This window comes from Xyrauchen texanus, chromosome 16 (genome assembly GCF_025860055.1).
Source record: "Xyrauchen texanus isolate HMW12.3.18 chromosome 16, RBS_HiC_50CHRs, whole genome shotgun sequence".
Lineage (NCBI taxonomy): Eukaryota > Metazoa > Chordata > Actinopteri > Cypriniformes > Catostomidae > Xyrauchen > Xyrauchen texanus.
This window is the reverse complement of record NC_068291.1, coordinates 12,199,112-12,260,059: the sequence shown is the minus strand read 5'-3', so window position 1 is coordinate 12,260,059 and position 60,948 is coordinate 12,199,112. Positions and strand designations below refer to the sequence as shown.

At 39.9% G+C, this 60,948-nt stretch overlaps 2 protein-coding genes across 4 annotated transcripts; one reads left to right on the top strand and one right to left on the bottom strand.

Annotated features, from left to right (window-relative positions):
- The first annotated feature begins 817 nt into the window (after positions 1-817).
- On the top strand, positions 818-9,836 carry LOC127657209 (transmembrane protein 179-like). The gene is made up of 4 exons (XM_052145905.1): positions 818-1,157; positions 3,586-3,723; positions 3,975-4,053; positions 4,960-9,836. The coding sequence occupies exons 1-4, from the start codon at positions 856-858 to the stop codon at positions 5,140-5,142; spliced, it is 702 nt and encodes a 233-aa protein (XP_052001865.1). The 5' UTR covers positions 818-855; the 3' UTR covers positions 5,143-9,836.
- On the bottom strand, positions 8,925-58,565 carry c16h14orf180 (chromosome 16 C14orf180 homolog). 3 transcript variants are annotated; one of them, XM_052145901.1, is made up of 11 exons: positions 58,169-58,565; positions 55,506-55,536; positions 50,583-50,669; positions 46,757-46,877; positions 35,983-36,048; positions 26,126-26,156; positions 25,902-26,010; positions 21,947-22,107; positions 16,121-16,250; positions 13,293-13,319; positions 8,925-11,832 (listed from the first exon to the last, which is right to left on the bottom strand). In XM_052145901.1, exons 1-11 carry the CDS (start codon positions 58,319-58,321, stop codon positions 11,627-11,629), a joined length of 1,122 nt encoding a protein of 373 aa, XP_052001861.1. In that variant the 5' UTR covers positions 58,322-58,565; the 3' UTR covers positions 8,925-11,626. The 3 variants fall into 3 exon arrangements, with proteins under 3 accessions (XP_052001861.1, XP_052001862.1, XP_052001864.1); XM_052145902.1 differs by lacking the exon at positions 13,293-13,319; XM_052145904.1 differs by lacking the exon at positions 35,983-36,048.
- Positions 58,566-60,948: the final 2,383 nt, after the last annotated feature.

The window sequence follows — 60,948 nt, the reverse complement described above, 5'->3', positions numbered from 1 at the left end:
AGCTTGGAAGAGCCAAGATATTTTAAAATATAACTCTGATTGTGTTTGGCTGAAAGAAGAAAGTTATATACACCTAGGATGGCTTGGGGGTGAGGAGATTATGGGATCATTTTCATTTTTGTGTGAACAAACCCTTTAACTCAATTCAATTGCAGAGATGCACTGAAAAAAAAAAGCTGACCTAAAAATGTGCTTCATGTTGTAACATCTCAATTAACTGGATTTATTCAAGCCAAAAATATTATATAACATCACTGAATCAACCTGAATACAATAAAATTAATTTTAAGGGATAGATTCAAGTAGAAAAAGCTCCTTAAGATAACAATCGCAGGTTACTGCTTTTACTGAGTTAAGAGGAAGTGTCACAGTAAAGTCTCTAAATACTTTACATTTATAATCTTCTATGGTCTGATTATATGTTTTTTGCATTATGGGAGATTGTTTTTACAAATTCAGTTAAAAATACCTCACACAAGAGTGATATGTCTTAAAGGTAACATTAAAAGCTACATTTAAATAGGTTGAATTAAATATGATGATTATGATTAAACACAATTCATATATCTATATGTGTACCTCTATTCACATATGAATATACTGTATGTACAGAATATGTATTTTGCTGATGAAAGGTATTAAAAAGTGTTGCCCTTTTTGAAGCGTTGACGTCAGCCTGATGAAATTGGTCTGCCATAAAACTACAAATAAAAGTGTTGAGCGTTTATTTGTATTTTTTGTTCGTCCGTAATAAATGCCATCCGATCTTTGCTGTATTCTGCGCTGCTGCAGAGTTCAAATGCGCAGCCGCAGTGCCAGAGCTCGAGTCGGACTGACACCACAACTAAGACCAAAATGGCAATGGATAATTTTATATTTGCGCAATGCATCCTTTATTTTTTAGCCTTCATATTTGGCTTTATAGCGGTTGTACCTCTTTCGGAAAACACGGATGATTTCCGGGGGAAATGTCTGCTTTTTACACGGGGTATGTGGCAGAATGAGAACATCACGGTGTCTAAGCAGCGCTTCATCATTGAGGAATGGGGACCACAGTCATCCTGCAGCTTCATCACAGCCGTCGGGATCGCTTCTCTCATCCTGTCCGCCGTACAAGCCTGGAGACTGCTGCTCTTCATCTGCAAAGGCCACGACGAGTGAGTGACCGTTTATTTAATTACATTGTATATGACTTTGATCTTTCACATGTTTGACTGTGTCTTTGATGTGATTGGTATGCCAAGAGCATCAGTGGAGAGAATGCATGGATGCAGCTGTGTCATACTGCATCCACACAGTAGCACATTGTCACACATTTAATTAAATATATGGATGTATATGGAAAAATGTCCAAAAGCATAAAAAATATGATAGAATTTGTGATTAGTTAGTTTATGGCCTAATATGAGAAAGTATTTTTGGTGGTAGTGGACACATATTTGAATGGTTTAGCAGAATCTGAGTTACAGATTGTGCATACTGCTGGATAAAATAGATTATATTGATTATTGATCAAATGCATTTACATATATCCATTGATCATGGTATAAATAATGGGGGCATGCTAGATTAATGTTATGCCTTTTCATTGACATTATTAACACAATAATGTTATTATTATTATATTTTACATTTAAATTATGTTATTATTGAATTACTGTATTGGCTTTACAAACCCGTATTATTCAACCTGCTGTCCCGGTGAAATGAACGCTGGAGGCGCTACAACAATGTTGAATTTTATTCCCGTTTACACAAAAAAAAAGTAAAACGGCAGTTCATAAACACTTACTTTTCGCCCTTTTCCTCACACTAAGCAAAAGTATTGCATCTGAACACGTTTGCTATGGTACATTACTTCTAAGGCAATATATTTTAACATTTGTTTGCATTACATAATGAAATACATTTACAAGCTTGTTCGAGTGTGATCAAATTGTGCGGTAGAACTTGTGATCTAAAGGACCGGGAAACGAGTCACTTAAAGGCACACAAGTCGACATGTCAGCCGAAAGTGTCATAGTCATAGAAGCACCACAAATTATGTGGTCGCTTAATCAATTGCTTTTTTATCTCACGTTAACTTTTTATGACACAATCAGTTAGGTTTAGGGTTTAGGGTAGGTAGGTAGTTTTTACTGATGTCAAACTTGACAGAGTATTTTCTTTACTTGCTTTTAGCGCCACACAGTAGACATTTCACCTTGGGTGTGCAAACATTTCACCACATTTCATGATATCAGGCTAATATTTAGAAGCACATAAGAAGATATTCTGCAGAATTCTGATATGCTCTTAGAAGAAAAAGAATGGTGATTCCCACTCCCACTCCAAAAAGGACAAAAAAGCATCATTAAAGGAATAGTTCACCCACATATGAAAATTCTCTCTTCATTTACTCACCCTCATGCCATTACAGAGGTGTATGACTTTCTTTCTTCGGTTGAAGACAAACAAAGATTTTTAGAAGAATATTTCAGTTCTGTATGTCCATAAAATGCAAGTGAATGGTGAAATATTATGAAGCTCTAAAAGGACATAAATGCGGCATAAAAGTAATCCAAAAGATTCCAGTGGTTAAATTCATATCTTCAGAAGTAAAATGATAAGTGTGGGCGAGAAACATCAAAATGTAAGTCCTTTTTTTACTATCAATCTCCACTTTAACTTTCACATACTTCTTTTGTTTCTGGTGATTCACATTTTGTCATGCATATCGCCTCATACTGGGAAGGGAGGATTTATAGTAAAAAAAGACTTAAATATTGATCTGTTTCTCACCCACACTTATCATATAGCTTCCGAAGGTATAGATTTAACCACTGGAGTCTTATGGGTTCCTTTTAAGCTGCCTTTACGTGTGTGCATTTTGGAGCTTCTGTGTACCCATTTACTTGCATTGTGAGGACCTACAGAGCTGAAATATTCTTCTAAAAATCTTAATTTGTGTTCAGCAGATGAAAGAAAGTCATACACATCTGGGATGGCATGAGGGTGAGTAAATGATGAGAGAATTTTCATTTTTGGCTGAACCTATCCCTTTAAAGTACCACAAAGGTAGTCCATACCACCCGTGCACTACATTTTGAGACTTCAAAAGTCATGTAAGAGTTGTGTGAAGAACCGAAATTTCGTTTGCACAGAAAATCGTCCCCTCCACTATAGCTCTCCAAATATGTTCCATGCTTATGCAGAATAAAACTTGCATGGTGCCTCAAGAGGAATATGGCAGGGATGACGAAAATAGCATCCTTGGTTCTCACGTGTCTCACACAAAGCTATTGCATGGCTTCATAAAAATGTTAATATAGCACACAAGTTGTGTTGGCCACTTTTATGATCCTCTTTTAAGATATTTGGAGCTCAATCGTGTGAATTACAGTACATTTTTGTTGTGTGGAAAAGAGCAGCTTGGACATTCTGCAAAAAATAGCCTTTTGCATTCCATGGTAGGAAGACAATTGTATGGGTTTGGAATTACAAGATGGTGATAAATGATGGCTGACTGATTATTATTGGGTGAACTATTCTGTTAAGTGTATATAACATTTAACGTTTAAGTGTATCTCTCCTTTATTTGTGTAGCTCTATCTTCAATGCCTTCCTGAACCTGCTCATCAGCACATTTGTAGTGTTTGCTGTGTTCCTGTCCAGCACAATAGTCAGTGTGGGCTTTAATCTATGGTGTGATGCCATCACAGAAGGAGGCAGTATGCCCAGCAGGTGAGCATGGCTTTCAAGTAGGGTAGCACTTGACTAGCTTGGACGTTTACTCCTTTCACAAGGTATGTAAGGAGATTTTTCATTTTAGTTTGGCTTTATAGACAGATTTTATACCTGTGTCAGAAGCTTGGAAAGAGCCAGAGTGACAGGACTTTTTCAGCAAACAAGCAGCTTTGAATGAACAACATCCACTTGATAAATGATGATTTAGCCTTTGAATTAGTCTAACATTGACCACTCTTTATTTCTAGCTGTGAGGATCTACAAGACACTGATCTTGAACTGGGGTTGGACAACTCTGCTTTTTATGACCAGTTTTCTATAGCACAGGTTTGTCAGTTGAAAATACAAAATATGTAATAACTGCATACATGGTTCATGTTGTCTTGACAAAACCTGCATACTGATTTTCTATATGAGCTTATTTTTATTCTTCAAAGACCCAAATGCTGATGCTAACTGCTCCTAGAGCTTTCAAAGTACATCCATCAAACTTGGCACAGACCTTCAGCCTTTTCTGGCTTAGTGTGATATGACTTTTCAGCTAATCAGTCTTAACCTATGTTTTTTTTTTTTTCAGTAGCGTAAGTTCACACATACCAACAATCCAAACAATGTCCACTGAAAATCTAGCAAACACCTAGCAATGCCCTAGCTATCAAGCACCTAGAACATCCTAGCAACTGTTTAACAATGCCCTGACAACCACCAAGAACACCCTATCAACTCCCTTTTTTTGCCCTAGCAACCAGTCAGAACACCTAGCAACTTCCTAGCAATCCCTAGCAAAATCGTTGTGATTCCAGAGCAATACACTACTATACTACTAATGAACTATCCTCAACACCCTAGCAATGCGCAATAGCAGTCAGTCAGAACACATGCCCTAGAAACGACATAGCAAATATCTGCAACACTCTAGCATTGTCCTAGCAACTGCCTAGGAACACCCTAGCAACCACTTAGCAATGCCATATCAACCAGCCAGAACACCTTAGCAACTACCAACCAAACACTAAGAACACCTCAGCACCTTCTTGCAAGGCAAAACTGTTCAAGTATTTAAAACAAAAGAGGTCTATATAACCTTCAAACTGTTTTGAACTTCTAGGCAATGCTTTGTCAAGCCAATATTAAAAGTTTATCTTGACAGAAATATTTTTTTCTGTTGTCACACTGCTACTTATCGTTGTTTATTATGAACTGAAACAGTTAGGCCTTCTCTGCTCTCTTTAGTTTGGATTGTGGGCAGCCTGGCTGAGTTGGCTAGGTATCACCATCATGGCCTTTCTGAAGGTCTACAATAATTACCGTCAAGAGGATCTGGTTGACAGCTTGATCCACGAGAAAGAGTTCCTACTTGGACACTCCTCACGCCGATGCTCTGATTTGGTAGACGAGAAGAGTGGCATGATATGATCAGTCCAACACACGTTACACCATAGAACCTAGTTATAGTGTTACAGAATGCTGATTCTAGAACCTTCTGATGAATTGTTGCAGTTGATATGAATTGAATCTACATGCACTGTCAGGTAAAATGTTATTTGTAATCTTGACTTGTCTCTGTACTTATACATCTGAGTGACATCATTAGTTGAGCTCAAGTTCGATCAGATGAGCCTGAATAAAATTTTACTTCACATTCTTTGATGACTTAGAACACCAAGAATCTTTAGCGAAATGCAAATGCAACACAGCACATTTACATAAAAGGTTCCATTCAACAGTGTTTTGTTGAACTTGAATCACAATGCCCTGAAAAACTAATGAACAATAATAACTGTTATGTGTTTATATATGTATGGTAACACTTTACAATAAGGTTTAATTTGTTAACATTAGTTTATGCATTATGTATCACGAACTAACGATGACAATTTTTTTACAGCATTTATAAATTTTTGTTAATGTTATTTAACCATAAATCTATATATTACAGCGTCCTTGTTACAAATATTATGTGTAATGACAATAGTAATAACAGTAAATTATGCATAATTACAAGCAACTATCCTTAAACCAAACCTTAACCATAAATCTAAAGTAAGTACATGTTGTTAATTAATATTCTATCAGGAAGACTTACAGACTTGAGTGAGATTTAAGATGACATTTATTTGATGAATATAAAACAGAAAAGTAATGTCTCTCTTTCTCGTCTGGCGGTCCAAAGAAGTTGTACTCAGAACCGTCATATCCTGCCGGAGATAGGAGGCAGGGGCGAGGAGCCTACCTCCATGCAGGACGGGACTCAACTTGTGGTGGTTGGGTGGTGGAGGTTGCTGTGTTAGCACACTGAAACAGCAATGTGATAGATTGTGAGCAGACTTATAAAGCAATGGCTTACATGTGACTGGCTGGGAATTACCCAGATAATGGTGCGATGATGCTCAGCTGCTAGTCTTACCGCTAGAACTACACTGCGCTTACATTTACTCTTAGTACTTACTAGTGTGATTACACTGTAACAAGGACAGTAAAATAGAGTGTAACCTACAATTGTTCATTGTTAGTTCATATTAGTTTATAGTGCATTAAATAATGTTAACATATACAACTTTTGATTTAAAATATGTATTTCAATATGTTCAAATTAAATTAAATCAAGATTAATAAATGCTGGTAAAGTATTGTTCATTGTTAGTTCATGTTAACAAATGTAACAAATAGAACATTGTTTTAAAGTGTTACCAAATATTTTAATGACTTCTTTGTGACATAAAATTAATTCAATTTCACTGCAAGTTTTGTTACCAATTATGCTTTTACATAACCAAACAATTCTTTCCTCCTAAAGACTATTACACTAGCTCTAGAATACAGCTTCCAGTCAGTTGTCTGTTCCATCAGTAACATACTGTACATTAGCTGAGGAGTTAGACTTAGTACATTGTGGAGCTCAGGTAATACAACAGACACTAGATTTAAATAGTATTTCAGTTAGCATAGTGTTTGATCCATGTCTGGTTTTCTTTACTGTACTTTTCCTTTCTTTCCCTGGTTTGATGGACGTTTCCCTTCCAATACTGCCTCTATGTGTAAGAAAAATATAACCAAGTATATGGCTGTGGTAGTATCCTTCCTATGTTAAGACATTGCTATTTTCAAATAATGCTTGCATGCACATGTACAGTATATCAAATGAACAGACAAAATGGGAACACTACACTATATTAAAATATTTCATTGAGAAAATGAATCAGTCATTATACACTCACTGAAAACTTTATTAGGAACACTATGGTCCTCACAAGGGGCCAGGCGTGGTCTTCTGCTACTGTAGCTCATCCGCCTCAAGGTTCAACTTGTTGTGAATTCTTAGATGCAATTTTGCTCAATTGTACAGAGTGGTTATCTGAGTTACCATAGCCATTCTTTCAGCTCGAACGAGTCTGGCCATTCTCTATTGACTTCTCTCATCAACAATACGTTTCAATCCACAGAATGCCACTCACTGCACGTTTTTTTGTTCTTAGCACCATTCTGAGTAAACTCTAGAGACTGTTGTGCATGAAAATCCCAGGAGATCAGCAGTTACAGAAATACTCAAACCAGTCCATCAGGAACCAACAATCTTGCCACGGTCGAAATCACTGAGATCACATTTTTACCCATTCTGATGGATGATATGAACATTAACTGAAGCTCCTGAGCCGTATCTGCATGATTTTATGCATTGCTGCCACACGATTGGCTGATTGGATAATTGCATGAATGAGGAGGTGTACAGATGTACCTAATAAAGTACTCAGTGAGTGTAATTTGACATATTCTCAGATGAAACAGGGTGATCTCATTCACATGCATATTTATTCTTAAGTAAAGTGTAGTTCTAGTACACATACATAATTTTAGGTTTGGATAGACCAATGCATAGAATGTCAACATATGAACAACTTATGAAATGTTACAAATGTTTATGAATCCTTTGAGGTTAATGAAATTTAGAATTCACAGATTTATAATATTGTATTTCAGTAACACTTTACGTCAACGTTTCATTCATTAACATTAATGCAATGGGTATCATAAACAAACAATGAATAATATATTCTAAAATACAAAAGTGCATTAACTAATGTTAATATATTCAACTAAGTTTTACTAATATATGCTTAAATTAATATTAACCAATATTAATAAATGGTGTAAAAGTATTGTTCATTGTTAATGTTAACTAATGTTGTTAGCTAATGTTAACAAATGGAACCCTATTGTAAAGTGATACCTGTATTTCTAATGAAACAGATTATTTCACCATGTTTAATGCCATTGCATTTATTTAATGCAGTTAACACATTTACTTGATTATGAAGTCATAAAAATGATTGAGGAAGTAAACTGTCCATTATTAAGGTCTTTCTTGGAGAATTACTGATAAATGAGAGGCCTGTTGGGATTGTGTCTGAATATTGAGCTCTGTCACCTGCTGCGGTACCTTGCAAAAATTCTAGTTCCGTCCAGTCTTCAGAGGATTTGTAAAGATTTGTATGTTTAATTTGTACATCTTATACATTAAAATGGTTTACGATTAGGATGTAACTTTACACATAAATACCTTAATACTGAGGCTAATTCATTTACTTGTTTTGCTGCATCAGTACTGATTTGACTTGCTTTTCTACATGGCAACATCAACAAGGTTTATGCCATTCCACTTAGCACAGTTCACTAGGTTTTTAAGTAATTTCATTTTTGATATGAAGCGTTGTTGAGCATGCATGCTGCAATAAAATTGACGTATGCCTTTTGGGTAAAAACATCTTCTGCTTACTAAAGTTTTAAACCTAATGTAATATATTTCAGTTCAACCTGTTAATGCTGTGTGAGCAGGAGCCATGATTCAGTGTATCTCTGAAACACACTCATATGAGTAAACATTACACATAAACAGTTTTGTGCATCATTTTCTTTATTGTGTTGTGTTTGCATCTCTGCAACTTTATAAGTCAAATTAATTTGTTATTTTAGGGCTTTTATTCAATAAAAGCAGTAACAGCACTATATAAAGTGATGATGAATTTGAATGAACTAGCCATTATTTAAAGTTAAATGAAGAAAAAAGTTTTACTTAGTGTAAATTTGATTGGTGACCCCTATTGGAAGAACAAAATATAGCAAGCAAACAATGTCAACAAAGGCACCTCTATTGAATATGACCACATGTACATTAGAGGATAAATGAACAGAAAGCAAACATGTACTCCACTTGGGGCAATTTTATTGCTTTAAAGATTGGCTAGTCCAAAAGAAACCATCAGAGCGCCATTATAGTTTCAACATATTGCAGTAATACAAAATATTTTGTTGATTTTCCTTTTGTCGAGGTATAGTATGGATTAAAGTGTGCTATACAGAAGAAAAGATTGATTTTAAATAAATGTTGCATATTAATCAGTCATACTGTACATATAAATAACATACAGTTACCCTTGTGAAAATGGTCTCTATTCAGTGAGTTTTTTTTTTTTTTTTATATATATTCTCAATATATTCTCATATTCAAGTAGCTCAAAGTGGTTTGATGCAGGTCACAGTTGGTTTATTAAAGTTTGTGCACCTTTTGCCCTGACTCAAAACTGTAGTCAAAGTGTGCACAAATCAGCTATTTAGAAACATCAGTGTATGAAGAGGCTATTTCGACAATGGCATTGCTTCCTGAAAACCTTTGCTTTTGTGTGATGCTACATCCACCACAATAGGTGTCATTATAAAATCCAAGACCACTGTTGCATCGGCCAACAAAATCTCATTTCTCTATATCACTTGTCTTTATCACCTATAAAGGGAATTTAACAATATAAAATGAAATGAATACAATGAAACGATTCAATCAATATAATGAAAAAAATAAATAAAAATAATTCATTGGATGACCACATGTTAAATTTGAGCTGACGTTCCAGCAAGCGCTCTAATAAACTATATAATAACACAATATAAAGTTAACAGTTCTGAAACTGAAGTGGGAGTCTGTCAGAAAGTTTTGTGATTAAGGGAAATCATTGGAAAAAATAAATTGAGGGGCATCAACAAGAATGTCTACTTACATGCATGCCATTGGAGAATATATATATATATATATATATATATATATATATATATATATATATATATATATATATAACAAATAAATGCACCATTACTGGCCTTATGCCAAGATGCTGGTACAGGTTCATGTAAAATAAACTCAATTGTTGCAAGAATAATATAGTAATCAGCTATTTAAAATGGCATTCTTACATTTGCCAGTTAAATGTGGCAGTGCATGACACAAAATATGGCCAACTTATCCTTGAAACAGTCTTTTGTAGAAGATGAAAACATTTGTGCTTAACGTAACAGCTTTGCCCTTCATTTGAAGTCGTAATCTAGATAAATGCTAAAGGTGTAGACATTGTGCCAGTATTTATTTTTTCACAACAATGTTTAGTGTCATTCTTTATATACATGTTTGATAAATGCATAAAATTCATATTTTTACTTAGCTGATTATTAGTAAAATAAATAGTATTGTCATACATTCAACCACATTATGTAGAGCAAATACTTTAAAAGTAAAATAACAGAATAAATTAAATATTATTTGACATAAAAAGCATCATTTATAATGAATAATTTATCACTGGTTCCCATATAGAAAATACAATTTAAACAGAGTCTGATTGATATTAAGTCCAATACAATGCTGATATTTAAAGGAATAAAATGGGTTGTGCCAAAACCATCCATTAAGCTGGTGTGAAAATCAAGCATTTCTTGGATGTACTGGAGCATAAACCTATTTCCAGGTTCCTGAATCTAATACCTTGCATCAGTGCATCATTAAAGGACCCAAGAAAGCCCATTTTGGGGAGTTATTCATATCTCTTAAACAAAAGAACATACACAATAAAAAAATGTGTATACACAAATCCAGCAAAGAACACAGTGAGTGCCTCTGAAGGCAATCCATTTTGGATATGAAACATACTTTGTTCTAGGATAAATATTGGCAAGCATTCATTCGAAAGCATGTGCAAAGATTTCATCTTGGAAATTATGTATTGCACTTATGCGGCAAGAATCACAAAGAGCAGCACTTACAGAAGCTGATCCAGCCATGCACTTGCAGAAGCATTCTTTCGGTGCATGCAGTATGCATGTGTCCAAATGGTTTTTGCATTTAAACATAGCTTTTTGTAAAAATACATATGGAATTATGCACGTAACCACTGTTACATGCATAATACATGTATATATGTCTTCTACAGTACAATTATTAATTTAGTTTTCATTATCAAAGCCCATGTCTTGCATGCCTATTTTGACTGATAATTCTAACCTATGAAAATATCAGTTGGGCTCTTACTCTGACAGATGGAATTCATTGCGTTCTCTGCATGTCTTTTATAGTTCAGAGGAGTTATATTCGCTAATAGAAGTTTATTTTTTTTGTTGATTGTATTCTTTGGACCAACAAGCATTTTTAGAACTGACTATCAATAATAATAATATTAAAACACAAATTCCCCAGAACTGCTACAAGGACAAAGAGCTTGGACTATATACAGCTTCTTATAATGAGGATGTGGCATTAACTCTGCCACCATATAGGGCAAAAACACACACCAACTTAATGGCGTGAAAAAGCTCATGGCCTTTGATCAACTAGACAAACAAAAGAGGTGGATGTTGAACATCCTCAAAGACATTGACTGGTGACCAGTCTCATTAAAACAGTGAAAATAAAGCTGTTTCAAGCACAAATAAAAATAAATAAATAAACCCCTTATTCTGTCCATTATACTGTAGAGCACCCTGACCTGTCATGTTTTCTCTTTGCCACAAGATGACATGTGACATTTCCAATGCATTGCCTGTGTTTAGACACTTTGCTGCGCCATGTGGTCCTTTATGGTCATTGCATGGTCAGCCAGATCCAGCAGGCCCAGATGATCTGTTTGAATTGCAGTAGGTAGACAGCCAGTGCAGTCTGCAACTCCTCACAGGCACGCTGGGGTCTCCTGCGGTCTGTGCAATACAATGCTAGACCCAGTGCTGACAGCAGCAGGAACAGGCAGCTGAGCAAAGCCAGGTGCAAATGGCTCTGGGGTTTGTCATACACTGGAACATAAAGCCCATAAAAGTCAAGGTGAAAAGCTGGATCTGTTGGCTACATGATTGGTTACATGAATACCATAGCACTTGTCAGATACGATTAAATAAATATTAGAGACAGGAACATCATATTTTGATGAGGCTAAGGCAAAACAAATATGAATATAATTAATGTACACACTTTAAACTACCACATAACAAAACTATAAGATTTCAAGCTAGAATATTCGGGATTGCATGCAAGAAAAGACATTCTCCAAACATTAAAAGTGAATGTGCAATTTCTACGCCATTAGTGGAATTCCCAAACACATTTCCCTGTCTGGCACTGGTTCGCAAACAAATATTCCTGCCCTAAACTGAACTCACACCAGTTGTTGAGATAATGTTGCTATGTTGAGGCAGATGGGATTCCAAAAAATGGAGCAATGTTTAGATACAAGAGAGCCACACTTTTCAGAGAACATACCTATAAATGTCTTACTTCGTTGACCATGCATTATAGACTGGGATAGGAGAAATGATTGGTAATCGTAAAACATATATACATCTCCAACCCTTATCCCTAACCCTTTTACTTTTTTACCCAAGAGGCGCGGTCACAAATTCCTTCGCACAGCAAAATTCCGTGGACGAAGAAGGCATAGGAGGATGTTGAGCATGTGTGAAACCTGCTAAAATATAATTGTCAATTATTATAAAGTGAGACTTACGTTAAAAAAACCTCACTGCTAAAATGATATCCTTGTCCATTATGAATATTCAGTGCAGCTGTGTACGAAGCACCGCCCACACAGAGGTCACTGCCAAACTAAGCATCTTCCTATTGGTCAACTCAATGAATTTGCCTGTCAAAGTTCACCAAATTTGAACTCCATGTAAAATCCACGAGGGGATTTTTCGCCACAAAATGTCCATTGCGCAGATTCACATTGAGATGACTGTAATTCACCCATGGAATTTCAGCATGTGACGGTGTGTGTGACCGTGTCTTAAGCACCAATCTTAAATTGTACTGCAAAACCCAAACCCTGGCCCCAACCCTAACCCCTTCTTCTAAAATAACCCTTATATCTAGGCCTCAACCCCAAAGGTTAACCGTTAATAATAACCATGAACACACCTCACCCTTCTGCAACATTCACCCCAACTCCTATTCACAGCCCGAACATGCATGGTCATGGAAATACCAAAGCACTTGACATATATCAAAAATAATTATTTCTTTAACCAAGAACAAGCGAAACATTATATTTTGAACATGTAAAGGCAATCACATTACAGTACTATAATTCTTGTGTACTCTTAAAACCACAGCAAACTACCAATTATAATCTATTAGGCTGTTCTGTGTCCCAGATTGCATGCACAGAAATCTGTCATGCACACTGTTTAGAGCTTTTTCATGCATTTTAGTGATCCACCACAAGGTTCAACACATTTCACAACTCATTCAGTTTACTTACGTCCTAAACAGTCATAGTATGGAATGTCTGCAAACCCAACATAAAAAGTAATAATGAGGTTAAAGTCAACAATGTAGGGAAGTCTGAAGGCCTTTGTAAACTACCAACATTTCAAAATGAAGGCGTTCCTCTAACTAAATTTGTAGAGCATATTTGGCACTTTCTATAATTAGGGTGCAATGTTCTTTTTCTTTCTTGTTTAACAAAGTGTCTGTTATAGGAGTTTATAGGATTAGCCCACCAAATTCAGTAACGTTTACTCACCCCTGTGTTGGTCTAACCCCATATGACTTTCTTTTTCTGATCACAAAGGGAGAAATTATGAAAGAATATTGTGCTCAGTGAAGTCATACAATGGCAGTATATGGTGACCACCTCTTCAAGCTTCAAAAGGACATAAAAGTATAATTCAGACATCTAATAAATGATCTCATGAGACTCATGTCTTGTTCTGAGGGAATATGATAATGTTCGGTGAGAAACTGAAATTGAATGTATTATTAGGCGAAACTCGTTCATGAGTCTGCACTCAAGCTTTAGAGCTCTTTGCGCGATAGCAACAATAGTTTTGCAGCACTCGCGAGATGGGGTGTTCAAGCGAAAACTCGTTTAGTTTTTCTTCAACAGGACCACCAGCAATATTAACAACAGAAAACACAACATAGCTGCACACAAATTACAAACATGTCTGAAGAGTTTGTAGTCGAAAAATAGATGCATTTCTATGCCTAGCCTTATTTGTTTGAAGCGTCCTCCATCAAACAGTGTCATGGAGGAGGCTGAAGGTAGCTACACACACCCAGATGCAACAGCCAGACAGAGAGTACAGGAGACCACAGTTCTTTAGAAGTTTTGCTTACCAAAAGTGAAGTGGAAGAACTGGAAAGGCGGAGGGAGCAGGAATATCTGTCGCCTCTATTTTGAACAGGTGTGTGTGTGTGTGTGTGTGTGTGTGTGTGTGTGTGTGTGTGTGTGTGTGTGTGTGTGTGTGTGTTTGTGTGTGTGTCAGACAGTGAAAACAGTCGGTAGGTGTAACAATCTTGGACAAAATCAAGTAGTTTTAACAGGCAAATGAGATGCTGGCTTCAATATGTTCAATGTTATCAGAATGATTTTGGACCGGTGCCAGTTCGTAACGGACAGGGTTGCCCAGTGCGGCACCAAATATAGAAACCAAGCAAAAGACATGTCCCGTTGCAGTTGCTTAGAACACAAAACTATGATCAACATAGAAAAGATAACTTTTTTATAACGTTTGGTGCCTGAGTAGGACACTGTGTGACTGTAGCTACCATCATCCCCATCGCTCTGTTTGATTGAGGACTCAAACAAATAAAATTAAGCATAGAAATGCATTACATTTACATTTATGCATTTGGCAGAGGCTTTTATCCAAAGCGACTTACAGTGCACTTATTACAGGGACAATCCCCCCGGAGTTGGATTAAGTGTCTTGCTCAAGGACACAATGGTGGTGGCTGTGGGGATCGAACCAGCAACCTTCTGATTACCAGTTATGTGCTTTAGTCCACTACGCCACCACCACTCCAATTGGTGGCATTATTTTTCGACTACAAACTCAGACATGTTTTGTAAGTTCTGCTCTCTGGTTTGTGTGCAGCTATTTTGTGATTTCTGTTGTTAATATCGCTGGTGGTCCTGTTGAATCAAAACTAAACTTGTTTTGACTTGAACATTCCACCTCACGCATGCTGCGTAACTACTGTTGCTCTCGTGCAAAGAGCTCTAAAGTGTGCAGACTCATGAACGCGCACAGGAGATCAGTCAAGAGTTTTGTTTAAAAATATGTTAGATTCCAGTAAGTTTCTCACCAAAACCATATTCCTTCAGAACAAGACATAAGTTGCATACAATAATTTATTGGACTTTTGAATTGTACTTTTGTGTCCCTTTGAAGCTCTAAGCAGTGGTCACCATAAACTGCCATTTTATGACATCACTGAGCAAAATTTTTTTCCTAAATTTCTCCCTTTGTGTTAAGAAAAAGACAGAAAGTATGTGGTTATAACAACACAGGTGTGAGTAAACAATGACTGGATTTCCATTTTTGGGTGAACTATCCATTTAACCTTCAAATCATTTTGTTTGTCCACCTCAGGAGTTCCAACTAAATTTTTCAAATTTGTTTTAAATAAAGTTTGTGATTTTTGCAACTCTATTACCAAACTTTTGGACACTTACAGTATGAATACAATGTAGAACCACGATTTGTGTGATTTCTTTGTTTTCTAGAAATAAACTCGAAAGAAACAGTATGTAATTAATATATACAATTTATATAATTATATATATGATAAAAAATGATGTGTGCCTCTATTGATTTAAAAATGAATGGGACACCAGTTTGCACCCCATTCTTGGAAGTTGTAGACTTGAAGTGACTGAACTTTCAATGATACTAATTATTGTAAGGGCTTTTAACTGAAAGACAAGACCTCACAAGACAAAATGCATCAGTAGAAATAAATAGGCACTTTAAATTACCTTCCTTAAATTCCTTAAATTAAATTCCTTGTTTCATTAACATAGCAGCCTTGTTGGCACAGATTGCACTTTGTCTTATTTGCATGTACAATTAATCTGGCAAATAAATCACTTGGGCATGTTTGTGCATCCCCGATTTTTTTTCTTTTTTTTTTTAAAGAGGGGATTCATTAACACAGTCCTGAATGGGATTTTTTTTCTTTTTACAACCCACTCCAGCATGTTTAATTTACTATTTTTATGTGCCAGCTCTTAAAATGCACCCAAGAGGTTTCAGGGACTGCTAGAGCAGGCTGTTCTTTAATCTCAATAAACTCTCTCACCATGAACAGTGATCTCCGGCTCTCTGAAGCGAACACGCCTCTCAGTTTTCCGTCTACGTGATGAGTCTGACTCCACACTGCTCACATTGGACCTTTTCAGGATAGAAGTGGGCAGCTTTTTACTTATGACCTAAAAGTACACACAGGCAAGAAATAAATAAAAACAGCTTGTGAGCCAGAATGTTTGATAGAGACAATATAAAGTCATAGACAGCCCATGGCAGTCCTAACAAAACAAATAAACTAAATTATATTCCTATAAATGTCTTGATTCCAGACCAGAGATGGCCGAGTCTGAGTCGAGACTGGGACCAGAAGAGGCTGAGTCAGAGACAAGACTAATATAGACCTAATGCAATCTCATTTATTGTGTAAAATGTATAGTATAAACAACTAAATTGACTCTAAGCACATCATTTAACAATATTACCAGTCGTGAATAGAAATGATATAAATGCCACATCCTAGGTTAAGAGAACACAATTTAAATACATTTATGACATTTCAGTTTTAATAATCTGTCTGTAAACAACTCAAATTAAAGATGCAATGTTTCTTTGGCTTAGCAAGGCAATAAAAACTACTGCTTCTGTGTTCTATTATATTCTATTCATTGTTAGTACAAATTTCTGCAATACAAAATACAGTATTACTGTACTATAACTTAAAAAAATCCTAACAATGATGCATTGTAAACTGTTGACACAGTAAGTGAACTGAAACCTTTACTTTGAAAGTGTTTACAATTTCTTCAATTGCACTTTATTATTCCATCCATTGTAAGCCAAGTATTTCTGATATAGATAATACAGTCTTACTGTACTTTAACTTTAGGTCTTGACAGCTACAGCAGGGAATACTGACTTTTAAAAAATAAGAGAGACCACCTATCCCGTTTTTGTACCAATTAGTACATTTCCATTTCCAAAGTTCATTTGAATAAAAGTTTATGAGTTATACACCCACCAATGAGGGATGCTTCCCTCGTGTCTTGTAGTTCCCAATGTGGTGTTTGTTCTGTGTTAATCCAAAACGTTGTTATTGTAACTTTAACCACCAACCCAAACCCTATTCCTAAACCTAACCATAAAGTGTAACACTTTACCCAACCCTGTGTAAACATAACCATGGTATTAATGTAAAATGGCCTGATGTGTAATATGGAATAAAGCAATACTTCTTTGTTCTTTGTTTTTTTGATTTTGCTAGAAGAATATTGGCACCATGAATTCTCACTTAACCAAAACAAGAACCACCTACTTTGAACTCTAAATCCTATCCCTAAACCCTAACCCTTTACTCGAACCCCTGACCCCTAAACTCCAATCCTAAATCCTATTCCCAACCCCCTGCTCATTTCACTTACACTAATCCCCAAACCCTAGTCCTCACCCCAACCCCTGACATCCAGACCTAATCTCTAGCCCAGGGGTGGGCAACTATTTTGGTAAAGGGGCCACATCAGGCTTTAAGTAGTGCATAGGGGCCACATTGTATTCCTTTTGCATTGATTTGATTTTTGTATCTTTTAAGCCCAGAAATAGTTGTGTACTCAATTTTCTAAAGTGTATCTGTGACTAGTGAGACTATTCTGTATTATGCAAGAATTGTATCTCTTTATATTATTTTACTTCTACATACATACTAACATGTCTAGTTCACTAATAACACATGCCTTCAAGCACATCCCTGTTATCTGTTGTAGACCGTTCACAAGATACAGATGCAAGACAAAACGCAACCCACACAACCTACGGCCGCTTTGCACTTCAACACCTGCTCCACTCTTGTTCTCAGTAGGACTCTGGAACTGCCAGTCTGCTGTGAACAAAGCTGCCTTCATTCCAGCTTTTGCCACACCGTCCACCCTCAGCATCCTGGCACTGACAGAGACATGGATACGTCCTGAGGATACAGCAACACCTGCTGCTCTCTCCAACAACATCTCCTTCTCCCATACCCCTCGAAATACTGGTAGGGGTGGGGGAACAGGTTGGACTGGAATTTTTCACCACAGGCTTCACTATGTAACAATACATATTTTGAATTACTACAATGCAACCCACAAAATTACATGTTGTTGTCATCTATCGCCCTCCATGTCAGCTGACAAGCTTTCTTGAGGAGTTGGATGTCCTGCTGTCCTCCTTGCCAGAGGATGGCAGGCCACTTGTGGTTCTTGGTGATTTCAACATACACCAAACAAGCCCCAGGCCATTGAACTGAATACTCTTCTGGCCTCATTTGACTTGGAAAGACTACACACCACAGGAACTCACAGACCGGGCAACCAGCTGGACCTCATATTTACACGTAACTGTACCACCTCAAATATTCTTGTTACACCTTTACATGTCTCTGATCACTACTTTGTTCAATTCAACATGATTCTCCCATCCATAGTAAAACTGACTCCACCTTTGGTTTCCTTTCGCCGTAACCTCTGTTCCCTCTCACCCTCTCGCCTTTCCACTGATGTCTCTGCCTCTCTTCCCACAATACATTTATTTTCCATGCTTTATGTAAACACTGCCACAGACACACTTAGCTCTTCTTTAACAACCTGTCCAGACAACATCTGTCCTCTCTCCTCTAGACCAGCACGTACTACATCACCCAGCCCCTGGCTGTCTGACGTCCTTCGTGAACATCGGACTGATCTCAGGGCAGCTGAGAGGAGATGGCGGAAATCTAAAGATTCAGCCGATCTAGGTAAATATCAGCTTCTGCTTGAAACTTTTTCAGATAACGTTAAAAGCTGCAAAAACTTCATATTACCAGACCAAGATCAACAGCACCACAGACACTCGTAGCTTGTTTAGAACATTCAGCACACTTCTCTGCCCTCCCCCTCCACCACCTGACACATTTCTGACAGCAGATATCTTCGCCACATTTTTTACTAATAAGGTTACAGCCATCAGCAATACATTCAATGCACCACACCCTGTCATACACCCACCTCCTGTATGCAACTCTTCTTTCTCTATGTTCTCTCCTTTAACTGACACTGAGGTCTCTAAACTCCTCCTCGCCAACCGTCTCACAACCTGTTCCCTTGACCCCATTCCATCACACCTTCTCCAGGCCATCTCTCTGTCCATCCTACTGGCACTTACACACATAATTAACACATCTCTTCTTGCAGGCACTTTTCCCACTACATTTAAGCAGGCTTGAGTAACCCCACTGCTGAAAAAACCTGCACTTAACCCCACACAGATAAAACACTACAGACCAGTTTCTCTCATCCCATTCATGGCAAAAACACTTGAAAGGGCAGTTTTCAATCAGATCTCTGCCTATCTCTCACAGAACAAGCTGCTGGATAACAATCAGTCAGGCTTCAAAAGTGGACACTCCACTGAGACTGCCCTGCTGTCTGTCACGGAGTCGCTGAGACAGGCGAAAGCTGAATCCAGATCATCTGTTCTGATTCTGCTGGACCTTTCTGCTGCCTTTGACACAGTCAACCATCAGATCCTACTCTCCACCCTCTCTAAACTGGGCATCACCGGAACTGTGCTTGGCTGGTTCAATTCCTATCTCTCAGAAAGGTCCTTTGAGGTAGCCTGGAGAGGGGAGGTATCCAAGCCACATCAGTTACTTACTGGGGTACCTCAGGGATCAGTGCTTGGGCCACTTCTCTTCTCCATATACACAACATCACTGGGATCCATCATCTAGTCACATGGGTTCGCTTACCACTGCTACGCTGATGACACGCAACTCTACTTGTCTTTCCAGCCCAACGACACCACAGTGACCGCTCGAATCGCTGCCTGTCTGGCAGACATCTCAGCCTGGATGAAGGAACACCACCTGCAACTCAACCCAGCCAAGACCGAACTCCTTGTCTTTCCAGCCAACCTTGCTGTTGAACACAACATCACCATGCAGCTGGGTCCAACTACAGTTTCGCCTTCCAAAACGGTCAGAAATCTAGGGGTAACCAGTGATGATGAGCTAAATTTCACAGACCACATCTCAAAGACGGCAAGATCATGTAGATTTACACTCTACAATATCAGGAAGATAAGACCTTTCCTCTCTGTACATGCCACACAACTGCTCGTTCAGTCACTTGTCATAGCTAGACTGGACTACTGTAATGCTATCATTGCAGGCCTTCCTGCATGTGCTATTAGACCTCTCCAAATGATCCAGAATGCAGCAGCACGTCTGGTCTTTAATGAACCTAAGAGAGCACATGTTACACCACTCTTTGTCTCTCTTCACTGGCTGCCGGTTCATGCACATACTAAATTCGAGGCCCTGATGCTGGCATACAAAACAGTCACTGGGTCTGCTCCAGCATACCTAAAAACATTTATGCAGAGCTACGTTCCCACCAGAAGCCTGCGGTCGGCTAAGGAATGTCGCCTTGTCGTACCAAAACAAAGAGGCACCAAAACACTCCCGGACTTTCAGTTTCACCATACCACGTTGGTGGAATGACCTTCCCAACTCAATCCGTGAAGCTGACTCACTCTCTGTCTTCAAAAAAATGGCTAAAAACACATATTTTCCAAAAGCACTTAACCAGTCACTAAAAAAAAAATGACAAAATAATAAAAATATATATATATATATATTTGTTGCACTTAAATCTGTTTTGTATATTATTCTGATGACGCTTTTTTGGATAAAAGCGTCTGCCAAATGAGTAAATGTAAATGTTGTATTGCTCTATAAAGTATAGAAAGTTTTTATCAGGCATTAAATAACTGAATAAAGGCTGAGCTTATAAATTAATTTTACCATCTCTACTTCCCTGTTAATGTATTATTCAATTTAACAATCTCTACACCAAGGGGTCTGTTTTAATAATAATAAAATAAAAATATTAGAACTTTTAATGTTTGTCATAAAGCGGGTAAGTTCACTTATTTTTTCTAAAACTTTACACATTTACATGCTTAAAGGGTCTCCTCGATGGTTTGACTTTCAGCTGAATAACACAGGCTGCATGACTATGATAAATGATTACTGCAAGAGTTAGATTAACATACAGGTGCGAAGGGACTTCAACATTTCTAAATTGCACAAATAAAAAATACATATACATATTCGTCTCTGGCTTGCTATTGCTCACATGTCAATGATGCTGAGATCTACTTTTATATTTAATTTAATCACTGAGAAGGTTTACCTACAAAGTAGCACCAAACATCACAAGCAGCCTCAAGAATGGACACAGAGTAGCCGTATAACACTTTTCCTTGAGCAGAATATTGCACTACAGATCACTAAGTTTGTTCAAAGGGGAAGCGAGAGATGTTTGCCAGATTGTACAAAATAAGTATAACATTAGGCAGAATATTTCCAATTTGCACAAGTATAAATCTCAAACTGGGGGTGTTGCGTCTCTTATCTGGCAGCCCTGAGCATGTTAAATGCTTGTGGAGACGAGTTTGGTCCCAATGCAAGAAATCTGAAATATCCAATGAAAAAAAATGCTTTTACGATAAATGAGCCGTGGGCCACATTAAACCGTGGGCTGCCTATGTCTGCTCTAGTCCTATATTGTACCCTATAACACTATTTCTAACCCTAATTGTAACCCTGAATCCCCTCAACCCTAAACCCAAACACCTGCCCTCAACCTGAAATCTTAAATCCTAACACAAACCCATATTTTCAATCTTAACCCTTAAATCATATTCCTAACCTCAAACCCCAAACTCTCAATTTTGGTCTTAACCTTTTGATTATGACCCACTGTTCAGAATGTTAACCGTAATTCTAATATCAGAGGGCAATGGATGTTGGAACATGTCCTATTTGAGTCAATTGCATTAAGGTCAAAGAGCTTAGTAGTCTTACGTTAGTTTTAAGAGTTTCCTGATGTATGTATGGCTCTTTTCTGTGCCATAGCTCAGTGTGTTTATCCCTATGGCTGTGAGAGTTGTCGCTTAGAGCATCGCTAAATGACTCTGTGGCAGAGAACCTCTTCGAAAGTGTAGACACACACTCCCCCAAAGAATCTGTAAAAAAATAAAATCAAAAGAGCACTTAACGAACTGTAGAGGAACATATTTGACATCAGCAAAAATGGTTTTAGCACCACACATATTGTTTCTATTCAAAATGGTCTGCATAATGAAACTAGTTTAGCAGAAGAATGATTTATCACTGAAACTATGAAATTGTCCCACGCAGGTGATATGTTGTAGTGAAAGCATTTTCTTTCAAAAAACTTACTCAGCAGCTGAGTTTGACATTCATGACACATTGCTGCCCTGTACAAATCATTTTTTATCATCTAGAAAAATCAAATGGCAATAGAGAAGATGCAGAGTAACCCCTCCCATCGGAAAACTAGCAAAGGATTTCTGCTAACAAAGGTGACCTTGTCTCAAACTATCAAAGCCATGACATGGCATTTCAGCTCAATATCTAAATAAACCATAAGATGAGGACTAGAAACAACATACGTGAACATTTTTTTAGTGGACAAGGATATGCAAGTGTTTTGTTCAGAATTATGTCCAGTATGCGTATATACAGTAAGAAGTTATTTTGGAACCTGGTGCATTTTCTCCCTTAGTTTGGTTCATTTAGACATATATGAACATGGCAATCACACTAAGATCTGCACCAAAACAATCAGTCTGAGACCTCCTGAAGGAGGCGGACCAAACAATATCCCTAGAAAAAAAAAACAAGCATTTCTGGTGGATCTGTGAACAAGAAATCTGTTGGTCACCACATCACTGTAAGTCATAATCAAAACATTGTTATAGCTTTTGATGACTATATTAAATATATTGCACATTTAAACTAGGAGTTGTTTAATTATTCCCGAGGTAATTTTAGTGACCAAAAGTTTGGAATAATGTACAGATTTTGCTCTTATGGAAAGAAATTGGCACTTTTATTCACTAAAGTGGCATTCAGCTGATCACAATGTATAGTAACGACATTAATAATGTGAAAAATGACTATTACAATTTGAAAACAAATTTCAGAACTTCTTAAACTACTTCAAAAAGTTCTCATCCAAAAATCCTCCACATACAGCAATGACAGCTTTGCAGATCTTTGGCATTCTAGCAGTCAGTTTGTCCAGATACTCCGGTGACATTTCATACCACACTTCCTGTAGCACTTGCCATAGATGTGGTTGTCTTATCGGGCACTTCTCACACACCTTACAGTCTAGCTGATCCCACAAAAGCTCAATAGGGTTAAGATCAATTATACTCTCTTCCAATTATCTGTTGTCCAATGTCTGCTTCTTTACCCACTATAACCTTTTTCTTTTGTTTTTCTTCCCATAAGGCTTCTACCTCTGAGTCTTCTCTTTACCGTTGTACATGAAACTGGTGTTGAGCAGGTAGAATTCAATGAAGCTGTCAGCGGAGGGCATGTGAGGCATCTATTTCTCGAACTAAAGACTCTGGTGTACTTATCCTCTTGTTTAGTTGTACATCTGGCCTTTCACATCTCTTTCTGTCCTAGTTAGAGCCAGCTGTCCTTTGAAGACTGTAGTGTACATCTTTGTATGAAATCTTCGGTTTTTTTTTTTTTTTTTGACAATTTCAAGCATTATATGGCCTTCACTCCTCAAAACAATAATTGACTGACGAGTTTCTAGAGAAAGCTGTTTCTTTTTTTTGTTGCTATTTTTAACCTAATGTTGCGCTTAAGACATGTCAGTCTATTGCATACTGTGGCAACTCAAAAACAAACAGAAAGATGAAAAAAGGTGAATTTAATGAACCAAATTGCTTTCAACTGTGTTTGTTATAATGGCAAGTGATTTTCTAGTACCAAATTAGCAATTTAGCATGATTACTCAAGGATGAGGTGTTGGAGTGATGGCTGCTGGAAATGGGGCCTGTCTAGATTTGATCAAAAATGCCAATTTTCAAATAGTGATGGTGCTGTATTTTACATCAGTAATGTCCTGACTAAACTTGTGGTCAGTTGAATTCCAGTTTGTTGAATTAAAGTACCAATTTCCTTCCGAAACAGCAAACTCTGTACATTATTACAAACTTTTGACTGCCAGTGTATATACACAGTATATATGCACAATTGACTCAATGGTGCTGCGACATTGCGTTAAAAAGTTCTGCATCAATAGACTACTCATTGTTCTGGTGGCCATACGTATCATCATCACTTATTTCATATAGGCATAAGCAAAATCCTAAGAAAGATAGGTGGGCATACCTGCGTATGCCCTAGAGACTACACTACTGTCCAGAAGCTGTTTCTCTGATTTTCTATTATTACCTCTACAAGGCACTGATCCATATTATTTGAACGAGCCTTGTGAGAGAGCAAGCGCTTTTCTGCTTGTGTCTTTCAGCATGCGTGTTAAGATGAGCGGAAGAAGAAATAGTTCCCATTCTGCACAAGTATTTCCTAATATAGCCTAATTCTTTTTATTTCACTTCGAAGCTTATGATTATTTTTCATGGTAACCAAATAATTATATCCCTAGTGTAAAAATTAAATATATTAGAATTTATATTTTAGTGTGGGGATCGATGTTTTTGATACAACATCAGTATCGGACGTATTGATACTTTAGGATCGATCCACACATCCCTAATTTGTATAGCAACTGAACAGACACAGGAAGGACAGCAACTTTTTGAAAGATAAAATACATCTTTATGTGGCTTCACTCTTTTTCCTGTTTGTATGTGTATACGTTTGTTTTTTTATGCATGCGAGTGCGAGAGAGAGAGAGAGATAGAGAGAGTGAGAGAACTTTGTGACCGTGAGAACTTCTGAATGCAGAAATAATGCAAAAGTAATGATGGATAAAAATAACCATGATGTAAATTTTTAAAACTCCTATCCATTTGAGTGATGGATAATGTTTATTAACCTCTGACTAGAATGTGCATTCTGTACCATGCGGTGAAGTTTTGCATGGCCTTGACATAAACAATTCTCGTAGAGGACTCAAGAGATAAGAATAACATAAGTTTAGAGAAATCATATTTTCCCTTAGTGTAAACCCCATCCTACGGTTCAGTGTCAGGATTCTCGCTAAGGCATAACAAAGCAATGAGGGACAGCTGTGCAGAGCTTATAATGCAGGATCATGAGGCTGGATCATGATTGGATGAGATACCTGAATTCAATGAAAGAATGACGTAATGCTTACCATAAGTCATCTGAAAGAAGCATCTCATAAGCTTCCATTACTTGAACATTTTAACATTCTGAGCAATAAGGGGACAGTTTGCTCACATGTTACTTTTATTATCACAGTTTTGGTCCATTTTAACATGTTGCCTTGTGAAAGCGAACCAAACCAAGAAGAAAATGCAACATTGTAACAATTTAAGCCCCTGTTTCTGAACAAATTAAATGAGCTACAGGTCAAAAATGCCCTAAAAATACGCAAGGCACCATTTGGGGTTTCTTACATGCCGAACTGTAGAAACCCTCTGGAGATCCTCCAGGAACTCTTTAATGCAGCCTCAAATAGCCAATTTATGTACTCAAGAAATAGTGCCTCAAAGCCTTTTTTTATGATAAGTTAGTGAAGGAACCATTGACAGTCCTTAGAGTTCTTTAGAATATTTTAAAAGTAAGATCAGAGAACTAAAGGATCCCTTGAGGTCCTCCAAAGGGTTTTGCCTGCTGAGCAACCTAAATGTTGCCTCAAGTATATTTACAACAGTGCAGAAGTACTCATAGAGATTGACATAACTGGGATGGTATTTTATACAGGTGACATCTCATCTAACTTCTTGTTGAATGAGAATGACGGCAAGTGAGCATTTTAAAATGTAACTTTAGCTTGCCTTACCAGTATATTCTGTCTTGCCAATCTCAGCATAGACAGTGGCTAGCAGCTCCAGACTCCTGGCTGTGATGGGGTGATTGTTACCAAAAGCCCGCTGGTGGATTTTAGTGGCCTAAATGAAAGCAATTTGGAGAAATTTAAATTACTTTAGCTATTTACTAGATTTCTATTCTTTTAAAAAGTCTTCTACCAGGTTGCATACAGTACAGAAATCACAATGAACATACCTTGCCACTGTACTCTAAAGCAAGATGGGGTCTAAAAGCAACAGAGAGTGACAAAGAGGTTAGAAATTATCCAGTTGATTTAACCAAGTTGTTTTGTTTGACATTGGATATGTGTGAAATTGAATAGCTACTAGCTATTGCTTACTGCATAGTGAGCAGTGTATAACCTACTGGTATACTTAAAAAGCTTTAAAAATGCATACAATTGCTTTCTAATAAAAGTGATAAAAATGGTAGCATCCAGTAATCATCTGAATAAAAATATGTTTAACATTTTTAATCCAATTTTGTGCAAAAAAAACTGTACTAGTTCTCGCAGCGTGTTCTGGTTATATACTGCATATTTGGATGATGTAGTACTGTAGGTCACTACACAAATACAGAAAATTTTCAAACTGCGAACTGTATACATTATATACTGCAAAACTTTTGTAAGAGCAGTATGGTATTATGCTATTTAGCCAACGTGTCTGCACACATGTGAGAGAGATGCATGCACTTGCTGTGCATTATTGATTAACAAATCCACATCATTGATCACGCCTTAGGGACTTGGTTGACCCTTTTCCATTACTATAACATGAAAGTGCGAGTGTGTATATATGACGGATAATATCACATAATATATTACTGTACATGAATCATTCAAAATTATATGTATGCTATATTATGAACAACAGTGCAAAATAATAACATTTTATTTTAGAGAAGATCAGGCAAAACCCATAACAAATACATGGCAAATGTTTGTCCAAATCATTTTATTATTTTAATATAAAATATAGATATTGATATTTAGCATTAAAAATGCTTCACAATTTTCAAATCATAGGCAGCTCTATTTAATGGGCCCTTAATATTGTCACATGGCAGCTTAGCCAATGACACATCTTACCCCACTCACCCGTTTCAAATTAATCTTGATGTTAAACTATGTGAGGTTTGTTTTCTTATCAAAAGCGGACTATGGCTCAATGACAGAGCAGTCTTTGTCTTAGAGGCAGGTGTGTTTGCAAAAGGGGCTGTCAGGCAACACTTGACATTCACTGGATCTCTCACACTCCATAAAACCTTTATATAACTGCTGAAATATCTTGACATTGGAGAACCACTTGCCAGAGTGCACTGTCAACTAAGCTATGTACAGAATTGCATTCAAGGTTGTATACTGCACATTTGGATGATGTACTGTAGGTCACTACACTATTACAGAAAATGTTCACACTGCAAAAACTCCTATGAGAGGGCAAAACGTGAGAAAGCAATAAATAAACAAACAAGAACAAAAAAGAAAGCACTGGACCTCAATCTAATCAACATTATAAAACAGTGCATAATCTAAACTGACAGGGAAACACAATGAAACAGAGCACGGGACAAAGTTTAGTTTGGGAAAAAAATTTCAGTCTCAAAAAGATGGGTCATTTTTTAAAGGTGTTCAACACCATATCAACTTATGCTACATGGCTAACCTGCTCCACAGCAGGTTAAATTTTGGGTTATAGAACGCAAACAGAAATTCTTCATACATACATAATAATAAATCATGCTGACACTCTCGAAGATTCATGCATTGGCTGTCTGGGGCAAACTTCACTCATTCATGTGCAAGTGCTTCAAAGTTAAGCATGAACTCAGGATAAAATTCTAAGTTGACAGGGAACGTTTGTAGCAAGCATCTTGGGATCGCTAAACCCAATCTATACCGGTTTGGCTCATTCTGGCTTTAGTTTATTTACAATAAAACTAAAGATTCAAAAGACTAGACTAGATTTGATTTGATTTACTTGATTCCAACATTTCAATAACAATAATTGACCAAAGGCAAGAGATCTTGAGTGCTTAAATACACAAGTACTATTAAGGTTAACAAGACACACCTGGTCGTTCATTGTCCTATTCTGCATATCGCTGCGCCATTTTGTGATCCGTTCTGCATAACGCGAAGGCTCATTTAGCTCATCGCAGCCCATTCGGTCTGTTCCGCGGCCGACCCACCGGCCTGCTCAGTTCTCCCAATGGCCATTCCGCCCCTGATCAGCCCCAAAGTGTGTCGGCCCACTGGGAAAATGCCCAGTATGCCAGATTACCAGTCCAGCCATGGCCTAAATTAACTATAAGTAGGCTATCCTTGCCATGGTGACATCTCTGATTTTTTTTCCCACAAAATGATGTGCACTGCACCATCTTTCAAAGACACCCCATTTATTGTCATAACTTTGTCTAGTAGAGGGAGCCCTAGCACTTAGAATGGTCTCAATAACTTCAGGTGAAAGCCCAGTGTCCCTCAGTTGGAACCCTTCAGGGGCCAATTATGAAGGTTCCACAGCTTGGGCAATATGAAATATTGTCCCCTGCGCCTGAGACAGAAGGTCCCTCCTGTCCAGAATTGCCCAAGGCGAGCCGTCGAGGAGAGACATTATCTCCGAGAACCTTACCCTGTTTGGCCAGCTGGCGAACTCTGGCCAAGACTCCTGGGAGCAGAGAAACTGGGGGAAACGCATACAGGCGCATTCTGGGCCATGTATACAACACTGTGTCCAGACCCAGGGGGGCTGAATGACTCAGAGAGAAGTAGAGGGGACATTGCGCTGTCTGTTGAGAGGTGAAGAGGTCCACTTCTGCCCTGTAAAATCTCACCCAGATTTGTTCCACTACCTCGGGGGGGATATAAACTGCCCTGACTGACAGGAGCTTTCCCTGGGCCCAAAGGAGAATCTGACGTGCCAGAGTGTTCAGCTGGCGTGAACGTATACCTCCTTGATGATTTATGTAAGAGAATGGTGCTGTGTTGTCCACCCGCACCAGGATATGGCAGCCTCTCAAATGCTGGAGGAAGTATTTCAGGGCCAGAAATACAGCCATCATCTCGAGGTAGTTGATGTGCCAATCGAGCTGATGACCCTCCCATTCCCTTGAGCTGGACAACAACTTAAGACCACTCCCCACTCCTCCGTCAGGGATGCGTCTGTCATTAGCAACTTACGATGGAAAGACGTACCTAGAGTGGGACCAAAAGTAAGGAACCGTGGTCTGAACCACATAGAAAGGGTACGAAGCGTGCAGCATGTAAACCTTATTAGCCTTAGAGGACTGGCCCTTGGATGAAATCTGAAATGGTCTTATGTGCAGAAGGCCAAAAGGGATCACCGAGGACGCAGATACCATGAGACCTAATATTCGTTGATACTGAGGAACAGTGCAACCTTGGCCTATCCTGACTTTGCTCAGGGTGTTCTGAATGGAGTTCTTGAGACTGTGCTAGTATCAGCCAGTCGTCTATGTAAATCAGAATGCGGATGCCCCGGAGTCGCAAAGGAGCCAGTGCTACATCCATGCATTTTGTGAATGTGCGGGGTGATAGGGCTAGGCCGAATGGAAGAACCCGATATTGGAAGGCTTTGCCCCCGAAATCGAACCTCAGGAATTTTGGAATCGTGATGTTGGATTTGGGACACGGCCATCTTGAAAGTTAGCATCATGAACTTGAAGGCCCTGACTGAGCGATTCATGCCTCGAAGATCCAAGACCGGACGCAACCCCCCACCCTTTTTGGGAACCAGGAAGTATCTGCTGTAATAACCTGACTCTTTTTCTGGAAGGGGAACATGTTCTATGGCCCCTTTGACCAAGAGATTTAGCAGTTCTTTCCACAGTAGACATGCCGTTGAAATGCAGAGGACGGCGAATTAATTTAACTCTGTAGCCTTTTTCTACTGTTCTTAGGACCCACATAGAAATACCTGGCAGAAGTTTCCACGCTGCCAGGTTCTCTGAGATGGGTATTAATTTTTACACTTTCTGTTGAGGGGATGTTGAGTGTTCCGTGTCCTGGATTAAGGCAGGAAGCAACAGTACACCCAACATTTCGATGGAAGCCTCTAACTCCCGAAACACCAGAGGCGGCAGATATCGGGTGGGTAGAAGTGGATGATACACTCGCCCCGTCCCAAGGAGGGCTACCCCCACAAGGCTGGGCACAAGACCGTCAGGGTTTTTTCCTCTTAGAAATTACTGCCTTGAGATCTTGCTTTGGGGGCTGCTGAGGGCGATGAGCTGGTCCCCAGTCTTTACAGGGGGAGCACGACTCACCACACATTGTTTCTAAGCCTCCCTTCTAGAAAGACCAGGGCCCTCACCCTGAGTGCGCAAGGAAGTAATTGCCCAAAGGCTTCCTCGTGACTTTTCGCCTCCTGGAACCTGGTGATAACTACATTCATAGCATCACCAAATAAGCCAGAAGGCGAACCGGGGCATCGAGAAGGATGGGGGGGTCTCTTGTTCGCGTGGCCAGTCTAATTGAAGCCTGGCCACCGCACGAGTAATCACATTGAGTAATTCCTCCGATGATTTATTATCATGCCTGGAATGCTCGGAGGTTGGTAACTCGAAGTCTGCAGACTCAAGAGATTCACGTTCCCCCTCATGAAACGAAGAGGCGCCGGAGCGTGGTTCAGGATCACATGAAGGAACAGCTGGATCTGGGGAGAGAGCGAGCGATAGGGATGGACCAGTCTTTCGCACCTCAGCCAGATCCATACGAGAGCCCCACGATGGAAGTGTGGGCACTGTCTCTTGGAAGAAAGCAATACGAGTGCAAAGCATTTTGACTGAGAACAGATCGCAATGCTAGCACCTGCCCCGCCCCAACGCAAGAGCAGCATGCTCTTCCCCCAAACAACCCCCAAAACAAAACTGGTTTGTGTCCCTCTCAGCCATAGAGCGTAAACAAGGGAACACACACCGCTTACTCTGTCTTTCAGTCATTTATTATTTTTTTTTAATAAAAAGAGAACGGTTTCTGCGCACTGCCTAACAAAATCTAACTCCAAACAGAGGAAAGTAGAAAGTTTCTGACAGGCTCATGAAACACAACACACACAGTGATCTGAAGACAAAAGATCTGATGATGCACCTGTGACGTATCTATTTAAAGAGAGAAATCAGGAGGGTAACAAGGGATCACTGGTGGGGACCATAAACTAATAATAAGATAACCCCACTGTGGCAGCGGGGGCGTGGTCAAGCGCCCGTCCGGGAGAGAAAAGCGGTAAGGGTGCTCACACCTGAGCTAAAATGATGACTAACACCTGTGTCTAATTTCAGTAACATGAGGAGAGCGGCATAAAAGGGCAGGAGCGACGGGGCATGAGAGGCCCGACAACCCGTCCAAGGAAAAACCCTACAACACCGATATTGTGTATAATTAATAGAGAAATAAAAAGCTTACCCCTTAAGCTCACGCCTGTTTCCGTCCCTTCCTTTGGCGGTTGTCACATTGGTGCGAAACCCGGGAACATTTTTTTTTTTTTTTTTATGAGTTATGGAACAAGCTCGCCCCATAGAGTCCTACCAGCTGGCAGAAATCCTCCAGTCCCTCGCTACTCTCCATCAAGGCCACCAACAATCCCTGCTTGAGCTCCGGCAGGATCAAGATCGGCGGTTCTTCGAGATCATGCGGGCTCAGGCAGAGGACCGACTCGCTATCCGGAGCCTCCTCAGCCAGGAGGCTGCGTCGGCCCCAGCCGCGACCCCAGACACTCACGCTACGCTGCCCCCGCCCACGTTACAGAAGATGGGGGTAGCAGATGATCCTGAGGCCTTCCTCGACTTATTTGAGAAGACGGCTGAAATCTGGGGCTGGCCGCCCGAACAGTGGGCAGCCCGTCTAATTCCTCTCCTGTCCGGGGAAGCACAACTCGCCGGCACAACAACTGCCGGCGACTAACCTCCTGGCTTACTCTGACCTAAAGAGGGCCATTCTGCAACGGGTTGGTCGGAGCCCGGAGGAGAATGCCAGCTCTTCCGGAGCATGAAGCTTGAGAAGTCCGACCGCCCGTTTGCGTTTGCTCAACGGCTCCGGGACGCCTGTCGGCGGTGGCTGCTCGCGGGGGGACCGCGACGTCGAGGGAGTCATCGATCAGGTGGTACTGGAGCAATTCGCGCCAACGACTGCCCAGGAGAACGGCGGAATGGGTCCAGTGCCACCGCCCGGCGTCGCTGGAGGCAGCTGTTCAGCTCGCGGAGGACCACTTGGCTGCGATACCGAGGGCGGATGAGCCCTCCCCCTCTCTGTCTCTCTCCCCTTCCCCTGTGTCTTCCCCTGCTTCTCCCCCCCCTGTTTCCTCTCGCTCTGCTCTCTCCCCAGGGCCCGTTCCTGCCCCGCGCAGGCGTGGAGGATACACCAGGCCAACTTCCCGGCAGTGGGAGAATCCGCCTAACCCTTCCCCGTCCTTCAGCCGCTCTCCTCCTCAGGTGGTGGCACCCGCCAGCACGGGTGCGGCCGTGGCGCCTGGGCTGGTCTGCTGGAGGTGCGGAGACCCGGACCACTTCCGGGATCAGTGTCCGCTGATGGAGGTGGGGACAGTGGTGCGGGTCTCCGATGTCCCGCAGGCTGCCCCCGGTCGGGCTGGAGCGTACCGGGTCCCGGTAAGGATCCAGGGGGGTACATACCAAGCATTGATGGATACCGGCTGTAATCAGACCACCATCCACCAACGCTTGGTTCAACCCGGGGCTTTGGGCACAGCTAAACGGGTGAGGGTGAGGTGTGTGCATGGGGATATTCACAAGTACCCCATGGTGACTTTAGCGATCAAATTCCGGGGAGAAAAACATAGTGTGGAGGCAGCGGTTAGTTCCCGCCTCACCCATCCGCTAATCTTGGGTACTGATTGGCTGAATTTTAGAAGTGTATTAGGGGGAGTTTGTGCGGATGGGTCCTGCATGAAAGTGAAGAGGTGTGTGATGTGCGATGCTTTGGCAGGGGAGGCGGAGCCGGGGCCGTCCTCGGCTTCTCCGAGCGACAGGGCGAGGGGGTCAACCCTCCTCTCAGGGAGTTCCCTGAGGGGGACTTTCCCTTGGAGCAGTCACGGGATGAAACCCTTAAGCACGCTTTTGACCAAGTGAGAGTAATCGATGGTCAACAACTCCGGCCGGGTATCGCCATTTCATATCCGTATTTTTCAGTTATTAAAGATCGGTTGTACAGAGTGACGCAGGACGCTCAAACAAAGGAGGAGGTGACACAAATGTTGATTCCACAGAGCCGCCGGGAAATGGTTTTCCAGGCGGCTCACTATAATCCTATGGCCGGTCACCTAGGGGAACGGAAAACAGTTTTTCGTCTAATAGCCCGTTTCTATTGGCCGGGCATTGGCGGCGACGTCCGCAGGTGGTGTGCGGCGTGCCGTGAATGTCAGCTGGTAAACCCACCGGGCCCCCCCAAAACACCCTTTGCACCTCCTTCCATTGATCGAGGTTCCCTTCGAGAGAATTGGAATGGACCTCGTCGGGCCATTAGAATGGACGTCACGCGGACATCGCTTTGTGTTAGTCCTGGTGGATTACGCAACGCGATATCCGGAAGCAGTGCCTCTGAGCAACATCTCAGCACGTAGTGTTGCCGGGGCACTCTTCAAGATAATCTCCCGGGTGGGGGTTCCGAAATAAATCCTCACCGACCAAGGCACTACTTTTATGTCACGAACACTTCGCGAACTTTACCGAACTATTGGGCATTAAGTCGATTCAAGCACTAGCGTGTACCATCCTCAGACGGATGGACTGGTGGAACGATTTAATAAAACACTCAAAAATATGATTCGTAAATTCGTGCACTAAGACGCTAGGAATTGGGATAAGTGGCTGGACCCCCTGTTATTCGCAGTACGAGAAGTTCCGCAAGCCTCCACGGGATTTTCCCCATTTGAGCTGCTGTACGGGCGACGCCCACGCGGGGTCCTCAACGTCATCCGTGAAGCTTGGGAGGAGGGACCTTCTAATGCTAAAAATGAAATTCAATACGTTCTTGATCTTCGAGCAAAACTCCACACACACTGGGGCAATTAACACAGGAGAATTTGCTCCAGGCTCAAGAACGCCAATGCCGGCTGTATGACAGGGGTGCTCAGCTACGGGAATTTGCACCGGGCGATAAAGTACTTGTACTACTCCCAACATCGAGCTCGAAATTACTCGCCAAGTGGCAAGGACCCTTTGTGGTCACACGACGAGTTGGGGATCTCGATTATGAGGTTAAACGTACCGATAGAGGGGGCGCGCGTCAAATATATCACCTCAACCTCCTGAAATTGTGGAGGGAAGAGGCGGCCTCTGTGACGTTGGCAACAGTAGTTCCGGAGACGGCGGAGCTCGGACCGGAGGTAAACAAAGCCTGCAATCCTAACACCCCGGTTCCTTGTGGAGACCATCTCTCCCCACGCCAACTCACAGAGGTTTCCGAACTACAAAAGGAGTTTGCAGACGTGTTCTCTCCTCTACCGGGCCGCACAGACATCATACAACACCACATCGAGACCGAGCCGGGCGTAGTGGTACGTTGCCGCCCCTATCGCTTGCCCGAACACGAAAAGAAAATAGTTCGGGAAGAATTGGACGCGATGCTTGACATGGGAGTAATAGAAGAATCTCATAGCGATTGGTCCAGCCCGGTCGTCCTTGTTCCCAAGAGCGACGGGTCTGTACGTTTCTGTGTGGATTATAGAAAAGTCAATGCGGTGTCTAAATTTGACGCGTACCCAATGCCCCGTGTTGATGAACTGCTCGATCGGTTAGGTACTGCTCGGTTTTATTCGACCTTGGATCTAATGAAGGGTTATTGGCAGATCCCCTTGACACCAATATCCCGTGAAAAAACGGCCTTCACCACGCCGTTCGGATTACACCAATTCGTGACGCTTCCTTTTGGTTTGTTCGGGGCACCAGCCACGTTTCAGCGCCTCATGGATAGGATCCTCAGACCGCATACTGCTTACGCCGCTGCCTATCTAGATGATATCATCATTTATAGCAATGATTGGCAGCGGCACTTACAACATCTGAGGGCCGTCCTGAGATCGCTGCGGCGGGCGGGGCTCACGGCAAACCCGAAAAAGTGCGCAGTTGGGCGTGTGGTACGGTATCTGGGGTTCCACTTGGGTCATAGCCAGGTGCGTCCCCAAATTGACAAGACCGCGGCGATTGCGACTTGCCCTAGACCCAAGACCAAAAAGGGGGTGAGGCAGTTCCTGGGGCTGGCTAGCTATTACAGACGGTTTGTACCTAATTATTCGGATGTCACCAGCCCGCTGACTGACCTTACTAAAAAGGGGGCTCCAGATCCGGTCCAGTGGTCGGAGCAGTGCCAACAGGCGTTTACACAGATTAAAGCTGCACTTTGTGGGGGGCCGCGTTTGCATGCACCTGACTTCTCTCTCCCTTTTTTTTTGCAGACGGACGCTTCAGACAGAGGGTTGGGGGCCGTACTCTCGCAGGTGGTGGAGGGAGAGGAGCGCCCGGTGCTGTACATTAGCCGGAAGCTCTCCTTGAGGGAGACTAAGTACAGCACCGTAGAGAAGGAATGTCTGGCTATCAAGTGGGCGGTCCTCACCCTCCGATACTACCTGCTGGGGCGGGCCTTCACCCTCTGCTCGGATCATGCCCCACTGCAGAGGCTCCACCGCATGAAAGATACTAACGCCCGGATCACCCGTTGGTATCTGGCCCTCCAGCCTTTTAAGTTCAAGGTGGTCCACAGACCGGGGGTGCAGATGGCTGCCGCTGACTTCCTCTCCAGAAATGGGGGGGAGTGGTAGGCAGGCCGGATGACGCCCCGGCCTGGTGGGGGTATGTGGCAGCGGGGGCGTGGTCAAGCGCCCGTCTGGGAGAGAAAAGCGGTAAGGGCGCTCACACCTGAGCTAAAATGATGACTAACACCTGTGTCTAATTTCAGTAACATGAGGACAGCGGCATAAAAGGGCAGGAGCGACGGAGCATGAGAGGCCCGACAACCCGTCCAAGGAAAAACCCTACAACACCGATATTGTGTATAATTAATAGAGAAATAAAAAGCTTACCCCTTAAGCTCACGCCTGTTTCCGTCCCTTCCTTTGGCGGTTGTCACACCCACCCCCTGGTTTGCACTGTTATCATTCAAGACAGAGGAGTGCATGTCAATGAGAATCCAAAACAAATCCACCACTTACACAAACGACAGACACAAACAATAGACATGAGTACATGCTGCTAGAATGACACGAGAGCAACATGCACTCATGCTAACACTCACACAAACAATAGACATGAGTGCATGCTGCCAGAATGACACAAGAGCAACATGCACTCACGCTAGACAACAACACAAGCGAACACATGACAAAACCAAAAGACAAGCCACATATTCTGGAGACGCTTCAATATACCGTTCATATGGTGTTACACTTGCACTGATTCCTAATACTCCAGGCTCAAGCTTCATAATAACAGTGAAATACTACATTGTGTTTTATTCAGTACAGTTGTATGTTGACTAGCAATTTTCACAGACAGCAGTGGTATTTGGCTGAACTAGGTTGTAAGGCGGCTCAAATTATGAGCCCAGGCCACTTATGATGCATTTTTCTTGACCAACGAGGAGTGTTTGCTGTTCTGACTCTATCCAAATAGTTACACTGTGCAAGAAAAGTACCACTTCAGGAACAGGTACTAAAAAGTTTCAGGTTTTAGTTCCATGTGGTGGAAAACAACAAGAACCTGAAATAGTTCCAGGAACTAGGAAAAACTTTCCTGCAGTGGAAAATTTTAATATGAACACTCAGCCGACTGTAGCAAAACGTCATACTCAGAATCAGAATCAGCTTTATTGCCAAGTATGCTTACACATACAAGGAATTTGTCTTGGTGACAGGAGCTTCCAGTGAGGGGGGGTTCAGTGTTGGAGTGTTCCTCCTAAAGTCCACAATCATCTCCACCGTTTTGAGAGTGTTCAGATCCAGGTTGTTATGATTGCACCAGACAGCCAGCCATTCAACCTCCTTTCTATATGCAGACTCACTGTCATCTCGTATGAGGCCAATGACAGTGGTGTCATCTGCAAACTTTAGGAGCTTGACAGAGGGGTCCTTGGTGGTGCCGTCATTGGTGTAGAGTGAGAAGAGTAGTGGGGACAGCACACATCCCTGGGGGGGCACCAGTGCTGATTGTACAGGTGCTGGAAGTGAATTTTCTCACAGTCTCACAAGCTGATGCCTGTCTGTCAGAAAGCTAGAAATCCACTGAAATATAGACATGGGAATAGGAAGTTGGATTAACTTAGTTGGGAGGATGGTGTTGAAAGTCGAGCTGAAGTCCACAAAACGGTTCCTTGCATATGTCCCCGGTCTGTCCAGATGTGGCAGGATATGATGCAATGCCATGTTGACGGCATCATCCACAGACCTGTTTGCTCGATAAGCAAATTGAAGGGGATCTAGAAAGGGTCCAATGATGTCCTTCAGGTGGGCCAACACCAGTCTCTCAAATGACTTCATGACCACAAACATCAGGGTGACAGGTCTGTAGTCAATAATGAAGCAGCAAGGGACTTCACACTGCTCCAGTGATCTATTGAGGAACTGTGTGAAGATGGGGGCCAGCTGATCAGCACAGGATCAAAAGGCACGCAGGTTAGACGCCTTCCTAGTCTTTTGCTTCCGAAAGACACGGCACAGATCTTGAATGCAGGTTGAAAGCCATGGCAGGCTCGAGGGGCCAAGGCGTATAAGGCAGATTCGTGGCAGGCTCAAGGGGCAAAGCCATGGGAGGCTCGAAGTGCAAAGCTGTGGAAGGTGGAGCCGTGGGAAGCTCGAGAAAAAGAGTCCTGGATGACTGGGTGATGACCTCCATGGTCATGAACATGGGAAGAGACTCTGGAACGACCTCTGTGGTCGTGAACACTGGCAGAGACTCTGGAACGACTTCTGTGGTCGTGAACACTGGCAGAGACTCGGGAATGACCTCTATGGTCATGGGCAAAGACTCTGGAACGACCTCTGTGGTCGTGAAGGCAGGCAGAGATTCAGGTATGACTTCTGTGGTCGTGAATGCTGGCAGAGACTCGGGGACAATCTCTGTGGTCGTGAACGCTGGCAGAGACTCGGGGACAACCTCTGTGGTCGTGAACGCTGGCAGAGACTCGGGGATGTCCTCTGTGGTCGTGAACGCTGGCAGAGACTCGGGAACGACCTCTGTGGTTGTGGGCATGGGCAGAGACTCAGGAATGATCTCTGTGGTTGTGAATGCTGGCAGAAACTCTGTAATGACTTCTGTGGTCGTGAACGCTGGCGGAGACTCAGGGACGACCTCTGTGGTCGTGAACATGGGCAGAGGCTCGGGAACGACCTCTGTGGATGTGGGCATGGGCAGAGACTCAGGAATGATCTCTGTGGTTGTGAATGCTGGCAGAAACTCTGTAATGACTTCTGTGGTCGTGAATGCTGGCGGAGACTCGGGGACAACCTCTGTGGTCGTAGGTATGGGCAGAGTCTCGGGAATGACCTCTGTTGTCGTGAACATGGGCAGAGGCTCAGGAACGACCTCGTGGTCGTGGGCATGGGCAGAGGCTCGGGAACGACCTCTGTGGTCGTGGGCAGAGACTCGGGAACGACCTCTGTGGACATTGGCGAGGGCAGAGACTCGGGAACGACCTCTGTGGACATTGGCGAGGGCAGAGACTCGGGAACGACCTCTGTGGTTGTGAACATGTGTAGAGACTTGTAAATGACAACCGTGGTCATGTACACAGGTAGAGACATGAGGGTAGAAGCTTTCTTCTCCTCCTCCTCCGGATGACCGATGTGGGCAGCACTGGCTCTGGGATTGATGAGGCTGGCAACGCAGGCTCCGAGACATACAAGGCTGGAAACGCAGGCTCTGGGTCAACGCAGGCTCTGGGAGAGAAGAGGCTGGCAATGCTGGCTCTGGGATGGATGAGGCTTCCAGCTCATTGGCCGTGCAGGCGTGGGCATTGGCTCTTTGGCCGTGGCAGGTGAGGGCACTGAAAATTTGTGAGAAAGGGTCTTCATGGCCCTACACATCGACATCAGGAGCAAGGAGTCGCGGAAGGCTTGGCTGTGGCTTGGTATGGAGCAGACTCTGACGTGGCCGTGACATGGCGTGAAGCAGACTCTGACGTGGCCGTGACATGGCGTGAAGCAGACTCTGACGTGGCCGTGACATGGCGTGAAGCAGACTCTGACGTGGCCGTGACATGGCGTGAAGCAGACTCAGACGTGGCCGTGACATGGCGCGAAGAAGAACTCAGACGTGGCCGTGACATGGCGTGAAGCAGACTCTGATGTGGCTGTGACATGGCGTGAAGCAGACACAGACGTGGCCGTGACATGGCGTGAAGCAGACACAGATGTGGCCGTGACATGGCGTGAAGCAGACTCAGACGTGGCTGTGACTACAGTGCTAAAGAAGTGGGAGTATTCCCTTATCGATAAGTCCGCCTGGCTCAGTTGCACAACATATGCCGCTAGATCCATTTTGTGGTGAGTCGTTCTGTAACGTTTGGAAGGAAGTCAAGAGAGCTGGACCTACATGCAGCAAGAAGTATAATAAAGAATATAAGTAAAGTATAAAATAACTTGGTAAACACAGAAACAAGGCAGAACTGGAAACATAAAACAAACGAAACATCCACAATGGGAACTGGTACATATGAACAAGGGAGAAACACAACAACTCACAAAGACTGGGTAGAAATCAGGTCATTATATACACAGTGGTAAATGAGCAAATGAAACACAGGTGAGAACAATAGGGAACAGCTGGCAGTGATGAGGGCAGGGAATTATGGGAAGTGTAGTCTGGGGGAAACACAAGGCAAAACAAATGTGAATCATGACACTATTAAGCATTTTTAAATCACATTTATTAAAGTTACTTGTTGGAAAGTATAACATGAAAGGCACAGTTTTTTTAAATCATTAAAATATTCACAGAGTAGGTTGGAAAAATTATGTGAACCCCTTGACTAATGATGCCAACTATAGCTAATTAGAGTCAGTTGGCAAAGAGTTGGCAAACTTAGCATCAAATTAATGAAACAAGATTGGAGGTGTAGGTTAGCGTAACTTTGAATTATAAAAAGCACTCAATCATTTTGAGTTTGCTTCAAAATAAAGCATAAAAAAAGATCTCAGAAGACCTACGATCAAGAATTGCTGCTGTGCATAAAGCTGGAAAGGGTTACAAAGTTATCTTGAAGAGCTTAGATATGAATTTGTCCACAGTTTATCTATAAATGGAGATGATTTAGTACTTTGACTACTCACAACCATGAAAATGGCCATCCAATTTTTTGTTTGTTTGGTCTACAATTCTTATGTTTTTTGTCTTGGATGTTGTCTGCCTTATTGTCTACGATAGACAAACACTTTTGGACATTGGTTCTGAAATAGCACACTGAAAACTGGACTTTAAATACCTCAATGCCAACCCGCTGTTTTCAAACATGCCAGCAGAGCCCTTTGTCTAGGCATCCCGGCTGAGGAAATGCAGCCGGAAAAGGGGAAGGGAGAGCTGGCGTTCTCATCAGAAAAAGACGTCATGCAAATCGACCCCCTTTACCCAGTATTCAACTGCCAAATATTCAGTCTCTGGACAACAAGCTCTGCGGATCTCTTTCCAACGAGCGACTGCTGCATTATCTGCCTTACAGAAACTTGGATGTCTGCGATTCCAGACTCAGCCATCGAACAAGTGGGGTTCTCAGAGCAGACAGAGCAAAAGAGCTCTCAGGTAAAAGCAGAGGCGGTGGTGTATGTTTTATGATCAACTAATCCTGGTGTGATCAGAGGAACGTTCATTCTATCAAGTCTTTATGCTCTCCAGATCTGGAATTTTTCATCCTTCTTTGTCGACCTTTCCCTCCCCCACCCACCATTTGGCAAATCAAACCACTCTTCAGTTCTGATTCTGCCCTCGTACAGGCAGAAACTTAAACAGGAAGCACTCACCCTCAGAACGACAGATGATGTAGTACCGAACAAAACTATTTGGATCTACCATAACAAAAAAAACGGAAGTGGATTAACAGCAATGTTCGTGCGGCACTTAATGTGCGGACCTCGACTTTTAATTCCGGGAACGCGGAGGAGCATAAACAAGCCAGTTATGCTCTCTGCCAAAGTATCAGAGCAGCTAAACGCCAGTACAGGGACAAGATCGAAGGACAGTTCAACACCACCTACTCTAGAAGCATGTGGCAGGGAATTAATATCATCACGGACTTCAAAGGGAATAAAAACAACACCGCTGCCTCTCTCCCGTATGAGCTTAATACTTTTATGCTCGTTTTGAGGGAAATAACACCGCCCTCAGGGAGAGAGCTCTCGCGGCCAAAGCGGCAGTTGCGGTTGTAACCCGATCCTTCTGACGGGTGAATATCCGTAAAGCCACTGGTCCAGATGGTATCCGAGCCACATTATCAGAGCATGTGCGAAACAACTGGCTGGTGTTTTTATGGACATTTTCAACCTTTCCCTCTCCTTGTCTGTCATCCCCACATGCTTTAAAACATCCACCATTGTGCCTGTACCAAATCAATCCAAAATCACTTGCTTAAATGACTGGTGTCCTGTTGCTCTGACCGCCATCATCAGCAAATGCTTTGATAGACTAATCAGAGATTACATCTCCTCTGTGCTGCCTGCCTCACTGGACTCACTGCTGTTTGTATACTGCAACAACCACTCCACTGATGATGCCATTGCATATACACTACACACTGCTCTCTCCCTCCTGGAAAAAAGGAACACATATGTGAGAAAGCTGTTTGTAGACTACAGCTCAGCATTCAACACCATAGTGCCCTCCAAGCTTAATGTGAAACTCCGGGCTCTGGGCTCAAACAGCTCGCTGTGCAGCTGGACCCTGGACTTTCTGTCAAGCAGACACCAGGTGGTTAGAATGGGCAGCAACATCTCTTCAACACTGACCTTCAACAGCCCGCAGGGCTGTGTTCTCAGCCCACTCCTGTATTCCCTGTACACACATGATAATGTGTCACCACACAGCTCCAATTGCATCAATACGTTTGCTGATGATATGACAGATGTAGGTCTGATCACTGACAATGATGAAACAGCCTACAGCAGTGGTTCTCAACCTTTTTTGAACAAACGCCCCTTGACCTCTTCATGATCCTCTTAACTCCCCCCCTAAAAAAAAACAAAAACACTTCAGAAATACTATTACAGCCAAACAATTGCAACACTGATACCTGAAGCCTGAGTTTTTGGTAAAAAAAAAAAACTGAAACAGATGTTTCTTATTGTATTTAAACTACATGTAAAAGCCTCAAGTTGAGTAATATTGTGTTTTGAAAAAAATGCAAAAACACATGGATTGTTTGAAAGGTATTGCAAATGTATTTAGAAATTCAAACAAACTCAGGCTCACACACAAATTTTTTTAAGATGAACCAATCACGTGAACAATAACGTAACTAACCTAAATGGCCAATGAAAAAGCAGCGGTCGTTCAGCGACTCAATTAGGCAATATATACTAGGCTTCAAATTTGAATAGCCTACAAACGGTCATTTGATTTCAAATGACGAACAAAGACGACAACAGCTCGGCCACCTGAACTGAACCGAAGAAAAAACTACGTCAAAAACAGCCACATTTTTTTAATTAATTACGGTCATTAGTGTGAGCCCTGAGCACTAATTATGCGCCTAATTATGTATTCCGCGTTATGTACAGAAAAAGCCGGTGAAGGCGCCTCTATTTTGCGCTGAAAATTCTCCGCCTCTTAAAAGCATGTGTAACTTAGGAAGCGGCTCTCCTGGCATATCCTCCTGGTGAAGTGGCAGCAGTAATCCGAGCAAGACGAAGACATAGGCTAAGGAGAAGAGCTGAAAAGATTTTTGCGCAGGCCGCCTGTTGAGTACCTCTGAGTAACACCCCCCATTTGTGCCTGAGCGCCCCCCTCTCTGCTGCCTCATTCATATTGTATACTGTGTATTCTATATTTTGTGTATGTGCATTCTATATTGTGTGTATTGAATACTGTACATGTCATGACTGTTATTTTGCTCAGAACCGCACCCAAGACTTTCATCCACTGTTGCACTTGTTTATGTGGTTGAGTGACAATAAAGTGATTGTATTTTATTTGATGATTTAAGGTTACTTTACTGCTCCGGGGCCTGGACCACTTGCCATCATAGAGGGAAAAATATATTCTCAAGTTTATCAAGATATCCTACAGGATAATGTCAGGATGACTGTGTGCCAGCTGAAGCTCAGTAGAAGTTGAGTGATGCAGCAGGACAATAACCTTAAACATTGAAGCAACTAAACTACAGAATGGCTTAAAAAAAAAGAAAATCCACCTTTATGGAGTGGCCCAGTCAGATCCCAGACCTTAACTAGTGATGCTGTGGAAAACCTTAAGAGAGCCGTTCACAATATGGCGGAGCTGAAGCAGTTCCGAAAGGAAGAATGGACCAAAATTCCTTCTCAGCATTGTGCTGAGGTAATCCGCAGCTACCAGAAATGCTTGGTTGAGGTTATTGCTGCCAAAGGATCGACCAGTTATTAAATTCAAAGGTTCACTTACTTTCTCTACAGCACTGCGAATGCTGGATGGGATGTGTTCAATAAAGACATGAAAGATTATAATTGTTTGTGTGTTGTTTAAGCATTAAGGTTAAGCACATTGTGTTGGTATATACTTGTGACTTTGATGATGAGATCACATTTTATGACCAGGTAAAGGGGCAGCTGTGGCTCAGGTGGTAGAGCAGGTCTGCCACCAATCGCAGGGTTGGCGGTTCGATTCCCGGTCCACACGACTCCACATTCCAAAGTGTCCTTGGGCAAGACACTTAACCCCAAATTGCTCCCAATGGCAGGTTAGCACCTTGCATGGCAGCTCTGCCATCATTGGTGTGTGAATGTGTGCGTGAACGGGTGAATGAGTCACAGTGTAAAGTGTTTTGAATACCGTTAATGTTAAAAAGGCGCTATATTAGTGCAGACCATTTACCATTTAATGGAGAAAAACATCTAAAGGGTTCACATATGTTTTCCTTACACTGTATGCTACATGGTTTGACCTTTTTCAGTCAATACATATGCCAGTATGTAGTTATTATGGTCCTGCTTTAATTAATAATGACTAGGTGTTGGTTTGCACTGTTTTGGATTGTCCTCAGGGGACATCTGATCGGACACAACATGGCAAAGCTCTTAGCTACAAGAGCATTTCCTGGCCCAACATTGAAAGATTTAAAAGGGAAAATCACTTCCTATTCAATCCAAGTTATTTGAAATCTAAATAACTATATATTGATGTTTCTGTATATTAATTGGGATGTATTAAGTCTGTTGTAACTTTTGATTCAGTAATAACTGGCAGTCAGGTTAAACCAGCATTTTTAACCATAGCTTTTTAAAAAATAAGAACATCAATACTCAATTATAAAAGCAACATTTCTTTATACTAAATATTGTTGAGCATATTATCTTAAGTGTTATCTGGAATACTTGATTCTGATTAGTCAAATGTGGCATTAACATATGTGGACAATTTTTGTTATAGTGTCCGTTAAACTGTATATTTGTCCATTGTCCAGGGCAACCGATTTCCTACATAAGTTTTATGTCTCTCATATCACTTTGAAGTCTTTCTCCTCACATGATGGAATTATTCAAACTCAAATCAATTTAATGTGCACATAATGGTCAATTATTGGTAACAAGCCAATTTAATAAGTGAGATAGTACAGTCAGCCGATCATTATTGGAAAATAATTATCCTCAGTATCCAATTCCTCTTAGGTCTTGATCACACTGTAAAGTTTATTTTGCCATTATGACCAATTCAGTTTACATATTTTCTGAGGAGTGTTTAAACAAAAATGCTTAATCTATTTGAGCAACAACTTCAACCACTGCTGCCCTAGTTGGCCGACAGATCTTGGTCGAAAGATCTACCCCATTGATGTTTCCAGAGTTACCTGACCCACTTAAGGGATTACATACAAATAGAGTGTTGCTACTACCGCAATTAATTGTTCTCTGAAACATTATCTTATTGGGGTAGCGATAAAACAATCTCGTTCCCATTCAAGTTTAATGTCATCCTCTCTCCATAGCACCAGCAAATTGTCTCCCTCAACAATCAGGTTAGTCCCCAAGCACTACCAACAGTTGGACATAAATGTTCTGAAGTGCATGTGGTAGTGGCCTTACAAAAGACTGCCTCATCATGTTAACTTCTGAGGAAAGAAGACACCTGAGTCAGAGTGTTCCAGTATCATTCGAAACCTTGAGACTCACGTAACACAAGTCACCTTTCTCTTCCTCTTTCTTTATGAGTGCCCACATGGCTCAAAATGACAGGGATTCCTATCGCAGCATAAATAATCAGCTTTCCATAGATCCCAGAAAAACACACACTTGTAGCAAACTAATAAAACCCACAATACAAAAGGTGAACATGTGTAGATGTGGCCTAAGAGTAGTGATATAACCTATTAAGGTACTATTTCTACCGAATCTGGCCATTAAAAGTATTTTGGTTGGTGTAACTTAACCTTATCACATAAATTCAGTCATATACTATTATACAAATAATATTTGTATTATTTTTTTGATATTTTGACTTGAATAAAACCAGTTAAGCACATGAAGCACATTAAAAAGTTACCTGACAATTATTTATTTTTTACAGTGCACTCTTTAAAAAATTGCAGATGGAAATTAACAAAATATTGTAGAACGGCTATTATAACAGCACTTTTTTTGTCTTGAACCCTTTATAAATCTTTGCCAGATCAAATAAGACTGATTGAATCATGGATACTGACACCACAAATGAATGCCCTTACATCCTCTTAAATCATGTATTAAGACGCTATTAGTGCCCATTAATTGCACTCGATCAACACACATGCTTTAAGCAAATTAGGTGAAAATGAGGCTAGTTGGGGAGTACGGGGCTACATCTTTTACTAGGGTCAAATTTTCTTGGGTTAAATGTATTTTTGATACAAATAAATAAATAAAGCAAATAAATAAACATATAAAATAAAATAAATAAAATGTTTTGTTAAAAATTCCAAATTGCTAAAACTATAAACAATAAACTAACATTGCCAACATTATTCCCCTGGAAAGAGGCTACAGTTAATTTAACACCAGTTGAGTTTTTGCCTCTTTAGCGGGGCATGTTGTCACAATAGGAACCTACCAATATAGACTTTTAGGTACATTTAAAATGTAAAGCTAAAATGAAACAGAAAGCAATTAATAAAACAGAAAATATTTTAAATGTAACGTGCAGAAATAGCAAACCATTGTTTTTAGCTAACAGAATTTGTAATCAATAAACTGAATAAAAAAACATATAAAACACATCTAACAACTTGTCCAAATGAACACAGTTCAACCTTTCAAGTTAAAATCTTTCTTCATAGCTAAAGTTGACTCTTGCTTAAATGTATGCCAGTGTGGTTTTATTTTGTTCACATGTTTAGACATGAGCCATTTAGAGGATTAATTAATGCATTAGTGCAACTTTTGATTCAAAACTATATAATTATTGAGATTTAGTCCTGGTGACAACTTGCCAATGTGACAATAAGCCCGGTCTACCCTACTGTTACTTTTTTGCATTGAGTTACATTGATATGTTGACATTACATATTATGAATATTATTATAGCTATAATAATGCTATATAATAATTTACCATTCTAGCAGATTATTGCCAAAATAAGGCTGGTAAAAAAAACAATGCAGCATGCTACCTGCTGGCAACCTAGTTTTCATAGTGAGTTTCAGAATCCTACCTCTTGCTCATGATGCAGAGCTGAGCCAGTCTCTCAAGATCCTGGGCCTGTGAAGTCTGTTCTGATAACTCCTCATGAGACAGACATTCTGACGTACCCAGCGATTTGTCTTCTTGACACCCTGATTCAAACAAACTCTATCAGAAACCTCCCAGACAATGCAAACACAGTCACAGACTCACAGGTACAGATACAACTAGACTGTGACAAGACAGAAAAAAAAGAAGAAAAAAAAAAAACAGAGAGAGAGTGAGAGAGAGAGAGAGAGAGAGAGCGAGCGAACGAGCGAGAGAGAGAGAGAGATTGGGAGTGAGAGGGAGTGTCAAAGATGACAGACACATGATCAAGGAAATGCAAACATATGAAAAATAGAGGCCTGTGAACACCAACTGAAATGATCCTTAAATAAAAAAATGAAATGAAATTTTGTGGCTTTTAATCCATGTTTATTCGCTTTAAAGCCATCTATTTGCAAGAGCTCCAAAAAGTTGACAAAATTCACCAGATATACACATTTAAAATGACAAGTCTTTTTCTTTCTGGAAAACAGACAAAAAAAGAAAAAAGTTAACATCCATGATGTAGGCTATTATAAGAGTGCAATATTTGGATGGTTTAGGTGAGCACACTTGATGTCTGCATTGATAACTGCCTCAAGACAGGTTGACATTAAAAACAGCAATGTGGTGTGTTGACGCTACTCGTTGGAAAAAGTAGCTTGTTTCAAATCCTGGACTGCACAAAATTTTGTCCAATTAAATGCTCACTAGAATAAAAATGTCTCTCTACCCAATACCAGTGTAACTCACATGGCAGATGCTATTTACACTAAGTGCAAATAGTGGCAGATACTATTTGCATCCCTAATTAAATACTAACATACATGTTACTATATTAACAAAAATATTACTGAAGTAACACCATGGATAATTGCACAAGAGCTATGGTTTCTGCCAAAAAAACATGGTTATTACAATATTGCTATAGTAAAGCCATGGTTAATTTTACCCAGATCAAACCTTTCTCTCAACTCCCTGACTACTTCTAGGAAATCAACCTTTATATTAATTTTTATGATTTATTTATTATCATAAGTAGTATTAAAGGAAATATAGATTAGATATAGGAAACAGTAGGAAATTGACAAGGGGTAATTGAACCTAGGTCAAAAAATATATATATATATACATGTATATATATATATATATATATATATATATATATATATATATATATATATATATATATATATTGTCCTATTGTGTATTTCTATACATATTTTATTTTCTATTAACTTTTTATTTTTATAAAATGTTCTATTATTATCTCTGTATTGTTGCTGTATTGTTTGTGCACTGGAAGCTTCTGTCACCAAGACAAATTCCTTGTATGAGTAAGTATACTTAGCAATGAAGCTGATTCAGATTCTACTTTCACAATAGTGTAGTTTTTCCAGACACAATTTTTCCAATGAGTTTTTCTAGCCTACAGAGATTGGTACTGCCTGGATACTGATGTTTTCAGATATCTTCATATATACATGCTCGTTAGATCAGTTTGCTTGTAAAATGCATTAAGAAAAGCATTGGAGGAGCATTTCACCAGAACTTTAATAAGATACAAATTTAGCCTACAACTTCACCTTCATGTAATTTTTGTTTTGTTTTCTCCTATTTTGTAATGAAATAATGCAGGGCCTAATTGATGCCCTATGCAGAGCTCCACGATCGTCGGACGGGGTGGGGTGTGTGAGGATGATGGGAAAGTGAGAGCACAAGGCGATCTGGGTTCCGCGGCTGCTTTCGGGTCCTTCAATAACATAAAATGTGCAAGTAAGGGCCACCAGTGTAGTTTCTGTTGCCCCCCTAGGGCTGTGATTGCTTGCGATCACTCTGCTGAATCACAGCCGTGCTGATGTAGAGCCATACAGCACTCTTGCTCATGTGATATTGCTTTAATATTATATTTATTTACCAGAATACATTATATTATCAAACATGAAACCCCTAATTTGCAGCCCCTTAACTATTGTCTGTGTTCAATGATGGCGCAGGGCATTCCAAGTGAACAGATTTTGTGGTCAAGTGAAGTGAAGTGAACTTCTACAGATATCTCCTGCTGAATTTGTAGGGAGCAGTGCGAAGAAATCACAGCACCGTTCATCCAAAGCACTGAATCAGGCAGCGTTTCCATGGTAGTCAACAGCTCTTTAATGAGGTAATGGATAGCGTGGTCATTTATCTCCTTAGGCTCCTATTCTATCTACTCATGCTAGTGCACTGTGCTGGCTCAGCAACATGCAGACAGCCAGAGGAACGGCAGACAACTGCCAGGGAGAAGATTGATGGGGTTTCTTCATCCATGAATACTGGTGCATCTCAGGGCAAATAAAAATGGACCTCTGTTGAATGAATAGATGCTTTCTGACAGGAACGTGGGAACATGGTCAGTTGTAGGTCAATATTGTGCATGTTTAAATATTTCATGGAGGTATTAAACCTTAGCACAATGTATTTGCAGCAAACTTGAGGTTAATCTGTTGCTAATAGGTGGTCAGTGTTTTCTACAGGGCTTTAATGGAACACTATATTAGAAAGATTGGTTGAATGGTAAAAAGTTAATTCCGTATCATTTGTAATTGCACTTAATTTGCACACACAATGAAAACTGTTTTTAGTTGTGCATATTGTATACATTTCAGGGTGTTCTCATCAATACATTTTTACCATTTTATTATTACTGTAGCCTGTGTTACAATAGTCATTGTGTGTGTGTGTTAAAGTGGTTTTAATGACCAAGATTTCTGTGTTAATTTCCAACCCATTTGGGTTCATTTTAACCCAGCAGTTTAATCATTTTTAACCAAAAGTGTGGTTAAATAAATGAAAAAAATTTCAAACATTTAACCGAAGTCATCTAGGTCAAAACAACCCAGCACTGGGTTCGTCCCTTTTTGACCCAGCGCCACATATAACCCACATTGGGTTGTTTTTGACCCAGCATTTTTAAATGCTAAAAGGTTTGCTAATTTGCTTATTTATAGCATTAAGATTATCATGCAATCTTTATTCGCTTTATCTTAAATGAATGAATGAATTAATAAAATGCTAAATGTAACTGTATTCCTACAAATCTATGGACTATATATATATACTAGATTGTTAGTTGCACTACTATGCTTGTGTTGTGGATGGTTGCCAGGGCATTACTGTGTGGTTGCTAAGATGTTCTGGGTATTTGCTAGGTGTTTGCCCACTGGCCCAATTGAAAGGGCCCACCCCAAGTTTCTATGTAATTCAGTTATTTCTTAGGTCCTGTAAATGGTCACTATTTCTTTTAAGTATTTACCATTTGCATAATACAATTTTAGACGTCACTAGTTTATTTTAAATGGTCCTGCGGTGTGACAATTACTTTTTAAAAGCATAAAAGTATTCAGTTAAGTCTCTCAATTAACTGAGGTCATAAAAGCTGCACACATAATATTTATTAAATAATTTGCAAAATGCTGTTTTAAATAGTTTTAGTCTAAAGGACATACCAGCTTCCCAAATGCTTTTCATGTCAACTACCCATATATTCCACACAATTCAGAGGATTGTCTTTTGATGAGTTATTTTGGTGTAATTTGTCCATAAGAAGATGATTTTTCCATCCAAAGGTTTAATGCAAGTGTATTAATCCAATAAAATGTCTCTGACATCAATGGAAAGCTTTATAAATTCTTCTACATATGTTTAAATACACTGTGATCAAAGATATACATTTTAACTCAACAGCACCATAAAAAAAAGCATTTTAGTCAAGCTATAAAAAATTAACCTGCCTGTGCTCCTATGCAGCGAGGTGAGCTCAATCAATGCCACTTCATAGAACATCTTCTCCGCTTGGATGAACTGCAGAGCTTTCCCATCTGATTTTATATGGGTGAAGGATTAGACATGCTTGTCACCAGAAATAGCCTCTTGTTATGAATGCACACAACACCCAGTATCCCAGATTTGTTCAGCTGTTAAGTGTCACCAAAGATAATAGAAAATAAGATATTCAAGTTGTTCACTGAACAGAAAATAAATGACACATACAAATCCATATGCATATGCATTCAGATTTTGGCCTTGAAGCTCGTGATCCGAGGCTATTGGCGTCGGCTAGCAAGTTGATAGCCCAGGCTCGCACTGGCCCAATAGTGGAAAAACGGCCATTGTTTCAAAAAGCGTCTTTGCAAGCAACACTAATTATTAATGTGAAAATGAATATGTTGCTTCCGAATGTTCATGTACCCCGAAATTGACCCCATTCTGTCTAATACTGACAAGTGCCATCCCCCATCAGATATTTGTTCATCAATTCAGACGTGAACGCCTAACCCTCTGGTGCAACCTCGGATTCTAGTCCCATAGAAACTAGAAACTTCTATTCACATAAATGATGGTGAGCGTGGTTAGTAAGTTTTCGATCTACTATTACATTTTTAATCCACTGACGGTTAGGTTTAAGGTTGGGGTTTGGCTTTGGGGGTAGAGTTAATAAAATATACATTCCTGTTGACTCTATTACCATTTACAACTGAAAATACAACTCGCTTTTGCACAGATGGATTTCAGCAGCAGAACTCTCAGTCTACTGTCACCAAATTCACAGTGCGATCAGTCTGGTTTAAGAACCTTGCCATTTTTGGGGATTTCCGCCTGGATTTGGCCTACCCAAATTAAAAAGCTTCCCATTCCCACATACTTTGGCCTAAATACACAGTTTTGGTGTCATTTTACAGGAAACCCTTTGAAGTTGCATAAAACACTGCTAAAAATGTAAAAAAATTAAATATATGTTGTCTGAACAATAATAACCCTCCTAAAAAAAGAGGCGCTTTTTGATTTTTTTTTAATATAAATTCATTTTTGAAAGTGCATAACTCAAGCCCTGTAAACCCTAGCAGCAGGCAGACAGTTTTGGCTGTTTCCACTAGATGTCAGCAAATACCTGAAAAAGGAATTTTGTCTGTATCATGTTTTATTTAATATCTATTTCAATTTATTTGAAGGGAGGAATATTACCTTTTTTTTGGTGTACTTTCCGCCTACCCAAATCTAAAGTCTCCCCATACCCATATACAGTGCTATAAATGCAAAATCTCAGTGTAATTTTACAGAAAACCCTTTGTCATTACATAAAACACTGTTGAAAGTGGTAAATATGCGCTCTGGTGTCTGGTGAGACGCGTCTGTGTGTTTTGCGCACGTAACCTACCTAGTGATCACTTCACAGTCAGGATGCAATATCACAGCCCCTGATTGGTCTATTTGATCTTGAGAGACATTGCCGGAAAGCGGAGGGTCTAAGCTTTACGGCAATATATGCTTTATCCGGATCGGATGTTTACATATTTTCCTGGATTGTTGAATATCATATAACATTACTTTGTGGTGTTTCTGCACTCGAGGGATTACTTGGACACACAACCACAGAAAACACTGAAAAACGGCTCATTTTACAGAGAATAACCTAAGGTAAAGGATTATGTAGCATTTGTGGCTAACTGTGCTGTCTAGTGCGAGTAGCACGGCAAATATTCAATAATTTCACTTGTATGTTTACAAATGTTGATTGTATACTTCATGATTCATTCGAAGTGTATTAGATATGTGATTATACCTCAATAAAAAGACTTATTGGAACTTTTTACTGGCAATGAGAGCTTTCATTTGATACATGGTTTGTACATGTGCGTCATATTTGAGCGATATGAGAAATATGCGTATTCAAAAACGCACATAATTATGACACGACTTTTGATGGGTGGAACTATGTAATTTATTGTAAATAAGTTACTTAGTGTAAAACAAATGCCAAAGTGATGCATATCTCAAGAAAGTAGACATTCTAAGCTTTCAAATGGTACCAGATATGAGCTCATAACTCCTCCGCATACATTTAAAATTGGAAGTACATTATTACTGACGTAATTTTAAATCCCGGATCCGGGATCGTGGATTTTAAGATTTAAGATATGCACCCTGTTTTTGTCATTGGCTTACATTTTTCGATCTGTTGGGTTTCTCATTGAAGGCAGTACTATATTATATTGTCTCTCTTACAGAATGATCTTTTTGTGGAATGAGCATCATATTCCCAGGTGTCCCTGGCATATATTTAGATCTCAGCTGGGTGAGAAACATCTGAATTTGCTGACTAACAGCATGAAGTATGAAGGCGATAAATCTATTTGTGATGCATGTAATGCTAACTCCTGAATTAACTATGGTGGAGACACCAGGCACAAATGCATTCTGTATTGATTTTGTAATAATTTTTGCATTTCATTAAGCATATCATTTCACTACATACTCAGCTTGATTAAAGGCTTCCGACTTTATTCACCATATTTAAGAACTTTTGTTTAATGTATTTATGCATTCAGATGAGTTTGGACTGTGATAAAACAATATCGTTTTTACAGGGTGAGGTCAGCATTATTTACGCTTGTTCAGATACCATCACATATAACTGCCATGTCTTCAGAGCTGCTGTTCCAAAATACACCAGAAAATAGATATTAGTAACCTGTATCATGTGAGAATTTATATATAATCCAGTAAAAATACTAAGTATGTCAACAAGAAAGTTATCTGGTTATCACTGTTTAGACTGTTGATCTTAGTTTTGAACACATATCTATTAAATCTTTTTTTTCATTGAAAGGTATGCAAAAAATGTTTCTACTTCCTGAAAGACATTAATGAAATAAGTGTCATGAGATATCTCACCTGTCTCTGTGACAGCATTACTCTGTAAACAGCAAACAAAAATGTGTTTTTGGAGTTTTGCGTGTTCTCATAGCATTGTAGTTGTAATTATTGAGGCTTAATGCCATTTTTATGCCATTTTTATGCCATTTTGCTCAGTTGTCAGTTGACGGCACTATTTTGCCGTTGTTGTTTTTGACAACCGTTTCTGCTCGGTTTAGTTCTCAATAAAGCTCATTGGTGTCTTTGGAAATTGGGGATTTGGAAAGAGGGGGCGTGGCTAATCCAATGGTTTAGTTTGTGGAAATTCTAGAATGGCTAAAATCGCCAACAGCACCTTTAATAATAATAATAATTTAATTTGTGTGTGTGTATGTGTGTGTGTGAAATGCAATGCTTGAAACGTGTGCCTGTGGTATCTTTCTTTAAAATAAATGGCACTTTTTTATATATAGGCCTACTATGTGTATTTTATCTAATGCAATGACTTTCATACATTTTAAGTGTGGCTTAAGTGTCCACATACGTTTTGGGGATATTTGGGGACATGACTGAAGCTAATCTTTGGCATGATAAGAGCTGAATACTAGGAATACCCACTCTAAATTTAAGTTTGGCAGTTATTCAGCTTTAAATTTCACAGATTTAAAAGGAGTTGTGCATGCAAGCTTTAGAAAGATAGTGTGCTTTTAAAGTCTTTCTTGCATGTTTTTTAGGTTTAAATTATAGCATAATATATGCATTAACAATCACTTCACCAGCTCTGGTGCATCAGAGGAAATATGGACGTGCTTTTCATCAACAAATGAATATATTAGCTGTTTCCTTCTACTTAGCATGTTTATTTTCAGCAGCATGACTGTGGTAGCGATTTTTAGGAGAACATTTCAATTTATCTTTTTATCTTGCTAACTCATAGGGGTGTCAATCACTGCCATTGTGTTTACTCCCACAAGCGTATATAGTCAGAAAATGATTGCAGTATAAAATACTTTGATGTAGTGAACTGCAGTCCAACTTGGAGGACAAACATGCAGTTTCAGACACCTGTTCTGCTGATTCCAGTTCTATTTCCAATTGAAGAACACTTCTGAAATGTCACATTCTAAGATTATATGGGTATTGTGTATGGGCCAGAAGGCAAGTCTTGCTACATAACATAAGGATATGGGTGATCACCCTAATTCAACATTCTGACTTCAAAATGATTTATATGTAAAAGCACTGGTCATGACTACATCCTAAAATGCAAAAAGAAATCCCTGAAAACTAACCATATCTCCACATTTTCAGTTTGACCCCCATCACCAACTTGAGCTTTGCCTACTTTTTCAAACTTTTCTGCCATGCATTTAAAAAAAGACTAATGTTTCACATGCAATTAAATTTCTTATTCAGTTAAATGATACCATCCTTGCCTATTACTTCTCTTTAATGTTATTACACAAAAATCGCCTTTTTTTCTAATAACTATTTACTATCACATTGATATCAGAGCAAATATGTTAAAACCAATTCACATGTAATTGGCTTTTCATTGGAGAAAATGTAACAATTGATGTTGGTTAATGACTTCGGTCATGCAAATGACCTTGTTTTGCACATAGCTAAAACAAGCTTTCTTGAACCCATTTAAACTCTATGCCTTTGTAATTGAGAGGCCTGTGGTTAAAGGGCAATGTATGTCATGTAACACTAGCCTTGTTGTTAACTGCGGTCTATAGATGAATAATGACAGTGGGGCATCGACTGGGTCTATGCAGGTTAATTAGCTGTGATGCTCTTTACGCTGACATACGATAAGTGCCTACAAATCCTCTTAGGGGAACACCACACTCGAAAAGCTCCAGTTGTAAGGGCCCTACATTGAAAAACTGTGTAATTGTTTGTGTGCATAAAGGCATTTTTCACTACATGTTTTTATAGATAAAAGGAATATATTTTTTATGTACTGTACATGTTCATTACACAAAGAGGAGCAAAAGATGTATTGAAAAGGATACAGTTCTTCTCATCAATGTAGAGTTCAGCAATCTGTAGTGTGGAAAAGAGAGAGAAAACTGTCTGACAAATACACATCTGAAGTGCTTCAATTAATAAATGGGAAATTTCATGAAAACATGTCCAGGTCACATTTCACCCAAGAGTCAAAGGAATATAATATAAAGGTTCTGCATACTGTTGTACCTTGCAAATCATACTAAATATCGTCAACCACAAAGTCAAAAGAATTGAAATAAGAAATTACATTTTGCGTAAATAAAGCCTATTTTTTAGGGAAATTGAGATTTTTGCCTTATAACATTTTATTTTTCATTACAGTAAGCCATTTAATTTACATAAAAAAATAATAATTCCTTTTTATGATAATTCCCATTATTCTCAATGGTGATTCTCATTAGGTTGTCATTAGTAAAATAATAACTGAAAATAATTCAGTAAAATTTAGTGTAAAATGCTGTATTTTTAAAAATCAGGTTGTATAACATATACTACAATGATTGTGATAATTTACAATAATAATTATAATTTCATTTATTTATTTATTTATTTTAAATTTGGGAATTGGATGCTGAATTGTTAGCAAAACAGTCACAATGCAAAAAAAAAAAAAAAAAAAAAAAAAGAAAAGAAAAAGTAATAGTCCTAAAAAAATAGGCTTTATTTTCTATGTACAAAATAAAATATCTTTTTTTATTATTATTATTTGGTTGTCAAATATGATCACACATATTTATGACAGGTTTCATGAGATTCCCCCCAAAAATAAACAATTATAAAAAAAAGTTAAAAGTACTTTACGTTTCAAAATACGGCAACTTACATGTAATAGTAATTGTGATGAATATTAGCTAATTGTAAATATTTATTTTCACTGCTAATGTCAAAAGCAACTGTCTGCTCAACATCATGCCTCACATTCCAGCACTCTAGTGTGAGAGCCTCTGTTTATGTTCTGGACATTTCCTGGGAAACTTGAGGATCCTGAGAGGGTTTAACAGAGCCTCTGTGAGAAACCCAGAGTGAGTAATCTGGGGAGAGGGTTTTTATCTGACTGACTGTCATCAAATTGAGTCCATAGGCGATAGGATGACAAGAGGAGGTGCCATTAATGGAAGAACGCATAAGAGAAAGCAAGATGTGCTACAGCCAGGCAACATACTTTTAAATGAATTGCCCTGAAGTTGGAAACTGAATGAGTACAAGAGGTTTTGATAATTGATCTCTGGCATTGATATAGCTTGCAACACTATGATAAACAAAAGCTTGCTTAAGACCAGAGGAAAACACATCATCTCATGTACATCACCTGCTGTGCATTAACAAACAAATTTGCTAATCTGTTCGAACACACTCTTTTTGCATATTTGCAAATGTGTGCTTGCTCTGTATGCTGACGTAGGAATCTACATGCTGTACTGAAGAGCATGAATGTTTGAGAATGCCTTACCAGTGTTTAAATATGGATTGACTGAAGCAGACTGTTTTTAGGTTACTGTGTCATCACATCATTAAGAACATACATGCATGATTTAGATGAATGTTTGCTTATAGAACTCTCAACTTTACCTGTCATAACATGTTGAAAGTGAGCATTAGCCTACATATCTGCAAGTTTGATTCAAATCTACATGCATGTTACTGTAAAACCAAAGATTTTTGTCTTAAATTGAAAGTCAGTTTTTAAATTATTTCTATCACATAACATATTATTATAGAGCTGCATCTTGTATACTCCTATTTGAAAATGCATTTATCAATTTTAAATATGCATTGACTAAAGTAGGCTGGTTTTTGGCTAACCCAAAAATGACTATTCTATTATCCTTCACTCATCTTCATGTGTTTTTGAACTCGTGCAGCTTACTTTCTTCCATGGAACACAGAAGGATATGTTAAACTGAATATTATCCTTGTCTTTGCATATTTTGTTCATACAATGAAAGTAAATGGTGACTGAGGCTATCAGTTCCTTAAAGGAATATTCCGGTTTCAATACAAATTAAGCTCAATAGACAGCGTTTGTGACATAATGTTGATTGTCAAAATGTTGATTGCCTCTTCTTTATAAACAATGAAAATCTGGGTTACAGTGAGGCACTTGCAATGGAAGTGAATGGTGCCAATCCGTAAATGTTAGAAGACTTGCAATTTCAAAAGTTTAGTCACAATATGTAAACTATATGCATGTTGACATGATTTTAGAGTGATAAAATTGCTTACTAACTATTCTTACTATATGCAATTTTATAACTTTGTTGTCATGACAACATAATGCCATAAACCCTAAAACCCTAAAAGTTTTAACATTTACAGCTTAACATTTCTGCCTTGAAACCCTCCAAAATGTACCCCATTTACTTAAATTGTAAGTGCCTTACTGTAACCCGGATTTGTGTTTCTAAGAAAAGGAGTCAAAATAATGTTTTGTGGAAATCAACACTATGCCACAAATGCTACTGATTTAGCTTAACTTGAAATGTTCCTTTAACATTCTATCTAATATCTGCTTTCTTGTTCTATGGAAGAAGCGTGTAACCCACACCTCCATATTGTACATGCAGACACATGCTGATCAAATGCCAAATATTTTCTGTCTAAAACCTCTAGGTAACAAATCATTCTGGCGTACAATGATTACAGAGCTCCATCCTGCAGGGCTCACCTGATGCAGGCAGTTGGGTAGCGAGTGGAAGCTTTGCACCTGTGTGAGTCCCAGCAGGCAGCTCAGGAAGCAGTGCAGAGCAGCTTGGGAGTCCCCTTCCTGCTGGAGCTGCCTGCCCAGCTCAAACAAGCCCTCACGGCTGCAGTTCAGCATCCCGTGCCTGGGATGGCCAGCCACAGAGACCTGCCGCGTGTGTTCACGTGCCAGACAGCAACAGCACTTATGGATCCCATCTGAGCTGCAGCACAGGCATGGAGGAAAAGTCAGTCCAGAGGGATGGAGTACCACAGAGAGGCACAGAGAATGCAATGAGCACACTCAGTGTGGAGAAAGAGAGAAAGACAGATCGGTCACTGCAACATCTAAACAGGAAAAGATCACAGCTTCTCCTCCTCCTCTCCCGTTGTGTAAGAGTCAAGGACAGGAAGCGTGGGTGGGTGTGCATGGAAGGGAGGAAGAGAGGGATTGTGGGGGGAGGACTGCTTAGTGCCCGCCCACGCTGCATTGCAAACAGCGGAGGAGGAAGTCAGGACTTGTGAGGATTTGCCATTTGAGTGGCAGTGCTCAGAGCCTATTGTTTTTAGCCTCATTTACAGTCGCACAAATTAAATCTCTTTAGTTCAGATTAAAAGGAAGTGGAATCAGTGTCAGCTGTTGCCACTAACAAATTAAATATCTGTTCATTGGATTCAATTGTGCTTGCTAATGATAATTTTATGATGTCTGTATATTTAATGCTTTACAAAGGTATTCATTATGCCTTGCAATACACATTGTAATCAATTACATCAACAGTCTGTAATCCATCCTATCTGTTGTATATACACTACCAGTCAAAAGATGATACACACTTAAATTATTATTTTGTTTCTCATGTTTTTAAAAACCTTTTGATCTACAAACTTTCCGTGCTTTATTTTGTGCCTGTGTATAATTACGTTACAAACAAAATCTTGGAACAAATTGTGGGAAAACAGCCAACAATTGAATACTGCTTAAGAAGTGAAAATTTGTAAGGTTTTAAAAAATACATAAACCGACATACTGTTTTTGGACAAAGTATTTGTAGATTAACATGTCCATAGTTGACAAAATATATGGTTACTCTATATAAGGCACCTACTCTGTGTGAATTGCACAAATGATTAAGAAAAGTTAGTTCTGAGAAAAGATCTAGCACGATCACGTTTTGCGTTAATAAATGATGCATTTGTAGTGGCTGATCTCCATAAGCCAATATTGTAACAAACTAAATTTCTAGATATAATCACATTGGATATGCATAGGTTATGCTTTTGATATATATTAAGACAAAATAAAAATATTTGTCAAATTGTAAGCACTTGTGTTGATGTGTTTTCTGTATTGTGGATGTTTTTTAGTCTCACCCCTTGATTTATGTGGGATTGTTATTAATTGAATTAATGATCGTTATATAAAAAATAAAATAAAAATGCTCTGGGTTGTAGTCTTTCCTATTCATTTTCTTAAGGTAGGTCAATTTTGACCCAGAACTTTGTCACAAAGCTCATCCAATACAGTCCAGTTGTGTGTGTGTGTGTGTGTGTGTGTGTGTGTGTGTGTGTGTGTGTGTGTGTGTGTGTGTGTGTGTGTGTGTGTGTGTGTGTGTGTGTGTGTGTGTGTGTGTGTGTGTGTGTGAGTGTGGGAATTCAGATGGTAAATGTAGGAAATGTCTTGTACCAGTCAGATGAAGGTTACAATTTGTAATAAAGATACAAAAGGAAAATGGTTAAAAATTGACCCGAACAACACATGAGGGTTAAAGGTAAAACCAAAAATGTTTAAGTAGTTGAGCACGACCGATATGGAATTTTTGAGACCGATACGATACCGATTTTAGAGGGGGGAAATTCACTGATTACCAATATGGTGGCCAATATAGTTAATTTCTGAGCTGGAATGAAAACAGACCTTTTCTATGTGGATTGTTCACCGATTTTGCACCAATATGACTATGCAAAGGTACCCAGAAGGCTGCTTTCTTAAATATTTTTAGCAAAGAATATTTGACATTATTATTATACATTGTCAACAAATGCTAGAAATGAACTCTGAGAAAATAAAGAATAAATGAAAATACAATAAATAGCTTAATATACATCAGAACTGTATGTTCAATATCAGACAGTTGCTGACCATTTAAATAAAGAATAAATAAAAATAAAAATAAATAGCTAAATAAACATCAGTAGTACTGTTTAGTATCAGTCAAATGCTGACTATTTTAATACTGCCAGTCAATTACGGGTAGGTTGTAAAACAAGAAGAATTTACACCTGCTGAGTCAAGAGAAAAACAACAGCAGTGGTGTTACATCGTATTCTGCTATACAAGTTCAGGGGAAACTTTCAAATGTGGAAACCCAGACTTTTAAATATTACATTTTGTAAATGCAATGACTGGAATTGTTCAGTTGAAGGAGGTAACCAAACTGTGAAAACAGTTTGGTGAATACATGTTTACACATAAGCTTCCACTCAGCTAACTAGCAATGAAAGTAGCTACATGGTTTGCTAGTTAGCTATAAGCTTGTTGTCACAGAGAGTAAAAGATGGACTTTATTTACTTTCCAGCATTGTGTCTCACCAACTAGGTAACAACGTAGCGTGAAATCAACACTCAACAGACACAAATCACCACCGCACAATTGTCTGCTGAGCTGCAAAAAGATGCCCTGATGTTTATCTTTCAATCTGCTTCATTACTTACTTCACTGACAATTTATAGCTGGCTAACAGAAAACAGATGTGATAAACATG

Bases quoted from the DNA above. Each gene is read 5' to 3' on its own strand.
- LOC127657209 (XM_052145905.1), top strand. From the start codon at position 856: ATGGCAATGGATAATTTTATATTTGCGCAATGCATCCTTTATTTTTTA. The intron at 1,158-3,585 runs GTGAGTGACCGT...TTATTTGTGTAG, and splicing joins ATCTGCAAAGGCCACGACGA to CTCTATCTTCAATGCCTTCC. The intron at 3,724-3,974 runs GTGAGCATGGCT...CTTTATTTCTAG, and splicing joins GGAGGCAGTATGCCCAGCAG to CTGTGAGGATCTACAAGACA.
- c16h14orf180 (XM_052145901.1), bottom strand. From the start codon at position 58,321: ATGCTGAACTGCAGCCGTGAGGGCTTGTTTGAGCTGGGCAGGCAGCTC. The intron at 13,320-16,120 runs GTGAGAGAGTTT...TTGGGTTTGCAG, and splicing joins GCCGGAGATCACTGTTCATG to ACATTCCATACTATGACTGT. The intron at 11,833-13,292 runs GTAAGTAAACTG...TTTATGTTCCAG, and splicing joins ATACTATGACTGTTTAGGAC to TGTATGACAAACCCCAGAGC.